Source organism: Crotalus tigris, unplaced genomic scaffold (genome assembly GCF_016545835.1).
Source record: "Crotalus tigris isolate CLP2741 ecotype Arizona unplaced genomic scaffold, ASM1654583v1 scf7180000018142.649072, whole genome shotgun sequence".
Taxonomy (NCBI): domain Eukaryota; kingdom Metazoa; phylum Chordata; class Lepidosauria; order Squamata; family Viperidae; genus Crotalus; species Crotalus tigris.
In genome coordinates this window covers 571,229-642,853 of record NW_024096844.1, presented here as the reverse complement: position 1 = coordinate 642,853, position 71,625 = coordinate 571,229, and the positions used below count along the sequence as shown (strand labels likewise).

Below are 71,625 nucleotides of genomic sequence, written 5' to 3'. Positions count from 1 at the left end.
CAGTGCTCCCAAGAAAGGTCCATTGTGGATCTGGGGACTACCACCCCTGCAAGGGATGTTGGCCTGAGCTCAGAAGGCACAGCCAACCATCAGATGGGCAGATCAACCAGGTACTTGGGGCAGCAAAGCCTTGACCTACTGAGCCTGGCAGGAGAGCAGATAGGTCAGGCAACAACACCAGGGTCTCCTGAGGCAAGTGGGCAGCAATGTCCTGGATCACCTAGCCTGGTGGGCAAGGAAAAGGAATCAGCAAACTCTCCCGGTCCGAGGAGGTCACAAAGGGCCAAGTGCCCTCCCAAATATCTTTCAGACTTTGTGAAGTTGTTGTCCAGCTACAAGAGGTACTACCCTTAAGGTTATTAGTTAATAATGTATTTTGTTTTACTTATGATTCTGAGTGTCTTAGTTGACAAAACAAGGATAGGAACTTGTGGGTAGAGGCAACCTTAGGTATTCCCTTCCATGCTTGACTGTCAGGAAGTTTGACACTCTTCCCAAAAATAAGAATACTAAAGTGTCAGGATTGTTCCAAGCTAGGGGGAGGGGTGTTGTGTCCGGAGCCTGCAAATGCAGGCTCGGGACGTTGCAATGGCCCCGGGCTTTGCAGAAGCTGCCCGGGACCAGACTGAGTGGCGCCGGCTTTGCATGCATGCGCAAGGTGCGAAAAGTGCCTGACTATGTTGCCATTATGTCCGGGGATCTGGGCGTATAAAAAAAGGCCTGCGTGCCTTTGCTCGTTGGAATTTTGACTAAAAGCACAATAAAGAGTTGTTCTGAAGAAATGTGTCTTCATTCTTCGCCATCGCTTTGAGGACTTAACAAATATCATTTAGATTATTTGGGTGCATGTGGATTCATAATTAGTGACAACTACATGTTGATGGAAAGAAACAAATTTGGGGGAAATGGTGAAATATTTTTCGTAAACCTTCTGCAGAAAGTTATTCTGCTAGTGACATGAACGGATGTGTAGAATGACATGAGAAAATACAAAAAAAAAGTAATTAACCCTTCAGAATGAATATAAGTATGAGAGTGGGGATTCTTTGATGAATATCTGATTAGAAAGATGTCTGTTTCAGACACGGGTTTTAACTATAAGCCTATTTGGTATAAAAAGGAAAAGAAAGGAATTCAGATTTGAAAGCATGACTAATTGCATTGAGAGGATGAGCAAATTTGTGAAGGATGTAAGAGTGAAGAGAGGTTCTAAATATTTTTTTTAAAAAAATAGTTGATAGTATCAAAAGCAAATTTGGGAAAAAGTGGACACTGAAGAAGACGGAAGAAATGAAGGAAAATAGAGCAAAAATAGAACAATTACAGAAAGAATGAGTGGGGGGGGGAGCAGTAGAACCCAGATTAATCTCCCAGCAAGAACGACTAGAAAATGGGCATGAAGAAAGAGGACATGGAAGCTTCTTGTTCAAGAACAGGCAAAATTATGTTGCAGTGTTGCAGAAATTTGTGTAATTATGCTAATGGGAAATATGAAAAAATGCTTAGTGAAATGAAGTTAAAGTATGGCTATGGGTAAACATTTGTGTAAAAATAATTACTGTCAAAATGAGGATGAGGGAGAACTGTTCTATGATGTCCATGCAGAAATAAAAATTAATGGCAAAGAACTAGCCAAAGAAAGCAAAATATAGATAAAATTTTAAAAAGAGTGTGTACAACAGGTAACAATGAGCAACACTTGGGAAAAATAGTATTACTATGTGCCCTGAAGGAGATGTGCAGGTCAGATTTCTCTTCAGACAGTCCCTGAGAAATGTTTCAGATTGAGAAAGAAAACATAATCACATTTATATATTTAGACAAAAGTACAATTGAGCTTGAATTATGAATCATTTTGCATGAATATGAAGTTTGATTACTGAGTGTAATAACAACAGAATCTGATGGAAGTAAAGTATCCAGGAGACTAAAAGGAATACTTAACGAATGATACAGCATTCAGCCAAGTAAGTAAAGATGTGTGCTACATTTAGAGATGTATTGGTTGGGGGCTTGAACATGTGTATATCTTCATACAGATGATGCTGTGTTGTGGGCTAAGAATCCAAATGATTTGCAGTAAATGGTAGATAAATTGTATGACGCACAAGGATTATGGATCTGAAAATGAAGGTACCAGAGTCCAAGGTAGTTCTGTCTGATAGGAGAAATGGAATCTATGATTGCAAGTTATTCATACTGAATGTAGTGAAAAATTAGAGCAAGTAGATAAATTTGAGGATAATACAAATACAATATTGAAGTGGTGGGTAGTTTCTGCTTTTTAGGATCCATAGTAATGGAACCAATAGTCAACAATTACACCATAGATTAGAATTTGGCGGGGTAACAGTGAAAGTGTTGGGAAAAAATATTGAGATACTGTATCCATACCTATGAAGATCAGAACTCTACAGACAATAATTCCTCTATCATACTCTATGGAAGTGAAAGTTAGTAAGGTGACCAACCGTCCTCCTTTAGGGAGGACAGTCCTCCTTTTGTAAGTTCTGTCCTCCCTCGAAAAGTGTCCTCCTACGTGTCCTTCTTTTCGATATTTGAAGACCAATCTGCAGGGCTTTTTTTTTCTCATAAAATGCTCAGAACGGCGTTCCAGCACCTTTTTTTGATTTTTTTTCCAGTTTTTGCATGAGCTGTGCTACTCCCCTTATTGGCTTTCGAAAGCCAATAGGAATTGCTGCTGAGCGCACCAAAACACCCAGCCAGCAAACTTTGCACATGCAAGTTGTCTGCAGCGAAGGCGAATTGGCAGGAATTTTGCACCCCTCCCTGCTACCCAACTACACCATCTTCTAGTTAGTCCCAAAGATACCTGGAGGAAACTAACTTCCATTTAGGGATGGAAAAATCAAAAAAGAGGAAATGCCATTTCAACGATAAATTGAATAAGGAATTTCCATTCACCACATCAAAGAAGGATAACATTGTTTTCTGCAATATTTGCAGCGGAGAATTTTGTATTGCAGTTAGGGGCAGAGCAGCTATTATGGAACACTTGACCACCATAAAACATAAGCAATCATCAGATGCATCTGCTTTCAGTTGTAAAGTAATAAGTTTTTTAAAACTTCAAAGTATTCTGAAGATGAAAAACAGTTAGCTGCAATGGAGGGAACATTGCATTCCATACTATACCATAATTCATAATCAAAGTTTTCGTAGTATGGATTGTACAACTAAATTATTGAAAAACTTTCACGATGCTAAATTTTCATGCACCAGGACAAAATGTGAGGTTATTATTAAATCAGTATTTAAAAATTACTGTGACAAAATACTTACAGAAGACTTGGAAACTGCAGCATTTGTAATGGTTTTATCTGATGCATCCAATCATAATGAAACTAAATTGTATCCAATACTAGTAAGATATTTTAATGTTACCAAGGGCATTCAAGTAAAAATTTTAAATTTAGAATCCATTGAGGGCGAAACTGCTGAAATTTTGTCAAACCATCTATACAGAGTAATAAATGAAAACAATTTGAAATCCAAAGTTGTTGCACTAACAGCTGATAATACAAACACAAATTTTGGTGGGTGAAGACGCAAAGGGGTGAATAATGTGTATGTAAAATTACAAGATTTACTCCAAAAGAAAATACTAGGAATAGGTTGCAATGCACATATTTTGTCAAATGCAATCAACATGGCGTCATGTGCCATGCCAATTGATGTAGAAGTAATAATAGCTACAATTTATTTGTATTTTAGTCGTTTTACTGTTCGTGTGGCTACTTTAAAACTATTTTGTGAAGAAGCGAATGTTCAGTACAAAAAACTTTTAGGATATTCAAGTTAGATGGCTTGCTCTAACACCTGCTATAGAGTGTGTTCTACAATTATTTGAGCCTCTCAGTTCATATTTTTTAAATTTAGACAAATGTCCTAAAATCCTGGAATTGTTTTTCAATAATGAAATATCTGAGATATTAATGTATTTTGTACATAATCAAGCATCTATTTTTCACAAAACAATTCAAAAGATTGAAGGTGAACACATTTCAGCTACAGAAGTTGGTCTTATTTTGAATGACTTTATCCTTCAATATAAAACTCTATTTGAAGAAAAATTTCTTCCTTTAGTTATAAAAAGAAAATTGTCAGACTTAGAGGAATCAAATCCCGGCATAACGGAAAAGTTTATCAAAGAAATGCAGAATTTTTACCAAACATGTTTTCAATATATCGAAGAATGGTCTGAAACAAACATCACAAGAAATAACAGTTTTCAATGGTGTTTTTTGACTTTATCGCAAGTATATTGGACAGATATTGACTCTTGTTTTGAGTTTTTATCTAAAGAAATGCCAGACATTAAAATAAATGACAATTGTCTCTTTGAAGAAATGAGAAGACTGAATGTATTTTTAAATTCTGAAAAATTAATACAATGGGAAAATAAACATGTTGAAATTGATAAAAGATGGGTGGAAATATTCAGCCATTTCAAAAATGAACATATTCCATGTGAAAATTTATTTATTCTTGTTCAATTTACGTTGTGCTGTCCTGGAACTAATGCAGCAGTTGAAAGGGTTTTTTCAATTGCTAATGATTTTTTGGAAAAGTGAGAAATCGAGATTGAATGTTAATACTTCAGTTGCAGCACTTGCCGTAAAATTCAATATGAAGGATATTTCTTGTTCAGATATTTCCAATATATTGTTAGAAGATGATACATTGACAAAAAATATTCATTCAATGGAAAAGTACTCATTTAAATAATAATAGGCATGTAAGCATAATTACAATATAAAATGTTATTGTTACAAATGTTTTTATTATGCATTTATCATATTATAGTGTATTCTGTATTATTGTTGCAGTGAATAAAGTGTTTCTTTTATTTATGATATTATTTTCTTCAATTTATTTGTGTCCTCCTTTTCATTGTAAAAAAGTTGGTCACCTTAAAGTTAGGCTTTGAAGAAGTAAGATAAAAAGAATGCTGATGTGGTAGAAGACTTTTAAGAACATCATGGGAAACAAAAAAAAAACCTCCAAAGAAATGGACTATGGCAGAGTTCGCCAACCTTTCCAGCTTTGCAGACCGGTACGAGAGGGAAGAGGAGAGAGGTGATGGTTCCACACAAATTGTGCACTTTGATAGAAGTCTAACTAAAAATGGGAAAATGAATGGAGAAATAGTGAAATATGCAAATACTGACAGAAAGGCCATGGATGGAATGTAGCTCATTTCTATAAATCAGTGGTTCTCAACCTTTCTAATGCCGTGACCCCATAATACAGTTCCCCATGTTGTGGTGACCCCCAGGGGTGTGGCCAAGTGGGTGTGGCCAAGTGGGTGTGGCCACCAATAAGAAGGAGTAGGACAGCTAGGGAAAAGGGAAAAAAATGGCGGACAGCGTGGTTTGGCGACCCCCGTGAAATGGTCATTCGACCCCAAATGGGGTCCTGACCCACAGGTTGAGAACCACTGCTATAAATCAATATTTATTGAATGAAGCAATATGGCTATATAAAAAATATAAGTCAAGTCAGACTCAATTTTATGACAATTTTTATGGAGGTTCTTAAGCAAATTGACAGGTCAGTAAGTAAATCACAGCATCATTAACTGGACCCCAGTTTCCCAGAAATTGATAAAAAAAAAGGATTCAAATCACAATTGTGTCACTGCAGGATGCTACAAAAAGTTGTAAATGAGTCCGGTTGTCAAGCACCCAAAATGTGATCACGTGACTACAGGGGTGGTGCAATATTGGGTCATAAGTATGAATACAGGTTGTCAGTCATTTCCAAGGTTGCTGTAACTTTGAACTGTCATTGAAACTAATGGTTGTTAAGTCAAAGTCTACCTGTACTTAATAAGTGCACATGGTGTAAAAGTTATAGCTATTTTTTTTCTTCAGTCTCACATATTTAATTTCTTTTACTACTGTAGTAAAAAGTATTTCTGAAGCTAAAACTATGCTTTTTTTTAATATGCCGCCTAACTCACTATCCAAAGCGACTGTGGGTGGCTGCCCATGTTGAAGGCTATCTCTGCTTTACCATTTCCTTTTAAAATTAGAAGTATGTAAAATATTTTATCAAGTCAGGTGGGAAGGGCTAAAGGGCACATTAACATAGTCATCACTAATATAAATGGGATGTGTATGATCTTTTGGCAATCATTTCCATAATTGCATCAGAAGATTTCCATACCATCAACAAAATAATTGATGGTTGGTGCCGCCATTTTGTAACTTGACAGGGATATAATCAATCTAATTTGTCATCTATATTGTATATTCTATATATACTTTACCCTGGTGGAATGCACTTTAGATAGTGGAATGCCATGTAGATAGTATTGTCTCTTTGGCTATCATCATGCATGCAAGTGAGAAGTCAGGTGATGGGAAAAAGAGAACAAAAGATTGCCTAAACAATCTCCCTCTGGATATTTAAAACTGGAGCACATTATTACTACTTACCTGGGAGCAAAAATGGAGGAGCTGATAGAGATATCCAGCAAATAACATATAACAATGTTTTACTTCACTCCAACAAAGGGGGCATTTGGCCAGAACAGCACAGATAGCTAAACTAGGAGATAGTGTTCCAATACCTCAGGGGTTCCCACAAAGAAGAGGTAGTCAAGCTATTCTCCAAAGCACCTGAGGGCAGGACAAGAAGCAATGATGACCTCCAAGGTCCCTTCCAACATTATTATTATTATTATTATTATTATTATTATTATTATTATTATTACTACTACTACTACTACTACTACTACTACTACTACTACTATTACTACTACTATTACTAACCAAAGAGAGAAGCAACCTAGAACTAAGAAGAAATTTCCTGACAGTTAGAACAATTAATCAGTGGAACAAGTTGCCTCCAGAAGTTGTGAATGCTTCAACACTGGAGATTTTTAATAAGAGATTGGACAACCATTTGTCTGAAATGGTATAGGGTTTCCTGCCTATTTATTTATACAATTTCTGTAGCTGCACCGAATGACTGGGTACCTTGAACTTTGTTAAAACAAGTTATCATAAAATGTCTTGGTTTATTCTGAATGCCCTTAGGGATCTTTTTGATACTTACCAGACTACTTTTTCTGTGTGATATTTATGTTAAGATTATTTAACAAAGGAACATACAAAAGAAAGCTGCAAAGCAGAACATCAGCTTCTAGCATCATCTGTATATGCACAAGTGGCTTGTGGGTCCCAAATGGGAAGTTAGAGACCATCAGGGGTGAGGAATTCAACCTCCTAATAAATGAGGGTCTACTCAGCATGACAGCTTTAATAGGCAGGTAATAATAGTAATAGTAATGATGATGATGATGATGATGATGATGATGATGATGATGATGATGATGATGATGGAAGGGGCCTTGGAGGTCATTTAGTCCAACCCCCTTCTCAGGCAGGAAACCCTATACCATTTCAGACAAATGGCTGTCCAATCTCTTCTTAAAAACTTCCAGTGTTGGAGCATTCACTACTTCTGGAGGCAGGTTGTTCCACTGATTAATTGTTTTAACTGTCAGGAAGTTTCTCCTTAGTTCTAGGTTGCTTCTCTCCTTGATTAGTTTCCATCTGTTGCTTCTTGTCCTGCTTTCAAGTGCTTTGGAGAAAAGCTTGACTCCCTCTTCTTTGTGGCAGCCCTTGAGATATTGGAACATTGCTATCATGTCCCCCCTTATCCTTCTCTTCATTAAAATAGACATGCCAAATTCCAGCAACCATTCCTTATATGTTTTAGCTTCCAGTCTCCTAATCATCTTTGTTGCTCTTCTCTATACTCTTTCTAGAGTTTCAACATCTGTTTTACATCGTGGTGACCAAAACTGGATGCAGTATTCCAAGTGTGACCTTACCAAGGCATTGTAGAGTGGTATTAATACTTCACATGATCTTGATTCTATCCCTCTGTTAATGCAGCCTAGCACTGTGTTGGTTTTTTGGCAGTTGCAGCACACTGCTAGCTCATATTTAAGTGATTGTCCACTAGGACTCTGAAATCCCTCTCACAGTTACTACTATTGAGCAAGGTACCCCCTATACTATACTTGTACATTTGGTTTTTCTTGCCTAAATATAAAACCTTACTTTTTTCACCACTGAATTTCATTTTGTTAGATAGCGCCCAGTTTCAAGTCTGTCCAGATCCTCCTGTACCTTAAGCCTGTCTTCTGGAGTGTTGGCTATTCCTACCAGCTTGGTATTGTCTGCAAATTTAATGAGTTCTCCATCTATCCCCTCATCCAAATCATTGATGAAGGTGTTGAAGAGCACTGAGCCTAGAACAGAACAGCCCACTACACACTTCTCTCCATGTAGATGCAGTACACACTGAGTATGGCCGGTCAGCCAGCTACGAATCCATCTAATGGTGATAATGTCTAACCACATTTTTCTATCTTATCAAGTAATAGGTTGTGGTCTACTTTGTCAAATGCCTTACTGAAGTCCTATAAATTATATCCACAGCATTCCTCTGTTCCACTAATTTTGTCACTTGGTCAAAAAATTCAATAACATTTGTCTGGCATGATCTGTTTTTGACAAACCCATGTTGGCTTTTAGTAATGACTTTGTTTATCTCTAGGTGTTCATTGATTCGTTGTTTGATTATCTTTTCCAGAATTTTCCCAGGTATTGAGGTCAGGGTGATAGGTCTGTAATTTCCTGGATCCATTTTTTTTCCTTTTTAAAGATGGGAACTACATCAGCTCTTTTCCAGTCCTCTGGTAGTTCCCCCATGCTCCAGGATCTTTGAAAAATATAGTTCAGTGGTTCTGAGATCACATCTGCCAGTTCCTTGAGAACCTTGGGGTGTAATCCATCTGGTCCTGGTGATTTGAACTCATCTAAGATGGACAGGTGCTCATTTATCATTTTCTTGCTTATCTTAACTTGTGTTTCTATTCTGTTTTTATGGCACTATTTTTGATAGATTGGGCTGTTTTTTCCCTTTGTGTAAAGACAGATGCAAAAAACAAGTTAAATAGTTCTGCTTTCTCCCTGTTGCTTGTCGCCTTTTTGCCACTTTTCCCCACTAATGGACCAATCATTTCCTTAACTTTTTTCTTGTTTTTTACATGTTGAAAGAAGCTTTTTTTGTTATTTTTGACTTTGGTCGCAAGCCTTAGTTCATTTTGAGCCTTAGCTTTCCTCACTTCATCTTTGCAGGCTCGGGTTATTTGCTGATATTCTGCCTTAGTTATGTGCCCCTCTTTCCACTTTTTATACTTGCCCTTTTTATCTTTCAATTTATCAGAGAGCTCTTTATGCAGCCATGCTGGTTTCTTTTGAGAGCTGTTATTTTTCTTCTTTGTTGGTATTGTGCTAGACTGGGCTTTTATTATCTCACTTTTCAAAATTTCCCAAGCTTCTTGAGTTGTTTTCCCCTTGAGGATTCTCATCCATGAAATTTTTCCCAAGCCCTCTCTAAGTTTATTGAAATTAGCTCTCTTAAAGTCCAAGACTCTAGTTTGACTGTGTACTATTGCTTGTGTTTCCATAATGTGGAATTCCAATATTGCATGATCACTTCCTCCCAAAGTTCCTGTGAGGACCCACCCCACTTTGCATCTTAAGAAGACAGAACTCTTGGAATAATTCTTCCAACAGGAATCCTTTATTAAGAGAAAATGGTTGCAGGCATGCTAGACAGGACTTGGGGTTCAAGCTCTCCCATTCAAGGTTTTAAGGGGTTCCCCAGTAGTCCCACCCAATCAACCCCCCTTCCAGTGATAGTTTCAAGTATCACAATTCCATCCCCTTTCTTCTTCCGTCTGGATGGAGACTTCAGATAACTACATGAAAGGCAATTACTCTTCTTTGATATGTTAAAGCTTAGAGGCCACAATAAACACACATTCAGTCCTTTGAAGTGTGCTGAAGGAAGTGAGGGCCATAAAGCCCCTTTGCTCTCCCCCTTTTCTCCCTCTTATGGCAGAATCCAGAGAAGGCAGAATTGGGAGTTTCTATGTTTGATAATTAAAGATGAAATATAATTGGATTCTGACATCCGGCCCCTCTTAACAATAAGAGAGATCCACCTGAAAGAAAACACAAGTAAAAAATTTAGTTAGGCTTGTTAGGATACTCTGTGTGAAACTTCTTCAATAGCTTCGGGGCTCTGACGTGACGTTTATGGACCCACTCATTTTGTGAGGCAGGGAGGTGTTTCCAGGCAACTAGGTACTGAGTTGTTCCACGATATCTCCTAGAGTCAAGGATCTCTTTTATTTCGAAGTGTTGTTCCCCCTCCACCATGATTGGAGGTGGTGGGGGGGGGGATTTTGGCCGTAGAGGTGACTGATGCTCTCTTTTCAGCAAGCTGCAATGAAAAACTGGGTGTATTTGCCTGAGGTTTTTGGGTAATTCTAATTCTACTGTTACTGGATTTATGATCCTTTTAATTGGAAAAGGTCCTATATATTTTGGTCCAAGTTTTTTACAGGGCTGTAGGGACTTTAGGTATTTTGTAGATAAGTACACCATTTCTCCTATAATGAATGGTGTAGGCTCAACCCTTTTTTTATCGGCTTGTGCTTTGTATGCCCGCCTAGCTTCATCTAGTGATTTTCTGACTATTGGCCAGGTGTTTTGTAGGTTTTCCATCCATTCTTTCAGTGAAGGGATCGTTGGTTCTTTTGGGGTTAACTCTGGCATAGGGTTGAAACTTTGGCCGTTGGCTATTTGAAAAGGAGTGTAGCCTGTGCTGGAGTGGACTGCATTATTGTAGGCAACTTCTGCAAAAGGAAGTAAGTCCGTCCAATCACTCTGTTGGAAATTTAAAAAACATCTCAAATATTGCTCAAGTACCGACTGGCAGCGTTCCGCTTGTCCATCTGTCTGAGGGTGATGGCTAGATGTCAGTCCCTGAGTGGTCCCTAAGAGGGATAAAAATTCCTTCCAAAATGTAGACGTAAATTGCACTCCCCTATCAGAGATGATGCGTTGGGGTGCCCCGTGCAATCTGTAAATGTGCTGGATAAAAAGTTTTGCTAAGGCCTTTGCAGTGGGAATTTTTTGGCAAGGGATAAAGTGCACCTGTTTGGAAAATAGGTCCGTGACTGTCCAGATAACAGTATTCCCATTGCTTTCAGGCAATTCCACTATAAAATCCATGGCTATTTCCCTCCAGGGGGCTGAGGGACTTGCCACTGGTTGTAACAGCCCTGGCGATTTCCCTTGCAACCTCTTTGCTGATGCACAGGTTGGGCAGCTGGCAACATAACTTTCTATGTCCTTTTTTATTGATGGCCACCAAAATTGCCGTTTAATTAAGTGTAAAGTTTTTACAAATCCAAAATGCCCTGCTGATTTTGTGTCATGGCAAAGTTGCATGAAAGTTAGTCTTTGAGTTGTTGGTATATATAACTTTTCCCCTACCCAAGGCAATCCGTCTCTCATTGTGCACACATGTTTGTTTTTCTGGAACCAATCATCTGTTTCCAAACTTTTTCTGAATTCAATCCCAGTTTGGCTGTCCAGTTGTGGTTTTATTTTGGCTTGGGTTCTTGTGGTTACTGGCGCTGCCAGTTGTGACTCTGCCATTATTGGTCTAGAGTCTGTGGTTCGTGCGCTGTTATATTGGGGCATGCGAGATAGTGCATCTGCCAGGAAGTTCTTTCTTCCTGGTAAATGTTTGAGCTTAAATTGGAATTGGTGAAAATGCTGGGACCAGCGGGCTTGTTTGGGATTGAGTTTCCTGGAGTTTTCAGGGCTTCTAAATTTTTGTGATCAGTCCATACCTGGAAGGGGATTTTGTTGCCTTCCAGGAACTGTCGCCACGTGAGTAATGCCCAACGTATCCCATAAGCCTCCTTCTCCCATACGGGCCAGCGCTGTTCTGTTTCCGTGAGTTTCTTAGATGTATATGCACAGGGTTGCAATACTGCATCATCATTTTCTTGTAATAGCACAGCCCCCACTGCCACATCACTTGCATCTGCCTGTATTATGAAGGGTTTGTCCATGTCTGGGTGCCTTAGTACTGGTTCGGCAGAAAAAAGTCTCTTTAGTCTCTCAAACGCTGCTTGGCACTCCATTGTCCATTTTAGTGGCTGGCTAGGTTTTACTGAGGATGTTCCCTTCGTTTTTAGTAAGTTAGTGAGGGGCAAGGCTATCTGTGCAAATGAGGGGATGAATTGGCGGTAAAAATTTGCAAAGCCCAGGAAACTTTGTAGTTGCTTTCTTGTGCGGGGTGGTGCCCATTCTAATACTGCTCTGACCTTCTCTGGGTCCATTTCAATGCCCTGTGGGGATATGCGATAGCCTAGGTAGTCTATCCTTTCCTGGTGGAATTCGCATTTTGAGAGTTTGGCATATAGGTGAGCGGCTCGCAGCTTCTTTAAAACCGCTCTGACAAGTTTGACGTGTTCTTCTTTTGTTTCAGTAAAGATAAGAATGTCGTCCAAGTAAACAAGGACCCCCTTAAACAGGTGCTCCCTTAGAACGTCATTGATTAATTGCATAAAGACTGCAGGGCCCCCTTGTAATCCAAATGGCAAGACTTTGAATTGATAGCACCCCATGGGGCAGTTAAATGCAGTCTTCCATTCGTCCCCTTCCTTGATTCTTACTCGATAGTAAGCTTCCCTTAAGTCTAGTTTAGAAAAAATTTTCCCTTTCGATAGGTGTGACAGCATGTCTTTCATGAGGGGCAGCGGGTATAGGTTGCTTTCACTGATTGTATTCAGGGCCCTATAATCCACGCATAAACGTAAGGAGCCATCCTTCTTCTCTCTAAAAAGGACCGGGGCAGCCACTTTAGGCTTGGCTGGCTCAATGAAACCTCTCTCCAGGTTTTTTTTTTTATAAATCTTTCCATTTCCTCCTTCTCCTTTGGGCTCATGGAGTATAATCTGGGCTTCGGGAGTTTTGCCCCAGGCTTGAATTCAATGGTACAGTCTGTGGGTCGGTGGGGGGAAGCTCATTCGCCCTCTCCTCACTGAAGACTTCAGCAAGGTCCCTATATTCCTCTGGTATTTCTGTTAATCTTTTTTCCTCTCCTATGGATGCTTTTTCTATTCTTGATTCTGGTAGCCTCCTTGGGGTTTTAAGTCCATAGGGTCCCCCTTCGGGAATTTGATTTCTGTCGTCCTCCAATTTACCCAGGGGTTCCATTTTTTCAACCATTCCATCCCTAGAATCATTGGGCATTCCATACCTGGGGTCACCACAAACGTTAAGTCCTCTTCATGGTTGCCCAGGGAGAGATGTATTGGCAAAGTGGCTAGGGTAGCTGGCACCCCCCCTGCTATGGATCCATCTAGCTGGCCAAATGAGATTGGTTGTTCCAGTCTCCTGGATGGGATGCCCAGATTCCCCACTAGTGTTGGGCTAATGAGGCAGCGGGTACAGCCAGAGTCTATTAAGGCTTTCACCTTCACAGCTTCGGGCATGGGGGGGATTAATATAGTCACTGTTTTGAAGATGGGTGTGATGCATCCACTTACCAGGGGTTCGCCCTCCGAGCTGTCATCTGAGGCATCCACCGGCCCTGTGGTGTAGGCTGGAGTCCTTTCCCCTTGGTGAGCAGAGGTGGGGGTTTCTGCAATTTCCATCATTCTCATGGCCGTTTCTTTTGGCTTAGCTGAATACTTTCCGGGTTTGTTGATTGGGGATCTGTCTGGGTTGTGCTGGGGGGCCTTTGAGCGGCATTCTACAGCTCGATGCCCTTCTCTTCCGCACTTGAAACATCCCATTTGCTTCTTGGCTGTATCCGATGATTTCACCGGTTGGTGTGTCAGCTCAGGCGGGGGGCGGCTCCATTGTTTTCCTCGGCGGTGCCTCTTCAATATGTCGATCTCTGCTTCCTCTGCCAAGACGTACCATTCCTCAAGTCGATGTGGGGCAGGCAAGCATCATATAGATCATAGTTTAGTCCGTCTTTGAAATGGCCAAGGAGGATGTCTTCTGGCCAATTCAGTTTGCTGGCAATGGCCTGGAATTCTTGTGTATACTCGGCCACTGGGCGTTTGCCTTGCTCCACTGTTTAATTTTTCACGGGACTTTGCGATCAGCCAGGGGGTCTTCAAATCGTCTTATCAAAGAGGACATGAAACGGTTGAAGTTACTGAGTTCTGGGGCATTGGAGTCATGCAGGTTCACCACCCAATCTGCAGCTGGTCCATCCAGGGCAGATTGCACGATCCGGATGCGGGCTTTGTCGCTGGGGATGTCCTGCCCATATTCCTCCATGTAGCGGAGGACTTGGGTTAGGAAAAACCCCAAGCGTGTTGGCTCCCCTTTGAATTTCACTTCCAACGGTGGACGTCTTGGAATGGATCGGTGCCTCTGTTGTGGGTGGTAGTGCCTTCCGTCCAGATTGCCATCTGTGGTCCGGTAGGGGGTGGGAGCTCCTGGATCAGTAGATGTCCCGGGGGTTGCAGGTTCCACGTTCCCCTCGGTGTCTCTCCCTTTGCGGCTCCAGGAACTGGGGCAGCCGTAGGGTTCAGTATTCTCCTCTCCTAGGGAGCTGAGAGTTCTCTTCATCAGGTCAATAGCTTTCTCTAGGATCCAGTCTGAGTACGGTGCCCAGCTTCCTCCCTCTTCACTTGCGTGCAGGGATTTCTCCATCTCCTGCTTCCATTTTGGTTGCTTGGTCCCCCGTCTCAGGGTCACCTTTCTTGATTCCTTTCCCCACTCACTTTTCTTTCCAACGCCCATCGACCAGCGAGGCTTGTGGTCCTGTGTCTCCACCACTTCTTCTCCTGAGGAATCTGGCCTCTCGGATCCCAACATCTGGCAAGGTTCCAACTGGGTCAGCGGCTCTCTTTCCAAGGAGTTTTCCCCCTCTCTTGCTCCATTGTCTGACATGGTAAATTTTTGCAAAATCCCCCGGCAAGGGTCTTCCTTCCAGGTGGATTAATTTTGCAAGTCCTGTCTAATGTAAGGACCCACCCCACTTTGCATCTTAAGAAGACAGAACTCTTGGAATAATTCTTCCAACAGGAATCCTTTATTAAGAGAAGTGGTTGCAGGCATGCTAGACAGGACTTGGGGTTCAAGCTCTTCCATTCAAGGTTTTAAGGGGTTCCCCAGTAGTCCCACCCAATCAACCCCCCTTCCAGTGATAGTTTCAAGTATCACAATTCCACCCCTTTTCTTCTTTCTTCCGTCTGGATGGAGACTTCAGATAACTACATGAAAGGCAAATACTCTCCTTTGGTATGCTAACACTTCGAGGTTACAATAAACACACATTCAACATTCAGCCCTTTGAAGTGTACTGAAGGAAGTGAGGGCCATAAAGCCCCTTTGTTCTCCCCCTTCTCTCCCTCTTATGGCAGAATCCAGAGATGGCAGAATTGGGAGTTTCTATATTTGATAATTAAAGATGAAATATAATTGGATTCTGACACAGCCCTTGCATCCCATCAGGCTGCAACACTCCCCGGTGCCCATTCCGTGAGATTGGTGTCACCTGATTCCCAGCATTTAAGTCATTCCTGCCAGGATTAAAGTCCTCCCCCCTCTTCCTACCAGCAGCCACCAATGGCAATCTCAAGGTCCATCAAATCTCTCCTCTTTGCCAAGGGTCCCAACAGGGGTGCAGTTAGGTGCCCCCACAGAGGCAAGCAGGCTGCCTTCTCAGGTCTGTGGCACCAGCCTCCGGGGCCATCCCACCCATCCCCCCACCAGGAAGAACCAAGGAGGGGCCAGGCTGTGTAAAACCACTCTCTCCTGAAGTCAAGGACCCCCTCTTGTCTGTTCAGCAGGGTCTGGCCCTCTGTGCCAACTGTGCCAACCTGCTGGAAACACCTGTGAAGATGCCCCTAGTGAAAAGCTGCAACCCAAGAGGGTGAGGGCCACGTGTGTCATGGCAAAGGTGTCACCCTGGGACCAGAAAGGGCCGGGTTCAAGTCCACCTGAGAGTACAGAAGCTCCCTGGCCGGCCCTTCTTCCTAGTGTGAAAAATTTTGCAGAGGCTGCCCCTCCCCTTATCAGGGACTTGGTGGACTGAAGGAGCAGCACTGGCTTAGAGGCCAGTTCCTTCGGGGCCAAACTGCAGCTCCAGAACTGGGGCTGGTCGATCCAGCTGACCCCAGACAATCCTTGGTCTGCGTCCAGGGCCTCTTCGAAAACGGGCAGCTGAAGGGCCCTGCTGGCATCCCCTGGCTGTCTGAGCTCAAGTGGAGGCCAAAGGATGCAGAGAGATGTCCGGGAGACCTGCACTGGAGTCCTGCAGAGTAGCCGGAGGTGGGGGTGGATGGGGGCTGCCTCCTGCGTGGAGCACGGCTTAAATACAGAGAGGGGAGGGTGGCCCCAAGAAGGCTTTACAGGACAGGAACCACGAGCCCTCTTCCAGGGTAGACTCAGCCCAAGGCATTGGTTTCGGGGCCCAGGGAGGAAGAGGCCCTACCTGGGGACTTGCGAACATCAGCGGTGAAGAGCCAGTCAGCCGCCTTCTTGGCATCAGGACCCACCAGGTAGAATTTGCCAAAGTAAGACATGTCAAAGAGAGCGAGAGCATTTCGGCAGCTCAGGCATTCCTTCCTGATCTGAAAATGCAGACACAGCCAGGGTGGGTGAGGGGCCAAATAAAGATCCCCCCATTTCTGCTTCCATTCCAAAATCTGATATCCTCTGGCAATCTCACCCAAGACTTCTCTGCTCTGCACCCCTCCCTGAAACCACATTTGGCAGAATTGCTCCTGTTTAACAGTGGGCCACATCCAGCCCAAGCATGAAAACTGCTGGGCAAGGCAGGGCCTGCAGGGAGAGGGGCCTCTCTTCGACAGCTGCACAGCGATCGACCGGGACCCTTACTGCCTTCCTGGGAAGGGGAAGGCAGCAGAGGGGCTTCATTTCCTTGAGTCTGCCTTGCCCACCTGGTGAACCTCTAACTCTAACCCTGAGCTCCCCTGAGCTCTTTCTACTCACACTGCTATGATGAGGAGGGAAGTCAAAGGTGTACTCCTCGGAGAGCAGCTGGCGGTAGGCATCCTCCTCACGGGGTGGGTGGCCGTAAGCTCCATAGTAGTTGTAGTCCAGCACCTGGATTGGTACATGAACAGCAGGCCTCAGACCTCTCCCTGCAGAGACGCCCTGGGGAGACGGGCTCAGAGCTGAAAGCCGGATGTTGTGCTGCGGGTGGGGTTGCAGGGGAAGCCAGCGGGGGGCTTCGGCCTGACTGAGCCATGGAGGGAGGGAGGGAGTACATGCTGAGTGCACTTGCAGTGGACAACTGGCCATGGCCAGGATGTCCTGGGTGGGATTTAGCCTGACCACATGGCTTCCTCTCTAGCCTGCAATCCTGGGATTTCCATGTGATCTCCCATCCAAGTTCTAATCAGGACTGGTTCAGCTCGGGTGTGCCGAGATTGGCTAAGGTGCCCTCTCTGGCTGGGACGAAAGAACATCATTTCGACTGGAGCAGACCGGCCCTTTCTTCCCTGGAACAGACCGGTTTATATGGCACCCCAGGTGCTTGGGAAGCAGGGCTGCCAATTGTTGGGCTGGTTTATCTGAAATGGTACAACAAGGTCCAGTATAGAAGAGGACAGCTGCCTGGCTGGTGGCCCAGAAGGCACTGAGCAGACGAGGCCATGTCTGGTTGCTGCACCGCCTGCCTTCTTCCCGCTGCTGCAGCCGCCTCCCCACCGCTGGGCCAGAACAGAACCACCTTCTCCATCCTTGGGCCATTCAAGGGGAGACATGAATGGAGGCTTCTGAAGACCTTGAATGACCCCGAAGGGAAAGCAGGTCCCCTGCCCAGCCTTGGAAGAGACTCGCCCGATGCGTACCGGTGCTCGGCCGAGTGGGTTGAACCAGCCTGGCCTCTCCCACCCGTGTCGCTCCTGGAAGACGCAGCCCTGAAGCAGCAGCTCCTGCGGGCACAGAAATGGTGAGCAGGGAGAAAGCACCCACACTCCTCCTCCAAGAAAAGCTGGAAAAGGTCTTTGCCTGAGGCACGTGGGGGGGGAAGGGTCCGCAATGCACCCAGCAGCTCCGCCCTCACCTCATGTAGAGGATCCTTCCTCAAGTTACGCCCAGCCAGAGGCTCATCATACGGAAACACGATGGAGTAGTTCTTGGCGTAGGACTCGTGGCTCCGCTCTCGAATCCAGCGGCTGTTGCCCGAGAGGAAGCGGTGAAACCTCCTGAAAAGTGAGGTGGATTTCATCACCACAGGGGGTGGGGGAGGCGTGGGACAAGCAGCATCTCTAGGGGACGAGATGGACAAGGACCCCTGGGGGCCGGCAGATACCTTGGGACCAAGAATGACCTCCACAGATCCATGACAGGGGACCCTCTGGCAGCAGGACCCTGTTGCGGGTGGGGGGCTTATCAGGGGCCAGAGGGCTATTATCTGCCCCTGCTGAACTGGAAGAACTAATAGTCTTTGCTACCACAGCAAAGGGAACTGGAAAAGTTCAAGGGACAGGGGCAGGGCTGGAAGGGGGGCTGCACACAAACTGAAAGGAACACACACAGTGCAGCAAGAACATTTCCACTCTCCACTGGATTAGGGACTAATCCTGAATCTGCTTGGTAGGACAACAGCGAGAAGCTGCTGCTTGTTCTATCCCAGCCTATAGCCATCCTTGTTAAAGGCACAAGGACCAAACCCCTGTTGAGAAAATAGGCTGGAGACTCAAAACTAAACAAACCCCTTTTAATATGGGTAACCAACCTGCCAAATAGTCCAGAAACAAAAGCAAATGAAGGACATTGTCCACATGAAACACAATACAAACAGAAAAGTAGTCACCGGCAATACTAACAGAACATGATCCCATGAAGTACTTTGCAACAGTTGCCTTTAGCAACCAGCACAGCCCACACCTCCCCTTTTTATAAAGCAGTCCCAAGGCGTTGCCTCTCAATGCCTTCTCCTCTTCCCCTAGAGTTGTTGTATTGACTGCTGCTGATCGGCTCTTGCTAATTGCCGGCATCTATGAGCATCAATCATCATGTCCATCAGGTGTGAGTCCTCCAAGTCTGACTCATTCTCCCCACACAGCTGAGCTTCATCAGGAACACGACTGGAGGGCCCAGGCTCTTCATCAAACCGTGAGTCCTGTAATTCATCAGAGCCGCCTTCTGACCCTGATGGCCCTTCAAATGCCTCCTCCACCTCCTCCTCAGATTCCCCAGACTCAGCTGTTGGGAACACAGGCTGGCATGGAATCATGACACACTGCTCACCTAATGTCATAGCTGAACATGTCCTTCTCTGGATGTCCGTGGACAATCCAGTGGGCCAGTTCCTTCCCACAGCCTCCTCCAAGCATCATTCCTATGGAAAGGAAGGGCTAGAAGTCAAAGATGCTCCTTTATAAAATGCATCCTCTACCAATTCTGGGCTGCTTCTTTTGCTGGACAACTTGGGAGCCATAGATAACTGGATTTCTGCTTTCCTACACATGGAAGAAAGCTATTTCCTGACAATCTTGCAGGGTCTCACTCACTTATTAGCTCAGAATGGCCCTTGCAAATTTATTTAAATGTGACCTTTAAGGCGGCAGCTTTTCACTCAAAGCTACACAGTGATTTCAAGAACTAGAAACTGCAGGAGATAAAATTAACCAGAAGCTCAAATAAGGGCTTCACCCTGTGTGGGGTAGGAAGCAATGATGGTAGGAGCAGCCTGGCCAAGGACAGCTCTGCTTCTGCACAGCAAGGCCTTTGGCAGGGTGAGGGTGCTGGCTGAGTGAGATTTTTGCCTCAGGAGCAGCCCTGGGCTCCGGGTCATCCACAAGGCTGTGGAGAGGGGTGGGTGACCAACGGGGCTCCTCTCACTAAATCCTGAATCTATGCCAAATGCATTTATTTAAATAGGGTGTTTCTCTGCTGCCATATTTATGGTGCTCTCACCTTCCATGCTCTTCTAGGATGTGAAAAACCCCAGCAAAAGACTCTTCTGCCTCCTCTCCAAAAGCACACATACCCCAAGCAAATCTCACTAGGACTGAACAGCTCTCCCCGGGATCAAGCTGGGGGGAGTGCTTTTGGGGAGCCTTGGAAACATTGTTCCCCCCTCCCTGCTCTCTTTCTGCAACAGAGTGTCCCGGGCCCACGGCTTGGCCCAAGGGCAACCACTGGCCAGCGCCCTCTTCTAACGGACTTGGGCTGAGCACTTTCCATGCCAGAAGCCAGGCAGGTGCACATTTCCCCAACCCTCCTGCCTGGGAAGGCTGCAAAGGTTACTTTAGGGGCCGAGGCGGCTTGCTCCTTACCGGCACTGTTAAAGCCACATCCCAGGAAAAAGCCACGGACTTCTGGCGCTTCCCCTAGGAGAGGCTTGTGGTCTGCGGTGAAGGATTCTGGGGCAGTGAGAAAGCGAGAGGGAGGATTAAATGCAGTGCAGCAATTCCAGCTTTAATCCTGTGCACTAATGCGGCAATTTTAGATACAGTATGCACACCCAGAGTCAGACCCCCGTCAAGAACTGCAGAGTTCTCTAATTCCTGGGAAAGAAAACTCTCTCACACATAAACACACACATACATGGATTTCTCTGTGGAAAGATCATGCTTGGAAGACCAGAGACCAGTGCACAAAGGAAGTGCAGAAGAGGAAATAGTAGGGGGTGGGAGAAGGTGTATATGTGTGTGTGTGTGAGAGAGAGGGGGGGAGGGAGGGAGGGAGGGAGGGAGGGGGAGAGAGAAAAGCACCAGCCCACTGGCAACTCCCACTGCTGGCCCCAGGACTGCAGATAAAGGAACTGGTGGTCACTTCATCCACCCCAACTGTCTTGCACCTCACCCTGGTCTCTGCCTCTTCCTCAGGTCAAGTCTTATTTTTTTAGAGCTCAAAAAATTCTCCTTGAGAATCCTTGGCAAAACCTCCCCTAATTGAGCTGAAAATACTTTAGGGATTTGTTCATATTTTTAAAAACTGTCTCCAAAACAGTCATCTTTTCCTTACTTAACCCACACATTCCAAGAAAGTACCATTTTGCATTTTTCTTCGGCTTAATATTTCTTTCATTATGACTAATGGAGGAAAGTAAGAGGCTTAAAAAAGCTGATTCAGTTTCTGCGGGTAAAGTCTATTAATTTGGGGGTTGAACTATGAGAAAAGGTGAACTATAAATATTCTAACTCCTTTGACTTCAGAAACTCAGCTCAGTTCATCACAGAAGACTTTCTTCCTTCTTGCTGACGCCTGGAAGGGCGGCTGTCAAAAAAGCAGCACTTGGAGGAAGCAGACAGGGAGCCTTCCCAGACCTCCCTCCCTCCCACTTTCCAGCATGGGAAAACAACCCCGCCTCGTCCCTCTCCCCCGGGCCCAGTGGGTTCTAGGCAGAGAGGAAGGTCACCCTCTTCCGTCTTCAGCCCCCACCTCCTGATGAACCCCTCTCTGGCTGATTTTCTCCCTGGTCTTTAGTAGCTTCCAGCCATGTTTTACCTCTCCTCCACTTTGCCAGGGAAAGGAAGGGTGGGAAGCTCCTGGCTGATGGCGGTTACTGCCACATGGTGCCTGACGCACTAGAACAGAGATCCCCAGACTTTGGGGCATCAGGGACTGATTCCGTGGAGAAAGGTTTTTCCATGGACCGGAGAGTGTGTGGTTTTGTGTGCTGCCTGCATCTCACGCATGGGGCTTTGCTTGTTTGTGCAGATCAGCAGCTGGCATGCTGCAGCCCGGTCCTATTCCACGGACTGGGGGTTGGAGACCCCTGCACTAGAAGGTCTCCAGAGAAGATCTGGGAAAGGTCTTCACTTGTCTGGATTTCTTACCTCCCTTCAGAACCTTCTAGAACAGCTCTGGGGAGGGGGAGTCCCTCCCCAGGAACACCATTTGGCTTGGGGCCAGTCCAAGTGATGGGTCCTCCTCCTGGTTATCCATACAGGCCTATGATCAGAGAATGGCCTCATCCCCATCAGGTGACCAAGAAGTGGAGGACCATCCTCTTGGGCAGCGATGATCCAGCCGGTATTGCTGGATGAAAATGGCGGGCTAAGCTTAGCAGTGGTGATTGGACAAAGGCTGCCTTGGCTCTTGTGATGGGAGTCGGGCTTAGGGAGCGCTCAGCAAAGCTGGATATGCAACTGCCATGCAGAAGGCCCCAATCTCTAAATGGGCATTGGAGGCCATGAGGAAGCATCGGCCTGATGGAATGGGTCCACAAGGGCCCGGCAAGGCGAGGGCAGAAGGACAGACCCTTCCACTGGAGCTGAGGGGTGAGAGAATCCATGTGGAGGTTTCTCAGGTGTGGGCCACAAGGTGCATCACCCGCCAAAAGCGCCAGGAGGGAGGGGGAGCTGGGCATCACGGAGGCTCCAGCTGGACAGAGGACAGGGCACAAAATGCTTCTCGGGAGGGAGAAGAGGAAGAGGAACACAACTGGGGTGGAGCTCAGCTGAAATTATTTATTGAAGTTATGATCCACCTTTATTTGGAGGCTCCGGGTGGCATCTCATTTCAATCCAGGTGAAATGCCAAAGAGGAGTTTGCTGAACAAAGCTGAGGAGAGTTGCCAAGAAAGAAGACACTTAGTTTGGTATCACTATCCTGGATGAGTCCAGAAGAGAGTTGCTGTGGAAACCGCTCCAGCAGGCCCGATCCCTGATGGGCTGGGCCAAGTGCCCCTGATGGAGAGGGGCAGAAGAGAAGTTCCCCATCTGGATACTGACCACCAGTGATCAGGAATTCTTTAAGAGGAGACAATTGATGATTCCTCTGGTGACAGTGTTTAAATTCAGCTACTGGTATAAGGATTCTTTGATGCAAGGCAGAAACCAGGGGAAGACTTGTCCTTTACCAGTTTCAGGAGGAATTGAATGGGGGGGGGGCTATTCCTACAAGCAGGTTGGTGTGCAAATGAGTGGTGTGGATGACTGAGATTGCAGCTGCTGAATGCCCGAAGATATGTAGAATAATGCCATCTCTTTTCTGCTATTTTCTCTAATCAAAAAAGTCAATGTAGCCATCTCAGCAAGTTCCATCATCACTATCCCTCCATTGTGGGTAGTGCCAAATCTTTCCATCTTTGTTGCAAGAATCTCTCTGCAGTTGTCATGTACAAGAAAGTTTCAGTTTCTTTATATAAGTTACCTAGCAGGTAAGTGTAACAGCAGGAAAGCCTGTACTGAATGCATCTGAAAATCCTGCCTACAGTAATGTAATTAACAACGCAACACCCACAAGTCCTAGTCCCAATCAGGTGGCCACACTGAGTTGGTCTCCAGCAAGAAAGCTAAACGGAGAGTAGAGAAGAAACTTACGATGGAGCAGGGGAAATAATTGCAGTCTATGTGCCTGCTTGGAGTTACTGCCACTGTTAAGAGATTTCTTCTGTCTTTGATAGCTTTCCTGTAAGACGGGTGATAGTTCAGACAACTGGGATGGGATTAGATTGGGCAGCAGTATTGCCCCAAATGCTCAAAGTAGCCACTAAGTCCAGACCTTTCATCCTGAGGGGCTCAGGTTGCCAGGCCCTTTGCCCTCCTGAGACTCCGAATTAATCCTCCAAGATCCCAGGGTCCTGATCTCTGGTTCTTCTTCCCAGAGAGTCTGGAAAAAAAGAATTTTTCCCACACACGGCCACCCGTAGTTAAATATGAGAGGCCCAATAATATTATTATTGTATTGATCCAGTTATTATTGTAGCTGCTCTGGTCCATCTGCTCCTTTTATGTGGAAGATCTGCTGTTGGCCTTGTGGTAGTAAACAAGTTACACACTGCATCACCAGCGTGCATCTTGCCTGCATGCACATAATTGTCCAAGCTGCATTGCACCAGAACTCAAGTGCCTCCATCTTGCCTCCCACACAAGCTGTGTAGCCAAGACAAGCATATCGAGAGACCTATGAATCAGCTGCAGAGTGAACCGCCTTTAGTTTTGCTGCCTCGCTTGGCAAAACAAGATGTTTTAATCTGAAGAACTTGGGACCATTTGTCCTCTGGCAAATGTGACAGGAACAGAGATATCTTCTTCCTCAAAAATGATGGCAATTCATCATACAAACGTAAGAGTTGGCAAGGCAGAGGGCAAAGGCCCACAAAGACACAGTTCCTGTCCAAGACCGATCAATTTTCTGCCATCATTGGGTGCAGAATTCCTCAAGTAAAAAGAGAGTCTAACTGAAAGGCCCAATGCAGAAAAAAGGCAAAGGCACAGAAACTGACTTAAATCAACCAGATGTCTTCAATGAGACTGGAAGCATCAGGTGAGAATTGGTGAAGTGATAGATCTTGGACCAAGGGCGAGTTCCTCTCCCCACCTGGTTGACTGAGCAAGTGGGAGGAGATGTGACATACGGGTACAGCACTGGAGGCAGCTCAGCAAAGACCATCCTGAGTTCTGCCAGCGGAGGAGTGAGGAGCCTTTGGCGAAAGGTCAGCAGGCGAAACCTGGGGAATGGCTGCAGCAGAAACCAGTGAATGGAGATTTTTGAGAAGAACCATGCAGGGCTGAGGCTCAGACATGAGGTCTACTCTGAAGAAGCACCAGGGCAAAAGACAGGACCTCACAGTGAGAAAGTGATGCTTCTTGTAAAGGCAATACCAGCGTCAGGTCAATGCATAAGGGACCAATCCGAAAAACGCCATGATGCAACTAATGCAACAGCCAGGACAGGGCATGACAAGAGCCGTAGTGGCACAGTGCAGGCTAATTCAGCTCACTGTCAGCAGTTCAATCCTGACTGGCTCAAGGTTGACTCAGCCTTCCATCCTTCCAAGGTCCATAAAATAAGGACCCAGATTGTTGGGGATCATATGCTGACTCTGTAAACCTCTTAGAAGGCTGTAAGGCACTGTGAAGTGGTCTATAAGTCTTATTGCTATTGCTATTTGCTTGAACCTGTGGCAGCCCAGCAACACGCGGCTCAGCCGTGCTCCTGGGTTCCACGAGAGCTTCCCAGAGATACGAGGGAGAGATGCTTGCCACATTCCACGTCCCTTTTGTCTATTCTTCCCACTTTGATTAAAACAGGGGAGAAAAGAAAAAGAATTAGAACAATAACTTGGGTTTATCTGGATACTGATTATGAAAATCTAGGGACTCTAACATGTCTAGAATCTACCCACTCACTCTGGCCGGTAGGAAAGTCCTTCCACGCCACTAAATACTGAAGGTTCCCCCTATGCCTATGACAATCCAGAATTGTTGCACTCCAAAATGTTGTTCACCCTCCATCATTACAGGTTCAGGAACAGGGAGAGGAACTGGTCTAAGGGGTGAGGAAACCTCAGGTTTTAATCAACTGCAGTGAAAAATGGGATGGATCCAGTGAAATGACTTTGGCAAGTCTAGCTCCATCGTAACAGGATTGATAAGGTGTTTAATGGGGAAAGGCCCCACAAACTTCAGTCGCAATTTTTTAGAAGGTTAAAGTGATTGCAAAGGGGAAACCTTCAGTATTTAGTGGCGTGGAAGGAATTTGCTACCAGCCAGAATGAGTGAGTGGGTTCTAGATAGGTTAGAGTCCCTAGATTAGTGAAACATTTTCATAATCAATATCCTGATAAACCTAGGTGATTGTTATAATTCGTTTTCTTCGCTCCCCTGTTTTTTGCAGGTTTAATCCCTCTCTTTTGGGATGGCAGCATGTCAGGTCCATTTTTACGGGTGCCCTGCCATTCTGGTGGAGGGGGGAGAAGGACGCTTTGGGGAAGCATTCTTTGCATACTCTCATTTTTGCTATAATGCTGGAGCTGCCTGAGAATTAAGGAGAGGGATCATCTTCGGAGACAGAATGGACTCCCTCCCAGCCGGTTCCAGCCTGACTCCAAGGTCGCTGTGCCCCGAAGATGAACTGTTATCTGTTCTGTGCTTCAGTGTTCTCAAAACAACATTGCGTTGGCAGCCGGTGGACTGATCAGGGGGGCTGGGTCTCAAAGTGGGAAGAATAGCTTGGTACTTTCTGCTAGAATGTCAGATTCCACCCAACTTTACTGCAACCACTGTTTCTCAGTAAAAGTTCTTTTGATTAACCACATGGCATCAAGAGTTGTACTTTCCTGAGAGGGACAGCTGGGGCAGGTCCTTACATTAAGTGGAATCTGCAATAGTGGTCAACCCCGAGAGGCATTCACCTCTACCGTGGGGACCGTGCAAGGAATGTTGACACAAGGCAATGACCAAGAGGAAGCTGAATGCTGGAGGGAAGCCTCTGCCAAGGCTAACCCCGCAGTGGATCTCTCCGAATGGACAAAGGTTGCCAGTGTAGGAGATGCATCAAAGCCCAGGTGGCTCATTGGCATCAGAAAGAAAGATGATTGGGAGGGGAGGACCAAGAAAGTAACTCTCACTCGAGGCAGCCAAGGCAGCCAACGATGCTACTGGCAAGCAGAGCTGGACGAGCTCGGATATGAAGAGGAAGAAAGTGGCGAGGTTGATCATGTCGACTTCCTCATGAGGCAAATGAATAGGGGTGGTGGTGAACAAACAAACTCAGTATTGGAACAGTACCTTAGATGTTTGAACGATCCAGACAGTTCCCATAACAAATAGTGCGTAGGTGATTGGACAATGCAATGGACTATGGGGAGTGGCCAAAAATTCATCTTTAATTATATAGATCTTTGAGCAGGAAATTCAGAGCTGGTTTTTGCTTCTTTTGTGCCAATGTAGTGTATTCAATAAAATTATTACTTTTGGGAAGAACAATGTCCCAGGAGTTCCTTTCTTGGATTCGCTAGTTGGATTTGACACCATGATGACCAGGGTGTCATGTTTCAACAGATGAAACTCTTCAAAGAACTTGGAGGCATTGTTTACCTTAAAGAATCTTTATTTGAATGCATTTGGGTCAATATAAAAGGGGGGGGGAAATGACATTGCCATAGGTGTATACTACAGGCCACCCAAACAAACAGAGGAAATAGATGAACTTTTTACTAGTCAGCTAACTAAGGAAGCACATCACAATAGTAATGGGGGACTTTAACTACCCTGACATCAACTGGGAGACAAACTCCACACCAAGTGGAAGATCAAACAGGTTCCTGGCAAACCTAGCAGACAACTTTCTCCCAAAAAGTAGAGAAGGGAACTAGGGGGTTAGCCATTTTGGATCTAATTCTCACTAACAGAGATGAAATGATAGAAGGTGTTGAAGCCATAGGAACCCTGGGAGGAAGTGATCATGCAATTTGGAATTCAACATTATGGAAGCACAAGCATAGAATATAGTCAAACTAGAGTCTTGGACTTCAAGAGAGCTAATTTTAATAAACTTAGAGAGGGCTTGGGAAGGATTCCATGGATGAGAATCCTCAAGGGGAAAACAACTCAAGAAGCTTGGGAAATTTTGAAAAATGAGATAATAAAAGCCCAGTCTAGCACAATACCAACAAAGAGGAAAAATAACAGCTCTCAAAAGAAACCAGCATGGCTACATAAAGAACTCTCTGACAAATTGAAAGATAAAAAGGACAAGTATAGAAAGTGGAAAGAGGGGCACATAACTAAGTCAGAATATCAGCAAATAGCCCGAGCCTGCAAAGATGAAGTGAGGAAAGCCAAGGCTCAAAATGAACTAAGGCTTGCAACCAAAGTCAAAAATAACAAAAAAGCTTCTTTCAACATGCAAAAAACAAGAAAAAAGTGAAGGAAATTATTGGTCCATTAGTGGGTGAAAGTGGCAAGAAAGTGACAAGCAATAGGGAGAAAGCAGAATTATTTAACTCGTTTTTTGCATCTGTCTTTACACAAAGGGAAAAAACAGACCAACCTATCAAAAATAGTGCCATAAAAAACAAAATAGAAACACAAGTTAAGATAGGCAAGAAAATGGTAAGTGAGCACCTGTCCAGCCTAGACGAATTCAAATCGCCAGGACCAGATGGATTACACCCCAAGGCTCTCAAGGAACTGGCAGATGTGATCTCAGAACCACTGAACTATATTTTTCAAAGATCCTGGAGCACTGGGGAACTACCAGAGGAATGGAAAAGAGCTGATGTAGTTCCCATCTTCAAAAAAGGAAAAAAAATGGACCCAAGAAATTACAGACCTATCAGCCTGACCTCAATACCTGGGAAGATGCTGGAAAAGATAATCAAACAACGAATCAGCGAACACCTAGAGGCAAACAAAGTCATTACTAAAAGCCAACATGGCTTCATCAAAATAGATCATGCCAGACAAATCTTATTGCATTCTTGACCAAGTGACAAAATTAGTGGACCAGAGGAATGCTATGGATATAATTTACTTGGACTTCAGTAAGGCATTTGATAAAGTAGATCACAACCTACTACTTGACAAGATAGAAAAATGTGGGGTAGACAGCATCACCATTAAATGGATCTGTAGCTGGCTGACCGGCCGTACTCAGCATGTGGTCTTCAATGGAACCGCATCTACATGGAAGAAATGTGTAGTGTGGTGCCCCAGGGCTCTGTTCTGGGCCCAGTGCTCTTCAACATCTTCATCAACGATTTGGACGAGGGGATAGATGGGGAACTCATCAAATTTGCAGACGACACCAAGCTGGCAGGAATAGCCAACACTCCAGAAGACAGGCTTAAGATACAGAAGGATCTGGACAGACTTGAACATTGGGCACTATCTAACAAAATGAAATTCAATGGTGAAAAAAGCAAGGTTCTACATTTAGGCAAGAAAAACCAAATGCACAGGTATAATATAAGGGGTATCTTGCTCAATAGTAGTAACTGTGAGAGGGATCTCGGAGTCCTAATGGACAATCACCTAAATATGAGCCAGCAGTGTGCTGCAGCTGCCAAAAAGGCCAACACAGTGCTAGGCTGCATTAACAGAAGGATAGAATCAAAATCACGTGAAGTGTTAATACCACTTTACAATGCCTTGGTAAGGCCATACTTGGAATACTGCATCCAGGTTTGGTCACCACGATATAAAAAAGATGTTGAGACACTAGAAAGAGTACAGAGAAGAGCAACAAAGATGATTAGGGGACTGGAGGCTAAAGCATATAAGGAACGGTTGCTGGAATTGGGTATGTCTAGTTTAATGAAGAGAAGGACAAGGGGGGACATGATAGCAGTATTCCAATATCTCAGGGGCTGCCACAAAGAAGAGGGAGTCAAGCTATTTTCCAAAGCGCCTGAAGGCAGCAACAGGTAGAAACTAATCAAGGAGAGAAGCAACCTAGAACTAAGGAGAAACTTCCTGACAGTTAGAACAATTAACCAGTGGAACAACCTGTTTCCAGAAGTAGTGAATGCTCCAACACTGGAAGTTTTTAAGAAGAGACTGGACAGCCATTTGTCCGAAATGGTATAGGATTTCCTGCCTAAGCAGGGGGTTGGACTTGATGACCTCTAAGGTCCCTTCCAACTTTACTATTATTATTATTATTATTATTTGAGAAAGATAGCATCAGCACTAACACAGTCAAAGCCAAAAACTGGATTCCCCTCCCCTGAGCAGATAGTATCAAAGCACAATTCCTTCCTCCAATTAACAGTCATAAATCACATTCTCCAATTAGTTTGAAATGCAGGCTTTCCCTCCAGCCCAATTCTTTTTTAATTTTTTTATTGATTTTCTAATTTCATATTTAAATATTTGAAAAGCAACATGGCGGCTGAGTTGGTCAATAATTCAAAAACATACAAATATCTTTAGTATAGATCTCAAACTATTATATTAAATATTTCTTCTCTTTTCCCCTTGGTATTTACTGTCTCATATTTAAATTAATCCAATTCTTATTATATTGATTAAATAAAAATAACTTTCTTACATTTATCAATAATTTTTGTTTATACATATCCTAGTTGTTTTAACATTCAATCTTTTTAGACAATCAATGTCCTGGTTAGTTTTTCCCAATTTTTAGTTTCCCATTAATATCTAACTTTAGCGTTTAGTATTTATAATTTCCAAGATTTAAATAATCCCAATTCCCTGTATCACAATTCATCACAAGATCTAATGTTCTTATCTATTTGAATCCTCATCATCTTACATCAACCAATACAATATATTATTTTCTGAGCAGGGGGTTGGATTAGATGACCTCCAAGGTCCCTTCCAACTTTACTACTATTACCTATTACCTGATAATTTCTAAATATCTTAAATTTAGTAACCAAAATTTCTCTTATTTCAACATTTAATACTTCCTCTCTTCATATCTACTATCTTATATTTAAGCTAGTAATTTTTTTATTGCCGCTAAGAAAGAACATATTTATTACATTCACCAATAATTTTAATTACCTTTAGAATTAACCTTTATAAGCAAATCAATGTTGAAATTCAACTGTTAATATTTCTACTTCCAAGTTTAAATAACAAGGGCAGCTATTTATAGAGAAAATCTATATAAAATGTTTTATATATGGCATTTATCACCTGCAAGATTAGCAAAAATGTTTAAAAACATGTCTGGTAATTGTTTGAAATGTAGGCAAAAGCCATGCATGTACTATCACCTTCGGTGGACATGCCCTAAAGCAAAAGGAAATTGGTCAAAAATAGACATGTGGTTACAGAAAATGTTAAGAAAACATGTAGACTTTAAGCCAGAACTATTTCTTTAGGTATAATTACAGAGAACTATGATAAAAAATATATGTATTTAATACTACATGTATTAATAGCAGTGAGAATTACATTTGCACAGTACTGGAAAAATGAAAAAACACCATCAGAAGATATAATTAGGAAAATTTTGGATTCTGCAGAAATGGATAGGCTTACATTGAAAATGAACGGGAAAGAAGATACAGAATATTTTCAAACATGGGATAATTTTTATAAATGGCTAGAAAAACAAAACAGAGAGTAGAAATGGAAGTTGTATTACTATTAGTGTTGAATATGTGAACCTAGTCAACATGTTGTTTATTAAGCACTAAAGATTTGCAACTATAAAAATTTAATAAAATATCTATATATTAAAAAAAAAAGAACTGAAAAGTCCCCCAGCAACATCAGCAAGTAGATGGTTTCCAAAAAGGGGGGCTACTGGAAACTGAGCCGAAAGATGAAGCTTAATTATATAACTTTGTGACAGTGGTGAAGAATTACTAAAAGAACCAGTGTTAAAGCCACTACCCATAAATGTGACTGTGAAGATTTAAAAAATCATGTTGAGGGAGATGTCTGGGGGTCCTTACCTGGTCCACAGACAGTTGATTTAATTCCAGTTTTCTCCAGGACTGGGACTCGGTTGATAGCACCATCAATATGCTGTGTAAATACATCCCAGTCCAGATTGAAGAGACCAAAAGCAAAATTGTCCAAACTCTGGAAGGGCAAAAGATGCATTGCAGACATTAGGCACTGATGACAACATGTCAGCCATCGGACGACTGACCCCATAGACACGGTGGCAAACAACGGATCAGATTCTCCCCCTGCTCCCGGCTTTTGAGCCACACTTTCTCCTCCAAACGGTTTCTTTCTTGCTGCCTGAACTCAGCCCCATGATTGAGATCACCTCTATCCACCAGGAACTTTGCTGGTGGAATAAGTCATAGAATCACAGAATCATAGGGCTGGAAGGGACCTTGGAGGTCTTCTAGTCCAGCAGGAGAACCTATACCACAGGTCGGCAACCTGCGGCTCTGGAGCCGCATGCGGCTCTTTGAGCCTTCCCCTGTGGATCCCAGCCTCCTCTGCCTTTGCAGAGAGAGACAGAGACAGAGAGAGGCAATTGCGCTTCCCTGCTTTTCTCTCTCTCTCTCTCTCTCTCTCTCTCTCTCTCTCTCTCTCTCTCTCTCTCTCTCTCTGTGTGTGTGTGTAAAAGAGAATGCACTCACAGTGTTCTCCGAGGAGCTGAAAAGCTTACTAGGCGGAGCTCCTTCCTTTGCTGCGTCTCTGCAGGAATCAGGAAGCAGGAAGGGCAGGAGAGAGCTAGCTAGCCCAGCTAGGCTGACTCAGGAATTATGGGAGTTGAAGTCCATGAGTCATAAAAGAAACGAGGTTGCTTACCCCTGAGCTTGTGGGAGAACAGCTTGAAGCTTGCCAGGTGAGCAGCAGATAGGAGGGGGGGAGAAAGAGAGGGAGAGAAAGAGAGAGAGAGAGGGAGGGGAAAGAGAGAGAGAGAGAGAGAGTGGGGGAAGAGGAGTGGCAGACCAAGGGCAGATAGAGAGGGAGGGAGGGAGAGAGAGAGAGACAGAGAGAGAGAGAGAGACCCTTTTGACATCTAAAATGAAGATAACACTGCATATATCCTTTTTTTACCTGTGTGTGTATGTAATTTTATTCTCTTAAAGCATTCTCTTGGTGATCATTGTTTTAATAGTATGGATATTCCCAAGAGTCATATTTTTACTTTTATTTTTAATGTGTACACACACACACACACACACACACACACACACACCCCTATAATAAAGGTAAAAAAGGATATATGCAATGTTATCTTCATTTTAGATATCCAAAGGGTTTTGTGGCTCCCGGTGTTTTGTTTTTGGTGGGAAACGGGTCCAAGTGGCTCTTTGAGTGTTTTGGGTTGCCTACCCCTGCTCTATACCATTTCAGACAAGTGACTGTCTTCTAAAAACCTCCAGTGATGGAGTGGCCACAACTCAGTGAGACGAGCTGTTCCATTGATTAATTGATCTCAATGTCAGAAAATTCCTTCCTTCCTTCTAGGTTGGATCTCTCTTTAACAAGCTTCTACCATTATTTCTTGTCCTGCCCTCAGGGGCTTTGGAGAACAAGTCAACCTCCTCCTCTCTGTGACAGCCCCTCAATATTGGAAGACAGTTATCATGCCCCCCCCCCAATCCTTCAATATGCTGGACATGCCTTGTTCCCTCAACTATTCATCCTATGATTTAACCTCCAGCCCCCTAGTTGTTGTTGTTGCTCTTCTCTGCAGTCTCTCCAGACTCTCAGCATCTTTTTGGTATCCTAGTGACTAGAACTGGATGCAATAGTATTCCAAGTGTGGCCCCAGGTCAGCTCTTCCTAGTATCCTGAATGTCCACCATTCTCCCAGACTCTTTAGAGACCAGGAACCTGGGAATCGAGGTGCGTTTCCTGGATTGGGAAAAGGCTCTGCACAGATGCAGCTTCCCTCCTTTGCTTTGCCTTTGTCAGCTGCCTGAAGAGTTTGCAGGCTTCAGGAAAGGACAGGAAGCTTGAGCCTCTGCTCCTCTGGTTAAACCTGGCCTCTCTGATCAGTCAGAGAAAGCAATGGCCTGTTAATCTGGGATTAAATCCACCGTTCACCATTAATATTCATTCAAGAAGCCCTCTGCCCATCCTGCATCTTCTGTAAATCAGTGCCAAGTCACAACACTGGATTCTCACCGAATGGCAGACCGGGGGCCAAGACTGCTCTTTGCCTTGAGGAAGGGGGGCAGGAAAGGTGGGCCAGGCCTGCAAGCAAAGGTGGTTGTTGTGCAACCCACATTCTATCTGGCACACAATAGGAACATACAGGGAGCCACCCTGATATGCACCATAGATGGGGCGCTGGCTACTAGGAATAGGTCTCTCTGTCCTCAGGTCCAATCCAGACCATGTTCCCCAACCTGAGCTCTTCCAAACCTTTGGGAGAGAGGAGGAAGTAGAGGAGCAAAGCATTTGCCTTGTGTGCCAGTTACGCCCTGTCCTGTCCGGTCACTCTTGCTCTGGCCATCTCCCGTTTGGACTACTGCAACACGCTCTACATGAGGCTTCCCTTGAAAAGTATCCAGAAGCTTCAGCTAGTAAAAAAGGGGGCCAGGGGAGCAATTTTTGGCATCTAAAGAATGACACATGTAACACCTCTTGCATGAACAGCACTGGGTGCCAGTCTGTTTGTGGGTCCAATTCCAGGTGCTGGTTATGACCTATAAAGCCCTACATGGCCTGGGGCCAGGCTACCCATAGAACTGGCTTCCTCCCATTACATTGACTCATTCCACGTGGTCAGGCAGGGAAGGGATGATAAGGAGATCCAGGAAGAGAGCTTTCTCTGCCATTATCCCCATCTTGTGGAATATCCCCCCCCAGAGGTGAGGTGGACTTCCCCCCTCTGCTAGCCTTCAGGAAAGGGGTGACAGCCTGGCTCTGCGGCCTTGCTTGGGACAGGCAGATGAGCACGTGGCCGTGGGGCTTATTAGTCCCCTGAAAGCCCTCCCTTTGCCTTTTCAGTTGATTTTTAACATGGCTTTTATTGTTGCCTCCTTCTAAAAGAGTATAATTTTGAAATTTTAATGCTAACATTGTTAGAATTAAAGGCTGACTCAGCCTTCCAGCCTTCCGAGGTTGGTAAAATGAGGACCCAGATTGTTGGGGTCAATATGCTCTGTAAGCCGCTTAGAGAAGGCTGTAAAGCACTATGAGGTGCTGTCGCTGATGTAATTTTATATGCTGCAAATAAATAAATAAAAAAGCCAACGTGAGAGGCAAAGAGGGCTGAGGGGGCCACACAGCAGCTGCCCAGGTGAGACCCTCTCCTTCCCCAGCAGCCTCTCTTCTGCTTGCCAGGGAGCAAAGCTTTCAAAACCAGGGGTAACTCTTAAATGTCTTTGTGGCTGTGATTTTTTTATGTGCCACAAAATCTCCTTCTGAACACCTGGTTTAGCACCCAGCTCCACCAACACAGACCCCCACCCAGCTTCTGCAGCCTTAGCACTTCCTTCTTGCGATTCCTTAAAAACACAACTCACCTCCTCGCAGAAGATGGGGTTTGACTCATAGCCACCCACAGAAAGGGCATCACCTTGGAGACGCAAATACACGGAGGCATCGTGGTCTCGAACGTTCGGCATGTTCTAAAAATACCCAGAGAAAATCACTGTTCAGCCTCAAAAAGACTCCGGGTCAGCATTTTCACAGGGAGGGGAGCTCTCTCGGCTGCCTCCTGTCCCACCTCACACCAAGAGAGCCAAAGAGGTGAAGGGCGGACCCCTTGCTGGCTGCAGACCCAGAGGTCACATGGAGGATCCCTTTGGAGTTTTGCCTGCTGTCCCCCATCCTGTGGCTTCCACTGAGGGAGGAGCAGGCTGAGGCTTCTTCCTCTGTCTTATTTATTTATTTATTTATTTATTTATTTATTTATTTATTTATGAGACTTACATACCGCTTTAAGTGCGAGCACTCTCTAAGCGGTGTACACCAGTAAGCAATGTATATATATATATTTACATTGCCCCCAACAATCTGGGTCCTCATTTTACCTACCCCGGAAGGATGGAAGGCTGAGTCAACCTTGAGCCGGTGAGATTTGAACCGCGGGCCTCTCTCTACACGCACCAATGCTGCTGCTGTTGCTGCCTTCTAAAGGAGCCCCTGCTGAAGACCAGCTGCTCCTAAGGCCCCAGACAATCCCCTCCCCGGGACCACCGAGAACAGCTGGGAGATCTCTCCTCAGGATCCTGGCCATTCTAACTGGGGACTCTGGGAGCTCCAGGGCAACCCTGAAGGGCCAGGCTGGGAAAGGCGCTCCAGAGCCCTCCAGAGCCTCCAAAGTTGGCCCTCCTGACCTTCAACTGAGAACCTTTCTGGGCCTCCCTTTTTTCAGCACTGGGCAAGAGTATTGCTTTTCCGCATATCTCCAAGGAATGCACAACTCACAAAAGAGCCGAGGTGGCGCAGCAGTTAGAGTGCAGTACTGCAGGCCACTTTAGCTGACTGTGTTCAGCAGGTCAGCGGTTCAAATCTCACCGGCTCAAGGTTGACTCAGCCTTCCATCCTTCCGGGGTAGGTCAAATGAGGACCCAGATTGTTGGGGACAATGTAAATATATATATACATTGCTTACTGGTGTACACCGCTTAGAGAGTGCTTGCACTTAAAAGCGGTATATAAGTCTCATAAATAAATAAAATATGACTGGTAAGTTTAAACAGCGGCCCAAGTGAGGGGCACAGGAGTCCTGCCTTGGCGATGCAACCTCAGGTAATGAGGAAGGCCAATCATGCCAACTTTTATCCCTCAGGGCTGCTGCCAGGGGTCATGGAGGATGCTTCAGGATGCATCTACCTGAGGTTGCTGGCAGAAGGCGAGCCCTAATGCATGGGAATGGACAGGAACAATAGATTATTGAATAACGGAAGAGACCTTGGAGGTCTTCTAGTCCAACCCCCCGCCCAAGCAGGAAAATCTATACCATTTCAGATAAATGGCTATCCAATCTCGCCTTAAAAGTCTCCAGTGTTGGAGGCAAGCCATGCCACTGGTTAATTGTTCTTCACTGTCAGGAAATTCCTCCTTAGCTGTAGGTTTGTTCTCGCCTTGATAAGTGTCCATCTGTTGCTTCTTCTCCTGCCTTCTGGTGCTTTGGAAAATAGGTTGACCCCCCTCTTCTGTGTGGCAGCTCCTCAAATATTAGAACACTGCTATCAGGTCACCCCTAGTAGACATAACCGATTCCTGCAACTGTTCTTCGTATATTTTTGTCTCCAGCCCCTTAATTATCTTTGTTGCTCTTCTCTACACTCTTTCCAGAGTCTATATTGCAAAAATATGAATGCAGTATTCCAAGTGTGGTCTTACCGGTGCAGTATAAAGCACTTTGCATGATCTTTATTCTATCCCTCGGTTAATACAGCCTAGGTCTGCACTGGCTTTGTTGTGGCTACAGCACATTCTGGCTAATATTTAAGTGATTGTCCACCTGGACTCCTAGGTCCCTCTCACAGTTACTGCTATTGAACCAGGTACCACCTGTTCTGTTCCTGTGCATTGGGTTTTTCTTGCACTGATCACAGTCCTCATTCCAGGGAAACTCTCCTTCATGTAATCTTCCAAGTCTGGAAGCTGTGCTGTGGCGCCTTGCAGAGCTTCCCCAGTGGAGGCTCTCCCAGTCCCAGGTGGATGCCCTTGCCCATCCTCTGAGGCCACAAGCTGAAACTCTGCAGGGTCCAGGATGCTCACCCATCTCTGCCCTCCACAATGAGTGATGCCCTTTTGTGGAGACCCTTTGTCAGAATCCAATTCTATTTCATCTCTAGTTATCGACTATGGAAAACCCCATTTCTGCCCTCTCTGGATTCTGTCATACGATGAAGGGAACAAAGGGGTTTTATGGCCCTTCGGTACAACTTCAAAAGGGACTGAATGTGGATACCACCAAAAGGACTAACCATAACAATGGGGCCATCAGCTTTCATCTACTCCTCTCTGAAGACTCCCTTCCGCCTGCAGTGAGGAAAAAGGGGGTGGAAATGTAACGCCTGGAAGAATGGTGGGGTGGGGTGGGGTTGCTGGGAACCCCTTAAAACCTTGAACCATAGGGCTTGGCCCCCAAGTCCTGTCTAGAACGCCTGCAATCATTTTCTCTTAATAAAGGATGCCTGTTGGAAGAAATATTCCAAGAGTTCTGTCTTCTGAAGATGCAAAGTGGGGTGGGTCCTTACACCCTTGAGCAGCCTTGGAGGGCCCTCTAGTGGCAGAGCCTGGATCTCCCACAGGAGACATCTTCAGGGCCATCATGCCTCTTCAAAACTGTTTTCTCTTAAGAATTTTTTCAAATATTCTTACTATACTCTTCTGAAACATGCATTATACATTCAATATTTTAATATTGGTGTTTGCACAGTATTCACTAATATTCTGATAACTTAGATCACTGAACACAGAAAAAAGGCATATCAATATTAATGATTTAAAATGCCAGTGTTAATAGATATAAGATTATTTTGCTTTTTCATCCATATAACATTAGAAAACTGCTGTGTATGACATCAGATTATTTGTTGGACAACAAGGGTTTCTGTCTTAAGTAAGGATATCCCTACTAATTACTGGTGCATGTTGAAGAAAAATAAAGCAAATCTGACAACTGATTAAAAAGAAAAAAAGGAAGAGGAAAAAAAGATGTTTGGTTTTTAAGTCCCTCTTTTTGCTTTTGTGCTAATTCACAATATTAACAAAACATTAGGCACCCTTAGAAACTAAACTGTATATATTGCATGCTGTATAATATGGTGTTTTTACATGTCTACCCAATGTGGTAAAATGTTCCTATCTATGCAATCATTGAATTGCATACCATCTCTAAAACATTTTACACCAATTTTCTTTTAAGCTGTAGCTTAAAGTAAATTTTACAGATTTTGTTCACAAATTTTCCCATTGTTGTACTAGTATTTTTAATTTTTCATCTATTTTATACACTTAAAAAAACCTGTGTCATTTCTGAGTAAATATATGTGCCCTAATAAATGGTATTGGTTTTGTACAAGCATTTCAAATTCTGTCATTTTGTCTTAATGTCCTTTCAGTCTTAATGAATGATTGTATCCTTCCAGTAATTTGTCAATACATCAAGCATGGTATATTCTGGTCCTCAGAATATTAATCTATTTAATCTATTCCTTGACTCTGAATGAACCATGCCTGCCTATGTAATTACATACTGTTCTTTCTGTAATTATCTCCAGCAGGGAAAGCATTTATAGGAGAAACTAAAGATGAAAATGTTGACCTATCAAACTTTGTCTAATAATATGTCCTTTTAATCCCCCTGTATCTGTGAAATCCATTGGCTAAACCAGCTCCTTCCAGTTTTTCCATTCTGCTCTTTGGGAATTTTATGCACTCTGTTGTCCATGACCAGCAACTTGCTTTATCGTGCAATTTAAAGTTTGGAAAGACAAGACCACCTCTCTCTTTGGAATCTTAAACAATTTTTACTTTAACTGAGTCTTTTTCCATTCCATAAGAATTGGCTGAGTGGTTGTGGTTGTTTTTTGCCCTTCTTATGACGCTTTCTGAGTCACTGGCACCATTTGGAGCAAACAGTTTATCTCAGTATGGACAGAGCTCAGGGTTGAAATGAAGGGTCCCTGGTTGTCTCTGAGCTTGATGGTTTTCTTGAAGACATTACCCAACATGACGGTGTTACCTAGTTTGGTTACTGAAACTACTGCAAGAAAACAACTAAGCTCAGAGCCCCGTGGACCTCTCATTTATCCAAGGCAATCCATTCATTTAGATCAGTGGTTCTCAACCTGTGGGTCGGGACCCCATTTGGGGTCGAATGACCATTTCACGGGGGTCGCCAAACAACGCAGTCCCCCATTTTTTCCCCTTTTCCTTAGCTGTGTTACTCTCTTTTATTCTATTGGCTTTTGAAAGCCAATAGAATAGACTCTCTTGAATAGAGTCTAATTCTATTGGCTTTCAAAAGCCAATAGGAATTGTCCAGGCTGTCTCTGCCCTGCTGAGCCCGCCAAAAGTCCCATTCTGCAAACGGTGCTGCAAGTTATCTGCAGCGAAGGCGAGCTGTCTGGAAGTTTCCACCCCTCCCTGCTGAGCAACTACTAAAAATGTAAGTAAAAGAGGGCCAGGAGTGGGAGGCCAGCGGGAGCAGGGAGGGTTGCTGGCACGCGTGGGGCCCGGTGGGTGCCTTACCTCCCTTGGGCTGGGCCAGCTGGTGGCCCAGCCGGTGGTCGGCCTGCGCCATCTCTGCCGCTTGCCAGCTATGCCTTGGCCAACGCAGGGGGCGGCACCACGCATGCACGGCACTCCCAGGCATGGAAAGTCCTCGACTTACGACCGGTTGGGTAATCCTCGACTTATGACCGGTTGGGGGTCATGGCATTAAAAAGGTTGAGAACCACTGATTTAGATAATGCGACCGATTCTACCCAAGATAGCTTTAGATACTTCCACCTTTCTATGTTTTTTTTTTCATTTCTTGCCATAATTTAACACTGTTATTTTGATACAATTCTTTATAGATCCCTGTCAGAGGCAGACCAAATATTTTGCTGAGTGAGCTAATAGTCAGATTCTTTCTGCAAGAATAATTTCTCCCTGCATTAAATATCTTGTGATTATTTTTGTTTTTTACCAGTGATTTCATATCCAAAACTGAATTGTTTTCATTTTATTGCCTTTTATAATTCTGTGATGCTTAGTACTACGTCCCAGGTTCAGGAGGAGGAGGAGGAGGAGGAGGAGGAGGAGGAGGAAGAGAAGGAGGAGGAGCTCTCTTGACTCTGAAGCTGTATTTCTAAAGATGCCAGTTAGGAGAGCCATTGCCCTTTTTTGTCCACCTTCAGTGTGATCAAGATGCCCAGACCCTTTCACGGTATGGCTCCCTCCCACCCTGAACAGGGGCCTTTGCTTTTCCTCCCCCAATGCAGGCGTTTGCATTGTCCTATCTGCCATCTGCCATTGTTCCAGCTGGCTGGAATCCTCCTGAATCTACCACTGTCTTCTATTCCCCCCATCCTTCAATTAGGTGGAAAGAATTCAGAAGAGGATTGGGGAGACCCTGCTGGGGAACAGAGCCCACGAAAAGAATCTGGATGTCTTGGTGGATTACAAGTTGGAAAAAAGCAAAGGTGACCTTTGGCTGAAGTAAAACATCAAATCTCTGCCTTCTATGTTGCTTATACCACATCATTTTAGGGTTTGATGCTAACAATCTGACCTGTGTCCAGAGGAAAACAACCCAGGTGACAAAAGAGCATGGAGTAAAAAGATGTAAGGATCTTAGAATACAGAAGGACCGAGTTGGAAGGGACCTTGGAGATCTGTTAGTCCAACCCCCTGCTCAGGCAAGAGACCTTAGACCATTTCAACACAGTCAAGATCACATGAGGAATTAGGAGTGCTTTATAAAACTTTAATAAGACCACATCTGGAATACTGCATCCAGCTTCATAGAAACTGGATTTTCATAGAGTTTTCATAGAATACTTTCCGATTTTCTATGCTTCCAAAATTCTGTGTAAATGTTAAAGCTATGGTATGTGTTACATTTGAAAAAAATATTCCTGCAAGCAAGGTTAAGTAGGAAAACGTCCTGCGCAGTAAATAGTGGGAAGCAGTCAGGAAGCCAGATGAATAGACAGGAAAATTCAGCCTCCCCCCCTTTGCCTCCCACCATGGAGTCACATTTATAGTTCAGGGAAAGATGGCAATCCTACATTGAGAAGGGGGACCCTCTGAGCTGCATGTGCAATGAGTGTGACAAAGGGTGTGTTCTCCCACTATGAAAAGATGCTTAGAATCAAGGGAAGACACCAGAATCACTCACAGCACCTGTGGCTACTAACATTTGTCCCACCAGGACAGAAGCTCTGCCGGACTGACCTGGATCCCCTCGATCTTCTCTGTCACCACATAGGCATGGTGCATGGCCACCAGGGGCACCTGGACGCCGGCCATTTCCCCCAGGGCTTGGGCCCACACACCTGTGGGAGAAGGAAAACAACCGCCATCATCCAAAGGGCATGTGGGGGGGGGAGGGCTTGGCTTTGAAGAGGAAGCAAGGAAGGGGAAGCCAGAGAATGAACCTGGCCGGGTAACCCTTGCAGAAAAAAGTACTTTGGTCAAGCACAGAAGAGGGAGGTCAAGCCTGCCATCTTCTCTCCTCTGCTGACTAGGCCATGAACTTAGGGATGGAAGCTGAAGAGAGCCCTCTCTCTGTCCTGCCACATCAATACCCAGCAAATAAGGGTTTTACACCTGCTGCAGGTAGAAACTCAACTCCTAATTGGAAGGGACTTGAGAAAAGGGTTGCTCCACTGAAAAGCCTCAGGGAAGAAAAAAATGTCCTGGATAGAACAGGCGGAGTTAACACTTTATACTGCACTGCTAAGTCCACACTTGGAATACAGTAATGCATCCAGTTCTGGTCACAGCACAAAAAAGACGCTGAGACTGTGGAAAGAGTAGAGAGAAAAGAGAGCAAAGGTGACTAGGAGGGTGGAGGTTAAAGCATACAATGAACAGTTGCGGGAACTGGATATGTCTATTCTCACCAAGAGAAGCACTAGAGATGACATGATAGCAATCTTCCAGCACTTGAGGGGCTGTCAGAGAAAAGAGGGGATTGACCTATTCTCCAAAGTACCTGAGGGCAAGACAAGAAGGAGCAGGTGCAAGATTGTTAAAGAGAGATCCAACCTAGAACTGCAGAGAAATTTCCTGTCAGCGAGAACCATTAATCAGGGGAATGGCTTGCCTTAGAAGCTGTGGCTGCTCCATCACTGGGGGTTTTCAAGAAGAGAGGACAGCCATTTGCCCAGGCTCTCCTGCTTGAGCAGGGGCTGAAGACCTCCAAGGGCCCTATTATGCTAGGTTCTACCCCGTTTTCCCCAAAATAAGACCCGGTCTTATATTATTTTTGCCTCCAAAAGAAGCATTCAGGGATGTCTTATATTTTTCGTGACACCTGATGTCAGAATCCAATTATATTTCATCTTTAATTATCAGATATAGAAGCTCCCAATTCTGCCTTCTCTGGATTCTGCCATCAGAGGGAGAGAAGGGGGAGAACAAAGGGGCTTTATGGCCCTCACTTCCTTCAGTACACTTCAAAGAGCTGAATGCTGAATGTGTGTTTATTGTTTTCCCCAAGGGTATTTGCCTTTCATGTAACCTGAACCAGACGTGATACTTATATCACTGGAAGGGGGGTTGATTGGGTGGGACTACTCCTTAAAACCTTGAATGGAGAGCTTGAACCCCAAGTCCTGTCTAGCATGCCTGCAACCATTTTCTCTTAATAAAGGATTCCTGTTGGAAGAATTATTCCAAGAGTTCTGTCTTCTTAAGATGCAAAGTGGGGTGGGTCCTTACACCTGCCTTGCCTCGTGGTGGCGGCACCAACAGCCCTGTCCAGCAGGAGGCCGCTGCTGCTGTCACAACAAGGCAAGGCAGGTGGGGGAGGGGTGGAGCTGCCCCACACATCCTGCACCTGCTTACTTCAGGGGCCCCCCCCAGCCAGGTGTCAGAATCCAATTATATTTCATCTCTAGTTATCGACTATGGAAAACCCCATTTCTGCCCTCTCTGGATTCTGTCATACAATGAAGGGAAGGGGGGTGAACAAAGGGGCTTTATGGCCCTCACTTCTTTTGGTACAACTTCAAAAGGGACTGAATGTGGATACCACCAAAAGGACTAACCATAACAATGGGGCCATCAGCTTTCATCTACTCCTCTCTGAAGTCTCCTGTAAGGACCCACCCCACTTTGCATCTTAAGAAGACAGAACTCTTGGAATAATTCTTCCAACAGGAATCCTTTATTAAGAGAAAATGGTTGCAGGCATGCTAGACAGGACTTGGGGTCCAAGCTCTCCCATTCAAGGTTTTAAGGGGTTCCCCAGTAGTCCCACCCAATCAACCCCCCTTCCAGTGATAGTTTCAAGTATCACAATTCCACTCCCTTTCTTCTTTCTTCCTATCGTCTGGATGGAGACTTCAGATAACTACATGAAAGGCAATTACTCTCCTTTGGTATGCTAACACTTCGAGGTTACAATAAACACACATTCAGCATTTAGCTCTTTGAAGTGTAAAGAAGGAAGTGAGGGCCATAAAGCCCCTTTGTTCTCCCCCTTCTCTCCCTCTTATGGCAGAATCCAGAGAAGGCAGAATTGGGAGTTTCTATATTTGATAATTTAAAGATGAAATATAATTGGATTCTGACATCCGGCCCCTCTTAACAATAAGAGAGATCCACCTGAAAGAAAACACAAGTATAAAATTTAGTCAGGCTTGTTAGGATACTCTGTGTGAAACTTCTTCAATAGCTTCGGGGCTCTGACATGACGTTTATGGACCCACTCATTTTGTGAGGGAGGGAGGTGTTTCCAGGCAACTAGGTACTGAGTTGCTCCATGATATCTCCTAGAGTCAAGGACTTCCTTTATTTCGAAGTGTTGTTCACCCTCCACCATGATTGGAGGTGGTGGGGGGGGGATTTTTGGCCGTAGAGGTGACTGATGCTCTTTTCAGCAAGCTGCAATGAAAAATTGGGTGTATTTCCCTGAGATTTTTGGGTAATTCTAATTCTACTGTTACTGGATTTATGATTCTTTTAATTGGAAAAGGTCCTATGTATTTTGGTCCAAGTTTTTTACAGGGCTGTAGGGACTTTAGGTATTTTGTAGATAAGTACACCATCTCTCCTATAATGAATGGTGTAGGCTCAACCCTTTTTTTATCGGCTTGTGTTTTGTAAGCCTGCCTAGCTTCATCTAGTGCTTTTCTGACTATTGGCCAGGTGTTTTGTAATTTTTCCATCCATTCTTTCAGCGAGGGGATCGTTGGTTCGTTTGGGGTTAATTCTGGCATGGGGTTGAAGCTTTGACCGGTGGCTATTTGAAAAGGAGTGTAACCTGTGCTGGAGTGGACTGCATTATTGTAGGCAACTTCTGCAAAGGGGAGTAAGTCCGCCCACTCGGTCTGCTGGAAACTAAGAAAACATCTTAAATATTGCTTAAGTACTGAGTTCATTTTTTCAGCCCCCCCCATTTCCTTGAGGGTGGTGGCTAGATGTCAGTCCCTGAGTGGTTCCTAAGAGGGATAAAAATTCCTTCCAAAATGCAGACGTAAATTGCACCCCCTGTCAGAGATGATGCGTTGGGGTGCCCCATGCAATCTGTAAATGTGTTGGATGAAAAGTTTTGCTAAGGCTTTTGCAGTGGGAATCTTTTGGCAAGGGATAAAGTGCACCTGTTTGGAAAACAAGTCCGTGACCGTCCAGACCACAGTATTCCCATTGCTTTCTGGCAATTCCACTATAAAATCCATGGCTATTTCTCTCCAGGGGGCTGAGGGACTTGCCACTGTTTGCAATAGTCCTGGCACTTTCCCTTGCAACCTCTTTGCCGTGGCACATTTTGGACAACTGGCTATATAACTTTCAATGTCCTTTTTCATGGATGGCCACCAAAATTGCCGTTTAATTAAATGTAAAGTTTTTACAAATCCAAAATGCCCTGCTGATTTTGTGTCATGGCAAAGGTGCATGAAAAGTTACTCTTTGAGTTGTTGGTATATATAACTTTTCCCCTACCCAAGGCAACCCGTCTCTCATTGTGCACACATTTTTGTTTTTCTGGAACCATTCATCTGTTTCCAAGCTTTTTCTGAATTCAATCCCAGTTTGGCTGTCCAGTTGTGGTTTTATTTTGGCTTGGGTTCTTGTGGTTACTGGTGCTGCCAGTTGTGACTCTGCCATTATTGGTCTAGAGTCTGTGGTTCGTGCGCTGTTATATTGGGGCATGCGAGATAGAGCATCTGCCAGGAAGTTCTTTCTCCCTGGTAAATGTTTGAGTTTAAATTGGAACTGGTGAAAATGCTGGGACCAGCGGGCTTGTTTGGGATTGAGTTTCCTGGAAGTTTTCAGGGCTTCTAAATTTTTGTGATCAGTCCACACCTGGAAGGGGATTTTGTTGCCTTCCAGGAACTGTCGCCACGTGAGTAATGCCCAACGTATCCCATAAGCCTCCTTCTCCCATACGGGCCAGCGCTGTTCTGTTTCCGTGAGTTTCTTGGATGTATATGCACAGGGTTGCAATACTGCATCATCATTTTCTTGTAATAGCACAGCCCCCACTGCCACATCAATTGCATCTGCCTGTATTACAAAGGGCTTGTCCATGTCTGGGTGCCTTAGTATTGGTTCGGCAGAAAAAAGTCTCTTTAGTCTCTCAAACGCTGCTTGGCACTCCATTGTCCATGTTAGTGGCTGGCTAGGTTTTACTGAGGATGCTCCCTTCATTTTTAGTAAGTTAGTGAGGGGCAAGTCTATCTGGGCAAATGAGGGGATGAATTGGCGGTAAAAGTTTGCAAAGCCCAGGAAACTTTGTAGTTGCTTTCTTGTGCGGGGTGGTGCCCAATTTAGTACTGCTTTGACCTTCTCTGGGTCCATTTCAATGCCCTGTGGGGATATGCGATAGCCTAGGTAGTCTATCCTTTCCTGGTGGAATTCGCATTTTGAGAGTTGGCATATAGGTGAGCGGCTCGCAGCTTCTTTAAAACCGCTCTGACAAGTTTGACGTGTTCTTCTTTTGTTTCAGTAAAGATAAGAATGTCGTCCAAGTAAACAAGGACCCCCTTAAATAGGTGCTCCCTTAGAACATCATTGATTAATTGCATAAAGACTGCCGGGCCCCCTTGTAATCTAAATGGCAAGACTTTGAATTGATAGCACCCCATGGGGCAGTTAAATGCAGTCTTCCATTCGTCCCCTTCCTTGATTCTCACGCGATAGTAAGCTTCCCTTAAGTCTAGTTTAGAAAAAATTTTCCCTGTCGATAGGTGTGACAGCCTGTCTTTCATGAGGGGCAGCGGGTATAGGTTGCTTTCACTGATTGTGTTCAGGGCCCTATAATCCACGCATAAACGTAAAGAGCCATCCTTCTTCTCTCTAAAAAGGACCGGGGCAGCCATTTTAGGCTTGGCTGGCTCAATGAAACCTCTCTCCAGGTTTTTTTTAATAAATCTTTCCATTTCCTCCTTCTCCTTTGGGCTCATGGAGTATAATCTGGGCTTCAGGAGTTTTGCCCCAGGCTTGAATTCAATGGTACAGTCTGTGGGTCGGTGGGGGGGAAGCTCATTCGCCCTCTCCTCACTGAAGACTTCAGCAAAGTCCCTATATTCCTCTGGTATTTCTGTTAATCTTTTTTCCTCTCCGATGGATGCTTTTTCTATTCTTGATTCTGGTAGCCTCCCTTGGGGTTTTAAGTCCATAGGGTCCACCTTCGGGAATTTGATTTCTGTCGTCCTCCAATTTACCCAGGGGTTCCATTTTTTCAACCATTCCATCCCTAGAATCATTGGGCATTCCATACCTGGGGTCACCACAAATGTTAAGTCCTCTTCATGGTTGCCCAGGGAGAGATGTATTGGCAAAGTGGCTAGGGTAGCTGGCACCCCCCCTGCTATGGATCCATCTAGTTGGCCAAAGGAGATTGGTTGTTCCAGTTTCCTGGATGGGATGCCCAGATTCCCCACTAGTGTTGGGCTAATGAGGCAGCGGGTACAGCCAGAGTCTATTAAGGCTTTCACCTTCACAGCTTCGGGCATGGGGGGGATTAATATCGTCACTGTTTTGAAGATGGGTGTGATGCATCCACTTACCAGGGGTTCGCCCTCCGAGCTGTCATCTGAGGCATCCACCGGCCCTGTGGTGTAGGCTGGAGTCCTTTCCCCTTGGTGAGCAGAGGTGGGGGTTTCTGCAATTTCCATCATTCTCATGGTCGTTTCTTTTGGCTTAGCTGAATACTTTCCGGGTTTGTTGATTGGGGATCTGTCTGGGTTGTGCTGGGGGGCCTTTGAGCGGCATTCTACAGCTCGATGCCCTTCTCTTCAGCACTTGAAACATCTCATTTGCTTCTTGGCTGTATCCGATGATTTCACCGGTTGGTGTGTCAGCTCAGGCGGGGGGCGGCTCCATTGTTTTCCTCGGCGATGCCTCTTCAATATGTCGATCTCTGCTTCCTCTGCCAAGACGTAACATTCCTCAAGTCGATGTGGGTCTCCTCGGGGCAGGCAAGCATCATATAGATCATAGTTTAGTCCGTCTTTGAAACGGCCAAGGAGGATGTCTTCTGGCCAATTCAGTTTGCTGGCAATGGCCCGAAATTCTTGTGTATACTCAGCCACTGGGCGTTTGCCCTGCCTCATCGTTGTTATTCTTTCACGGGCTTTGCGATCAGCCAGGGGGTCTTCAAATCGTCTTCTCAAAGAGGACATGAAACGGTTGAAGTTACTGAGTTCTGGTGCATTGGAGTCATGCAAGTTCACTACCCAATCCGCAGCTGGTCCATCCAGGGCAGATTGCACGATCCGGATGCGGGCTTTGTCGCTGGGAATATCCTGCCCATATTCCTCCATGTAGCTGAGGACTTGGGTTAGGAAAAACCCCAAGCGTGTTGGCTCCCTTTGAATTTCACTTCCAACGGTGGACGTCTTGGAATGGATCGTTGCCTCTGTTGTGGGTGGTAGTGCCTTCCGTCCAGATTGCCATCTGTGGTCCGGTAGGGGGTGGGAGCTCCTGGATCAGTAGATGTCCCTGGGGTTGCAGGTTCCATGTCCCCCTCGGTGTCTCTCCCTTTGCAGCTCCAGGAACTGGGGTGGCCGTAGGGTTCAGTATTCTCCTCTCCTAGGGAGCTGAGAGTTCTTTTCATCAGGTCAATAGCTTTCTCTAGGATCCAGTCTGAGTACGGTGCCCAGCTTCCTCCCTCTTCACTTGAGTGCAGGGATTTCTCCATCTCCTGCTTCCATTCTGGTTGCTTGGTCCCCCGTCTCAGGGTCACCTTTCTTGATTCCTTTCCCCACTCACTTTTCTTTCCAACTCCCATCGACCAGCGAGGCTTGTGGTCCTGTGTCTCCACCACTTCTTCTCCTGAGGAATCTGGCCTCTCGGATCCCAACATCTGGCAAGGTTCCAACTGGGTCAGCGGCTCTCTTTCCAGGGAGTTTTCCCCCTCTCTTGCTCCATTGTCTGACATGGTAAATTTTTGCAAAATCCCCCGGCAAGGGTCTTCCTTCCAGGTGGATTAATTTTGCAAGTCCTGTCTAATGTAAGGACCCACCCCACTTTGCATCTTAAGAAGACAGAACTCTTGGAATAATTCTTACAACAGGAATCCTTTATTAAGAGAAAATGGTTGCAGGCATGCTAGACAGGACTTGGGGTTCAAGCTCTCCCATTCAAGGTTTTAAGGGGTTCCCCAGTAGTCCCACCCAATCAACCCCCCTTCCAGTGATAGTTTCAAGTATCACAATTCCACTCCCTTTCTTCTTTCTTCCGTCTGGATGGAGACTTCAGATAACTACATGAAAGGCAATTACTCTCCTTTGGTATGCTAACACTTCGAGGTTACAATAAACACACATTCAGCATTTAGCTCTTTGAAGTGTAAAGAAGGAAGTGAGGGCCATAAAGCCCCTTTGTTCTCCCCCTTCTCTCCCTCTTATGGCAGAATCCAGAGAAGGCAGAATTGGGAGTTTCTATATTTGATAATTTAAAGATGAAATATAATTGGATTCTGACATCTCCCTTCCGCCGGCAGTGAGGAAAAAGGGGGTGGAAATGTAACGCCTGGGATTGTCGCTGGAAAGATGGTGGGGTGGGGTGGGGCTGCTGGGGACCCCTTAAAACCTTGAACCGTAGGGCTTCAGCCCTAGGTCCTGTCTAGAATGCCTGCAACCATTTTCTCTTAATAAAGGATGCCTGTTGGAAGAAATATTCCAAGAGTTCTGTCTTCTTAAGATGCAAAGTGGGGTAGGTCCTTACAGTTTCCCTGCAGCAGGAGAGAAACATAACAGAGCTGGAGAGCAGGTTAGTGAAGAAATGCTTTCAGGAAGAGAGAGAGGAGCTGGGCAGTGGTGCGTCAAACTCTACAACGGCGCCGGGAGGAGAAGGGGCAGAAAATGGGGCTGCCATTTCCAGAATGGAGAAGGAAGACGTGGGATGATGCAGGGTGGCAAGCAAGTGCTCTTCTCTGCTCTGCATCGCTGCGCAGAGCTGCTCCCCTCCCTGTTCTCCATTCTCTCCAGTGGTGGCGACCGAGGGCTGGCGGGAAGGGAATGTCGTCAAGCAAAGAATGGCGTGGCTGGGGGGGCCCTGAAGTAAGTAGGTGCGGGGCACATAGGGTAGCTCCACCCCTTCCCCACCTGCCTCACCTCGTTGTGGCGGCAGAGGCGCGAGACGTGTTCTTTTGCCCCATTGTGGCAGAGAGGTGTGATGGAGTGGGTGGGGTCCTAACTAGGGCTTATTTTGGGGGTAGGGCTTATATTAGGCCCATCCCCCAAAATTAGGATAGGTCTTATTTTCAGGGAAATACAGTATGTTCTTTACAACTTCTTGGCATCTTGCCATCTTCACCAAACAACTGTGAAGCTTTTTTCTTTCCTTTTTCATGCTGTACAATCTAAAGACAATAGTGATAAGCTCAGTCTCCACCACAGATTCTACCTGGTTCTTCACAGATCAAGGCTTCCATGCAGAAATCCAAAAGTTCTCATTTTTTTGATAAGGAACTCAGAGATGACACCCTGTTCTTTGTGGCAGCCCCTCAAGTTTTGGAAGACTGTTTGAAGAGTATCTGGAAGCTTCAGCTGCAAAATGCAGTGGGACAAGCTCTGGAATGCCACACATTTTATTGTTGTTCTGCAAGTTGCACTGGCCGTCCCTAGGTCCAATTCAAGGGGCTGGTTTCGGTCTTTAAAGCACTTCATGGAGCCAGAGTATTTGTGGGGCCATCTTCATCAATTACTTCTACCCATCCCCCATGAGGTCTGGCAGAGAAGGCGTGTTGTGAGTCCTGACTGAAGAAGAATTTTATTGATGGCACACAGGAGATGGATCTTTTCTGCCATGGCACCCCTCTGAAGAACATTCCGCCCCCAGGGAGATTGGCCCTGTCTTTGATATCCTTCCAGAAGACTCCCAAAATGTGACAAAGATGGTGACCTACAAAGATGGCTTCATTGTGTTTAGCATCAGTCTTTTTCCACTGTCATGCTCTTAATATTATTGTTGGGTTTTTAAATCTACTTATTTTAATATTTTGGTTTTATAATTGTTCTGCCACACGTCACTTTTCTGTGAGATGGGCTGCTATATCAATGTGATTAAACATAAAATAAAATTCTAGGAACTCCTTTTCCCATTACCTTCTTCTGACCTGGAACCCAACCTATCCCAGTTCTAAGCTGGTTAAACCTGCATTCAGAGGACCAGAGAAGTCCCAGCCCTCCTTTTGGGGGAGCCAATTGGGTGCCTTCCTTACCACAGCAGTTCACCACACAGGACGTTTGGATGGCTCCCTCTTTTGTCAGCACAGCTGCCACTCGTGGGACCCCAAAGTCATCCGTTCTGACTTCAATGCCAGTCACAGGGCAGTTTTCAATGATCTAGAAAAACAGCCATAAACAAGAGCCATAAACAGTCCTGCTCGCCTTGTCTTGAGTCAATTTCAAAACAAGTAACCAGGTGGTGCCTATTCAGTGATGATCCCTGCATGGTTCAGAGGGAATCTGGGTCTTCCCCCGAAGATCTGGCACAGGATTTCTGGCAGCTTGGACTGCGTGTGTGGCAGGGCCTTGGACCGGAGTACGCCCACGTGGACTCTGGGTGGTTGCAGATCTCACAGAGCACCAAGGCTTACTGAGGAGGTCCAAGGGCTGGAAGGGCACAAGAGACGCCTCAGCGTTGTTGAGGAAAGGTGAGGAGCAGCCCTGACCTGGCACAGTCAAGAGCCCGTTTGGACTCACCTTGTCGCAATGAGCTGTTCAGTCAGTTGAACACAAGTGGCTTTATTGACAGACATGATTCTTTGGTTTATTTCTAAACCTCATACTAATCTCTCAGCATTGGTGCAAAAAATAAATGTCTTTAATAAAAGAGCAGTATGCTCTTATTAATTGGTCCAAATCGGAATTGATCCCAGTGGGTGAAATTTGGGTTACTCATTCATTTAAAGAGTCTGTATTTGTATTGAATCCATTAAATATTTAGATATGTTATATACATCAAAAGAGATAACTCAGTAATATGTAATATAAATAAAATATAGAGAGAGGTTTCTTGAGATAGTGATAGGAGTCATAAAACATTGCCCTTTGAGGAAAAGTGAATGGTTTCAAAATGAATATTGTTCCCACATTAATTTAGAGGAATTTGAGAGGAATTCCAGTTCATATACTGGAAAATATTTTCAGAAAATAAATTATTTAGAAAATTTCTATGGTGTTCTTTGATTCTGAGAGCATCTTTACAGAAAATGCTATTATCACTTAATGAGGGAAGATTTAAGAAATATCACGGTAGAACATAGAACTTAAGATCATAGGGCTGGAAGGGACCCTGGAAGTCCTCCAGTCCAACCTCCTGCCTAAGCAGGAGGGTCTATAGCTGTCAGGATTGAATCGCTCTGAGGCCTGCTGGCTTCTATCGCTAATCAACTTGCCACAGAAAAGGGGGGAGGAGTAGAAAGTGCAGGGAGGAAACAAAATTCCAAGAAGCCGTTCACGAACCGTGAGAGTCTGCAAGAACGCCAAGGTCATTAGCGCAGGTGCTCGATGGAAAACTAAACTGCTCCCATAACAAAAAGAAATATTACAATTGGACAATGTGAACACCTGGTGGGCGGGGCCACGAGAATTTGTTGTTTAAATAAGGAAGCTTTTGCATGGGAAAACTCAGAGCTGGTTTGGCTTCTTCAATGCTGAGATGGTGTATCCAATAAGGTTTTACCTCATGGGACACAATTGCCTTCAGGAAGTCTTTCGCTGTGCCCGCTAGTCGGATGGTTGACACTACCCTCCTGATCAAATGGCTGTCCAATCTCTTCTTGAAAACCTCCAGGGATGGGACACCCACAACTTCTGGAAGGAAGCCACACCACTCTAGGTGGCTTACAAGCAATAACAACACAATATAAAAAAATATATACATAAAAAATATAAAAAAATGCATTTTGGATGGTTGGCGAGTGGCCCAAAGGCTCACCTGACCACAATTAATGACTTTTTTTTTTTTACTGAAAACCAGTGTTTTACTTAGTTTCCACTAAAAATTGCTCATTGGTACAATATGCTTACTTAACGGCCATAACATTTACTTAACAACCACTGCAAAAAGGTCATAAAACTGGGCATGGTCACATGGTGAGCCACTTAACGACCAGCACAACCATATTTCTGGACTCAGTTATGGCCATAGGTCAAGGACTAATCAAGGGATACGTATCGTTCTGCAGGGGAAAAGCAGATCTTCCCAAAAGGTGCAGAAGGGGCAAGGAGCAGCAATTCAGAAGACAGGTGGAGAGGACTTGGGGGGCGGGGGGGGGAGATCTGTGAAGCCAGACTTTGCAGAATACGTGAATCACCTGGAAAGGCAACAATGAAACCCTCCCCTCGCCATTTCTGTCCTTGGGCAAAAAGAGCCATCATTGCTTGTTCAACTTCATGGGTGGCTGGCCGAAGCTCTGTCTGCCCGACCCACGTTGGAGAAAATGGAACAACCACCCGGGGGGGGGGTGGCTGTCTGTCATTGCTGCCATCTGCCCCTTCTCCAAATATTTTGCTGCCCAAATAAGGTCCCTTTCAGCACTCCCAGGTTCTTCCTAGAAAGGCTGCACCTGCAGGAGCTCGTAGTTTAATATGCTTGAGAGCCCCCCAGGGATGTCCCCCCCCATGAGGTCAGTTTGCAAAAGGGCAGAAGAGGACCTTCTTGTATCGTCATGCTCGATTCTCTCCTTAAGGAACTCAGACGATCTCAACAATATCAGGCAAGTGGCTTTATCTCCACTCTTTCTCTATGGCCATTTAAATCTTTTAAATAGCTCAAGGATCCTACCAGAACCCCACGGTTGCTGGCTGCCCGAGCGAGGCACATGCAGGTCCCTGCAGGATCCATTGTGCCGTCCTCCGGGACATAGAGGGTGCCGTAGAGGTCATCCACGTTCATCAAGGGATACAGCTCTTTGGTTTCCCCCGGAGACAGGACGTGTGATTCAATGCCAAAAACTTTGCCCAGCTGCAAAAGAAGAGCCGGAGTTTCCAAAGGGAACGATCAAATGACCCCCATAAGCAGGCAGGAAAGCTACAGAGGCCTTGCCCAGCCCAGGCAATCCTGAAAGCCCTTCGGGATAAAATCTGCTCCAATGGTGCACAGCTGGATGGTCTATTATTGGCTGCAGGCAAAGTTTCCCAGCCAGAGGAGGCCTTGGTAAAAACGGGGCAGCATCAACTCCTCTCTGGGGTTGCCATCTCCCATCCCAGCAGACTCAGAGAGGGCCTGCAGGAGCTCCTGGCTGAGAATGGCAAGGGAGCTGCAAGCTGCAAGAGGTGCCAAGCAAGTCAACCAACAGCTCCTTTCCCAGAAAAAGAAGAGAAACGGGGGGGGGGGGGGGTATCTACACTCCTCAGAAGCAAACTCTGGAATTTCCTGCCAGGCAAAGAAGCTACAGAAGATCAGGCCATCCTGGAATCACTGGCTACATATTGGCTTCTTCCTGTAGGAACTTTTGCATGTGCTTCACTATCCATCAATGAGGGATGAGCTGGATGGGACCCTGGTCCATGCTGAGTGCCTGCTGCTGGAAAAATTGGATGCAGAATGACTTTGGCACATTAGCTGGGCCTATTTGTAGAAGAGTCAGCACTGGACAGAGTAAGCAAGATGCTCTGGGAACATCTCAGCCAGCTCCTGCAAAAGGATCCAGAATCTGGTGGCCAGACACACCATAGAGAGTAACCAGATGACCTCAATACGAGGCACAGAGGAACCCTTCCCTAGGCAAAAGGGATTTAAACATGTTTTAAGTCCAGAACATTCCAACACTATTCAAAACCAGCCAACTCAACAGAGTTGAAAGGGACCTTGGAGGTCTTCCCATCCAACTTCCTGCACAAGCAGGAGATCCAGTGGTGGGATTCAGCCAGTTCACACCGGTTCAGTACAAGGGGTAGCTAAATTTTGTTGAGTTTGGAGAACCGGCTGAATCCATGCTGCTCTGGAAGTCCATTCTAGGAGGCCTGGAGCAGGTCTCCCAGGCCTAGAACAGCCCACCAGAAGTGCGTGGATGTCACTTCCGGAAGTCTGTTCTAGGCCTCGGAGGCCTGGAGGAGGCCTCCCAGGCCTAGAACAGTCCACAGGAAGTGCATGGATGTCACTTCTGGAAGTCCTTTCTAGGCCTCAGAGGCCCAGGCCTGCATCCACGCAAAGAACCAGATGTTCAGGTATTTGAATCTTACCACTGAGGAAATCCTATACTGTTCTGGACAAACGGCTGTCCAGTCTCTTCTTTAAAACCTCCAGTGATGGAGCACCCACAACTTCTGGAGGGAAGCTGTTCACTGGTTAATTTCTCCTTAAGAAGGGGTGGGGGAGTACACTAGCACATCACAAACTGGTTTGCCAGAACCTCAGTTAATGGAGTTTTAGCCTTTCTTTGGAGTTGATTCTTGAACTTTTTGCCTAATAAGTCTGATTTGTACTAGAAAAAAAATATTGGAATTGCACTATTCCCTTCTGGTCCCGCTTATATAAGCCAGCCCTACCTCACTCCTTACTGGGCCCATGTGCCTTCAGAGGTGGGACCCTCCTCGTTAGTCCAGGGGATCTGAATCCTGTTACTTTCTCCAAATCCCCATGACCAAAATATGCATTCCATAGAGTTCAGAGGTGAACTGGTGGCCTGAACCTCAGAGGGCGCATTCATCTGCTCTCCGAAACCTATTTTAAGAGGGACACAAAGGTGAAAAGCACAGAGCTGAAGAGTCAGAAAGGAGCAGATGGGCAGATGGGCAAAGCCACACAGAGGGTTTAAGGAAGGCAACATGCAAGGAAGAGGCTGCTGCTGAGAAAGATCTCCAGAAAGGACCAGAGAGATGATGCCAACACTCAAGCAGAGGCTGGCGGCTTCCTACTTACTGACATGAGCCTCTTGTACTCATCCAGTCTTGGCTTGTTGGAAGCAATGAAGAGTCCTCCATTTTGGATCCAGCCCGTGTGAAGGCCCGTCTCTTCCTCCAGCTCCCAGCTGACCACGTTACGGGTGTGAGCCAAGAGCTCCACCTCCACGTCACTTGGGCGCAACTGCCACAAGAGGCCTGGGGAAGGGGAAGGCAAGGACGGGAGGCCATGAGGACACCACCGGGCCACACAGCCTGCAGGGTTTTCTGAGGAGGCCCCAAGAGAGGAGCATCTCCTTGCAACTCATTTGCCTCCATTTGTTGCTCCCAGGGACTAAGGGAGGAATTTGGAAAACACCAAGTGGGACCGAGAGCAAAACTAGGCACTGCTCCCTCCCTAAAGCAAAATTTTCTTTTCACTGAGTCCATAAAGTGGATGTCCTAAGGGGATGACGTACACTTTATGGGCCCAGTGAAAAGATTCATGTTAAAGTTTACACTTAATAACTTAAAACGACTCCCAAAATGTAAACACTGAAAACACAATACACACAGCCAGGTGCTATAAAATCCAACTGAACGGTGGATTCAGCAAGGGGTAGAAAGAATGGCAAAGAATGCCTTCTCTGCCTTCAACATCTGCAAAAGGTTCCCTGCCTGCTCTCCTGACCACTGTTTCCACACCTGAGCCAGGAAAGGAGCACCCTCAGGTTTATTTGTTTGTTTGTTTGATTTATCTGCCACCCATATGGCCTAGTTATTCCCACATCCAAACTGAGGACCATTCCCTTCAGATCTGGTGGCACCAAGAACAATCAGACTAAAAGCTGGGCATTTATTTGATCTGCTGTACTTATACGGAAGGAGAGTGCCGACCTTGAAGGACTTTACCAGAAAGTTCTTATTTATTCCCTTCATGGCCTTGACAATTACTGGGACCCAGATACAGCAAAAAGAGTCTTTCACTTCCCAGTTGGAAAACAGCTAGGCATATTTGGGACCTCCTGAGATACAGATTGAAGATGCTGACTGTCAGGGCCCACTTCAAAATCTCATCCTAAGAAAGCAAAACTCATGGAAGCAGTTTCTTCCAAAAAGAACTTTTATTAGGAGAAACTAATAGCAGGCATAATAGACAGGATCTGAGGGTTTCCCTCTCAGATCAATAGGTTAAAAGAGTCCCAAGCAAACCCCACCCCAATAGTTCATCCGGTCAGTTCAAACGGACCAATCCTCAGCTGTTAAATCCGTTGTGGGAAAGCGCTGATAACACCGGTCTTTCCCAGGCTTGTAGCGATGTTGTTGGGTCTTCACACCTTCCCTTCCGAAACAGGAGATAAGCCAGATGGCCCGAGGCACATTCCTTTCTCACCCCAAGGTAACATCAAGCGAGAGACAGTTCAAAGAACAAGTATGCAGAGACAGCGAAAGGGATACATTCTAATGCTAGAGAGAAACACAGCCCACAGCGTCTTCCCCCTCCCCTTCAGGAGCATGCAACGTTGCTGTGCATTTGTGTGCAAGACTTTTGACATCGCTGAAAACTTGGTTGCTCCAGCACCTTTGGAAACTATCACTTACGCAGAGCTGAAGAAAATGTTAAAGGAACATTTTGAACCGAAGCTATCAGTAATAGCATGGCATCATGCATTTGAACAGTGGGACCAACGTCCAGTAGAGTCTGCTGAGGACTTTATTGCTGCTCTGCGTCAAGCTGCAAGGCCCTGCAAGTTTAAAGGCTTGGAAGAACAGCTATGAGATCAGCTAGTTTGTGGTCTGAGGAGCCGAGAACTGCAGCAAAAGATTTTTGCAAAAGACGCCATTTCCTTCCAAGACACGCTAAGGGAGATCATGGCCAAAGAAATAGTAGGAGTTAATGTATCCCCTGGCATTTTTCAAAGCATGATGGAGCGAACGTTTCGTAAGATTCTGGGAGTTTGCTCATATTTCAACGATGTCCTCATCGCAGGGGAATCAACGGAAAACCTGTCTGAAAGGCTCCGGTCCGTTTTGCTTTGTTTCTGCGAAGCGGGGCTGGTTCAAACAGGAAAAATGCAAAATTGGAGTAACTTCTACTGAATTCCTGGGGTTTTGCATAGATGCCAAAGGCATCCATCCTGCTGAGTCCAAGCTCAAAGCGATTCAGCAGGCCTCAAGTCCCAAGTCAAAGAGCGAGCTTCAAACCTTCCTTGGATTCCTAAACTTTTACCATTCCTTCCTTCCCCATAAGGCTACAGTGGCAGAGCTGTTACACCAGCTCTTGGATAAACAGACTCCCTGGAAGTGGATGGAAGTCCACGAAAGGAGTTTTGCTGAGGGCAAAGCATTGTTGTCTTGAAATGCTGTTCTAGCTCATTTCAATGAGCAGTTGCCAGTTTGTATAGCTTGTGATGTATCCCCTTATGGAACTGGGGCTGTCTTAAGCCACCTCAAGGCTGATGGGACACAAGTTCCTGTAGCCTACTATTCAAGGACTCTGTCTTCTGCTGAGCGTAATTATGCACAGATAGACAGAGAAGCCTTGGCTATTGTGGCTGGCATAAAAAAGTTTCATGACTTTTTGTATGGTCGCCATTTCACGGTTTTACAGACCGCAAGCCACTTCTGGGGTTGTTCACAACTAACTAACAAACCCCATACATAATTTCTCCTAGAATGTTGAGGTGGTCAATCTTCCTTTCTGCTTATGACTATTCCCTGGTTCACAAACCAGGGAAAGAAATGGGCCATGCAGATGGCCTTAGTAGGTTGCCTCTACAGCTCTTAGAATCAGATCCTGCTCCGGCCAACCACATCCTGGCTATCAAGGATTTGCCTGAGTCTCCCCTCAATGCAGGGGATGTGGCTGCAGAAACAGCCACTGATAACATGCTAACATGCATGTTGAACTGGGTGTTGTCAGGATGGCCTGACACATGTCCTGGCACCAATTTCCAGAGTTTCTGGAAAAGGAAACATGAGCTATCCACCTTTAAGGGGTTGCGTCCTATGGGGTAGCAGGGTAATGATCCCAACCTCATTGAGGACTGGAGTCTTGCAGTCTCTGCATGAGGGACATCCGGGAATAGTCTGGATGAAGGCTCTTGCGCGCAGCTATCTCTAGTGGCCTGGGCTTGATAAAGAGATTGAGACCCAGGTCCAGGGGTGCACATCTGCCAACAGTCCAGGCCTGAAATGCCACAGGCTCCCATGCATAGATGGGAGGCCACATATGCTCCTTGGTCGAGGGTTCATATCGACTACGCTGGCCCCTTTCAGGGGCAATTCTTCCTTATTGTTGTGGACAGTCACTCCAAATGGCTAGAGGTCGTTCCAGTGTCCTCCACGACGACTGCCAGGACCATCCAGGTGTTGAGGGGGATCGTCACCTCTCATGGGCTCCCAAATGTTCTTGTCTCCAACAACGGACCTCAATTCACCTCTTTGGAGTTTCAGTCCTTCCTGAAAGCCAACATGATTCGTCATGTTACTTCGGCACCTTTTCACCCAGTTTCCAACAGCCAAGCTGAGCACTTGGTGCACACCACCAAAGAAGCCTTGAAGAGGTTCACTCATGGGAGCTGGCATCACAGGTTAGCTGATTTTCTCCTTTGCCACTGTACCACACCTTGCACAGCTACAGGCAAGAGCCCAGCTGAACTCCGCTGGGGTCGCCGTCTTATTACCAGATTAGACAGATTACACCCAGACTGGGTGGCTTCTTAGTGTCACAGCCGTGGGCACCGAGGAGATTGAAAGTTGGTGATCCAGTTTGGGCAAGGAACTATGGGCCTGGACATCTTTGGGTGATAGCAGTGGTCTGCAAAGTCACTGGGCCACTGTCATACAAAGTGCCCTTGTTCGCATGCTGCATCGGCACATTGACCAGCTGCAATGGAGGTTACCTAGTCACTCTTCCGCTCCTGACTCTGCTCTCAGGGGGGAGGAGGACCACGATCGTGGATCTCAGTCTCTCTGCGAAAGGGGGGTTTTGCATTCTCCAAATAGGGATTTTGCCAATGAGGCGGCTCCTGACTCTGGCACCGGGTCCATGGGACATTGCACTCAATGGGCTTCTCATGCCACATCTACCTCAGGCCGTGCGCCTACAGGACAGTGTTCCCAACCGGGTTCTCTCGCCGATCCGGGGAATTCCACCCCACCAGGGAACTCTGGTTTGGGCTTACCAGAAAGGGCCAGCCGAAGTCAAATGGACAAAGGGATGTGCTTACCAGAACAGGCCAGCCAGCAAGATCCGGGTTCACCCGCATCAAACGGGTCTCAAAGTCCCGGTCTGCCAAGCCTGGCAGGCGAGCTTGTAGACCGGGCACTTGCAGCAGCTTCGAGACTATCGGAGCGGGCCAGAGGCCCTCCAAAGTTCCTACAGCACTATGTGAGGTTGCTGTCAGTAAGCGGACAGGCCTAGTATTTCCTAGAAATAAGAACACGCTCAAAATTGTATTATAATGTTGTAGTGTTTGAGATTTCATTGAATAGTAAGATGTGTCTTATAATGTGGTATCAGAGATCAATAATTGTGTATTATTGATTAATTAACACGGGAGACTAGCAGTATTGTAATATTGTAAAGTATTAAGTATTGCTATGGAGAAGTGACATTGTAGTAGACTAAAATAGTAAGTATCTATTTGTTTTGAACCAAGAGGGGAGGAGTGTTATGTCCTTGGCCTGTGACTGACAGAGCAGGAAGCTGCAGTAAGACCCGGGCAGACCATGTGGCCTGCCTAGGCCAGACAGGCTGTCTCCAGCCTATTGAGCATGTGCAGAGCGGGAAAATACGTTGCATTTATTGGCTGACGCTGTTCCCTGCAGAAGGCATAAAAGGGAGCGGAGCCATTTTATGTTGTTCTATTAAAGCTGAAATAAAGAAGCATCTGTTGTTACTCCTGCCTCGTTTCAATGCCTTATCAACGCAAAGAACAGAACAAACATGAATGGGCAAATGCCCCTTACGAAGATATTGTACTTGACTTACCTTTTATATCTACAGTAACACTTATAAGAATATGGAAAGATTTTTTGATTCAGCAAAACATATTCATTAAGAAATGTACTGGGCAAAAGAAAAAGGCTAAAGTGAAAATTAAGAAAATAGACAATGGGACCTATCAGAGAGAATATTTTAAAAAGAAACACCTGTTTGAATATGGTTAAAGAAATAGAAATTTTATTTTATTTTATTTTAAGAACAAAGAGCCCCTCAAGTAACATAGTACTCTCTTTTTCTTCTCTCTTCTTATTTTATTTCTTGATATGAGTAACATAAAAGAGTTGGAATGGCTTATATAAAGGAAATGTTTTAGATATTTAAATGTGATTGACTTTAAGAAAATTATAATGGATTAAAAATGTTTTGAATAAGAGTTAAAAGACTAGGGGACTATATTTATTAAATGGAATATCTAACGATTAAATATTTTTTTAATTAGAGTAAAAAAGAACAGAAAAATTTTGGAAATAAATATGTATTAGCTTATAGGAAACATGGATTTTAAATAGCATACTATCCTTTTATTTTTCTTTATTCTTATTCTTCTTTTTCTTTTTTTTAGTCTTATTTATTCCTTAAGAAAGGTAAAAGTACTGGGATGGCTTACATGAGAAAAAATAAACTTAAATATTTAAATGTAATTAACTTTGAGAAAATCTTAATCAGTAAGAATGTCTTGAACATTGTGGGAAAAACAAATGTAAACAAGAACTGTAAACAGGATCTATGATGAGGCAACCAGAATGACTAAATAGAAAAAAAATATTATATTGATGTGATTATCTGTAGAAATATTAGAAAATTTTTTATACTCAATTGTTATTTACCAAAACAACAAGAACTGTATTAACTTAAGGTTGGTAAAAGAGAACATTATGGGAAAAAGAGGAAATCAAGTAAAGCTTTATGTGGATTATAGATTATAGAAATCAACCGTTAGTGAATGTTTTTTAAATGTAAACCCAGTCAACACACTGTTTACCAAATATTAAGGTGACTATATTAAAAAATCAATAAAACATTTTTTTTTTTTAAAAAAGGAGCCTGGAAGCACTGAAAACACTCAGGAAATTAACTCCTAAGCAAGCAAGGTGGTCACAGTATTTCCATTGATTTAATTTCATGTTGAAATTAGCGGACACGTTGTCCAGAATGCACAATATAACAGCACACGCATGCGCGGCGCCACCCCACGCGCGACGCCACCCCCATGCGCGGCACGCATGCGCGGCGCCACCCCGAGGGGGGGAAATGGCAGATCGCCTTCTTTGGCGACCCCCGAAAAATGGTCGATCGACCCCAAATGGGGTCGCGACCCATAGGTTGAGAATCGCTGCTTTAGTAAGTCAAGCAGGAACTGATTTCAGAAAAGCGTTCGAGAGTGATGAATGATTCCTAAGCCACAAGAATTTATGCACCATGACCGATGGCCTGGAATGGGTTGGAGGAAAGTTGTACATACCCAAAAGTCAGAGACTAACATTCATGCAATTGGGCCATGACTCAAAGTCCGCAAGCCATTTTGGGTTTATGAAAATGTTACATCTGGTTAAAAGGCAGTTTTGGTGGCCATCAATTAAAAAGACATTGAAAACTACGTGGCTAGCTGCCTGATTTGTGCCTCAGCAAAGAGACGGTAAGGGAACTCAATGTCATGGTTCCGACAGATGAAACCCTTCAAAAGAACTTCAAGGCATTGTTTAACTTAAAGAATCTTTTATTCGAGAAACAAAGTATTGGCACTACATAGTTGAACCCAGAAACTAAATTCACCTTCCCTGGATACAAAGTAATGAAGTACAATTCCCACCTCCAATAAACAGTCATAAATCACATTCCACAATTAGCTTGAAGCGCAGGCTTCCTCCTCAGCTCTCCAGCCCGCCAAAACGCTATCAGCTCTGGGCCCAACGTCCTTGGGTTCCCACAGCCAAGTTATTATTGTTATGACTAGCTGGACTCTCATCCCTATTCCCCCTCCCAGCATCAACTAATTCTAAAAGCATAGAGAAAATGGCTGCATTTTCATCTGTTGTCAAAGCAAGAACATCTGATGTTAGCACCGTTGACATTCGCATTTAGATAGCTTGGCATAAAGGCGAGCTGCCTGGAGTTTTTTCAGGACGGGTCTGACTAGCTTTACATGCTCTTCCATGGTTTCAGTAAGTATCAAGATGTCATCTAGGTAAACAAGCACCCTGTCATGCCTCCGTCCGAGCCTGACTCTGAGGACGACATGGAATTCCCTATTGAGGCCCAGAAGGGGGTATCTGTAGCTTCGGAGGACTCTGGGGAGGAATAGGCTGAAGCAGGCCAGGGCCCTTCAAGCTTGGAACAGGGAAGGCAGAGCTCAGGCGAGGAGCAAGGCCCCTCCCCACCAGATCCCAGAGCAAGGAGAGCATAGAGGAGGAGGGAACAACGGAGGCAGGCTCACTTGCTTGGGAGGAGAGCATCATGCCCCACTTCACAAGGCACACCTGGGGAGTAGGTATTTAAGGAGACGCTGTGGGGTGGGGCATTTGCCGGGAACAAACGTGAACTCTTGTGATGTGAGCTCTTGTACTTGGACTCTTTGTATTTTGGATCAAGTTTGTTTCCTGCTGAGTTTTCCTTGCTGTCTTCAGTTTTGCAGTTTGCAGATTACAGGCAAGCTGGCCGTTGAAAAGATCATACTTTGATTGTTATCTGTTTTACTTTAAAGAACTGTTGAACTCCGTTGACTGTTTTATTGAACTTGTGCCAGCATATGTGGGGGCTGTTGGGTGAATGTTGGCAGTGCTTACAACAGTGGTTCTCCACCTGTGGGTCGGGACCCCATTTGGGGTCGAACGACCATTTCACGGGGGTCGCCAAACAAGGCTGTCGCCATTTTTCCTCCCTTTTCTTTGGCCACGCTCCTGGCACCCAATGATGTATAAGTGGTTGGGGGTCACCACAACATGGGGAACTGTATTATGGGGTCGCGGCATTAGAAAGGTTGAGAACCACTGGCTTACAAAGACAATTATTCTGACCAGCTAATTGCTTTGCCTCCATTTGGGGCCCTGGGTCATCACACACCCTTTGTATAGATGCTCCCACAGTATGTCGTTTATTAATTGCATGAACACTGTGGGTGCTCCTTGCAACCCAAAAGGTAGAACCCAAAATTGATAACATACTAAGGGGCAATTGAAAGCCGTCTTCCATTCATCCCCCTCCTTTATACTAATCCTGTAATAGGCTTCTCTCAAATTAGTTTTGAGAAGATTTTTTCCTTTCGACAGGTGGGACAGCATATTCTTTATGAGAGGGAGAGGGTAGACTGCTCTCGCTCACTACGTTCAGGGCTGTATAATCAATGCAGAGGCAGAGGGTCCCGCCTTTCTTCTCCCGGAACACCAGTGCAGCGGTTTTTGGTTTTGCCGGTTAGATAAAACCCCTCTCTAAATTTTTGTCTATGAACTTCTGCATCTCCTCCAGCTCCTGTGGGCTCATGGAATACATTTTGGGCTTGGGGAGTTTCGCATCAGGCTGGATTTCTATGGAACAGTCCGTGGGCCGGTGGGGGGGGGGTAGTTCATCGGACCTTTCCTCACTGAATACTTCAGCTAGGTCTCTATATTCCTCAGGAATTTCTGGCAGTTCCTTTTCCTCCCCTACTGCAGCTTTTTCGAGTTTCTCCCGGATTGGGGTTTGGCTGGTGCCCTGGCTGGTTCCTTTTGGGAACCTGAGCTCTGCCATTCTCCAGTCTACCTGCGAGTTCCATTTTGCTAGCCATGCCATGCCCAGGATAAGGGGGCATTCCATGCCAGGGGTCGCCACAAATGTTATAGTCTCTATGTGGTCCCCTAGGGTGAGTTGGATAGCCAGTGTGGCTAGGGTGGTTGGCATCCCCCCTACTATGGACCCATTTAATTGACCGAATGAGATCGGTTTCTTCAGCCTTCTCCCCGGGATCCCCAAATTCCCCACTAAGGTTCGGCTTATGAGGCAGTGGGTGCAGCCGGAGTCAATTAATGCCCTGATCTCATTTTCTCGGGCATGCCAGGGGCTAACAGTGCTATGGTCCTGGTGAGGGGTGCAATAGGCCCACTTACCAGGGGTAAGTTGTTGTCCAATGAGTTGGATGTTCCCCCTGGGTTGGTCAGAGTTCCCTTCCCTCATTTAGGTGAGGCAGGGAACTTGACGACTTCTGTGCTCTTCATGGCCATCTCCTTCGGCTTTGCTGGAGTTTTCCTGGGTTTTCCGGCTGGGGCTCGATCAGGTTTCCGTACAGGGGTATATGTGCGGCATTCAGCTGCGTGGTGGTCCCTCTTTCCCACATTTGAAGCATTCTAAGGTTCTTTTGGCTGCTGGTGCTTGCTTCGATGGCTCGCGAGCTGGCTCTGATGGTGATTTTCCTCACGATCTCCCCCCCTCGTCGCTGCCTCTTGGCTAGGTCGATCTCTGCGGCCAGGACCTACCAGTCCTGTAGCCGGTAGGGGTCTCCTCAGGGGATGCAGGCATCATACAGGTCATAGTTTAGTCCGTCTTTGAAGTAGCTGACCAGGACATTTTCTGGTCAATTCAGTTTGCTAGTCAGGGCTTGGAACTCCTGGATGTATTCCGCCACGGGTCGCAAGCCCTGCTTCACTGTCTTTATTCGCTCCTGTGCTTTCCGGTCAGCAAGGGGATCTTTGAAATGATGCCTAAGGGCTACCATGAATTGATTGAAGTTTTGCAGCTCTGGTGTGTCTGCATCATGGAGTTCTACGATCCAGTCCGCTGTGGTGCCATCTAGGGCTGCTTGCACAATGTGCACCCTGGCCTGGTCGCTTGGGATGTTGCGATCATATTCCTCCATGTAGTTTAGCAACTGGGTCAGGAAAAATCCCAGGTGCCGTGGCTCCCTGCAGTACTTCACATCCAGCAGCAGGAACTTCTGGATGAATCAATGTCTCTTCTTTCATTTGTGTCGTCTCCCATCTCTGTCTGCGGTTGCTGCTTGGTGAGGGGTGGCAGCAGCGACAGTGACAGCTGTGGTTTCGATGTTGCTTTCAGAGGATTCCAAGACTGCTGGCTCAGCCCCTCCTTCATCTGTCCCTTCTGTGGAACCCAGGCTGATGGTGCCCCAGCACAGGTCAACCTTCTCTACTCTCATGGAGTCAAGGGCTATCTTCATCATGTCGATTGCTTGTTCCAGCAACCGGCTGGAAAGTAGTGGCCGATCCTCCTCGTCTTCGCTAAGATGGAGTGACCTCTCCATCTCAACTTTCCAACCTGGTTGATGACTACCTCATCTGAGGGTCACCTTCCTGGTCTTTTTCTCCCAGTCCTCCTTCTTCCCGACACCCATTGACCACCTGGGCTTGTGGCGGCATTCTGCGACCACTTCCTCTTTCAATGAGCTCGAGGATTCGGAGTTGGAGTATTTGCAGGGATCTGCTCAATGGGAGGCTTCCCTCTCCATCGCAGGTTCTTCCCTCTCCATTCCAATATCCGATATTATTTTCCAAGTTCCCCAGTAAGAATCATCACGGTAGAATTGGAGTTCCCAAAGATACTCAGACAGGTTCACCCAATTTTCCACTGCAGTCTTTTAAAACACAAACTGCAATTGCCCTTAAGGCCAGGTGTAGCTCCTTCACCTCCTCCAGTCATGGTAGAAGGTGAACACCATTTTGAAATAAAAGAAATTCTAGATTCCAGAAAACACCATAGTTCCACCCAATATCTAGTAGCATGGAAATATCTGCCTCCTTCCCAAAATGAGTGGGTTCAGAAATGTCATGTCAGAGCCCCCAAATTACTTAGTTTCATGCTGCATATCCAGATAAACCAGACTAATCTTTGTCTCCCCCTTTTTCTGTTTTATTTTCTACAGATGGATCTCTCTTTTTTCTAAGCGGGGCAGGATGTCAGAACCCATTACTCTCCTGGGGAGGGGGATCTATTTCAATTCTTTCCATTTCTTTCTGTGGGTTCTGCCATTCTCCTGAGGGGGAGGGGGGAAGGCTCTGTGGTGTTTCTGCTTTGCTACAATGTATCTGTTCCGCTGTTTCTACATACTTACTCTTTGAACTGTCTCTCCCTTGATGTCAACCTAGGGTGAGAAAGGAATGTGCCTCCGGACATCTGGATTATCTCTTGCTGTGGAAGGGAAGGTGTGAAGACCCAACATCATCTTCACAATCATGGGAACTGACCCGCTATCAGCTCTGTTCCCACAGCGGACTTAACACCAGTGGATTGGCTCATTCAAACTGACCAGATGGACTATTGGGATGGGGTTTGCTTGGGACTCTTTTAACCTATTGATCTGAGCGGGAAACCCTCAGATCCTGCCTTCTATGCCTGCTATCAGCTTCTCCTAATAAAAGTTCCTTTTGGGATGAAAGTTCCAAGAATCCTGCTTTCTTGGGATGAGGTTTTGAAGTGGGCCCTGACAAATGCAGAGAAATTGGAACTGTAGTATTGTTCTGGACATCAAGGTCTGTTTAAAAAATGTACAATTTATCCATTTTTGAAAAGGCTGTATTTTATAACACAACAAGGTCCCATTGAAATGATTTCATAATATTTAACAATGTTTTTAAAGCAGTAATTTAACATTTTTATTGAATTTTCTCTTTGAGAACACTGGTGTCAGTCCCTCTGGTGAGCCATGACTTTATTTATGATGGGAACATTCTCTGGCCTGGCGATTTTGTAAACTGCCGGCCTTTTTACATAGATGCCAGATCAAAGGCAGCAGCTGCAGGGATGAACCACCAGCTTAATCACTAAGGAAAACATTTAAGGTTTGAGGAGCTGATCAACTGCTAAGAAGAGCCTGCTTTCTGACCCCATCCTGACCAATAGCTTGGATTACGCAAATGATGGTGAATACACCATGACAGCCACTGACATAATCACCCAAAGAGGACCTTCCCACCAGCAGCTCCCTTCTTTACCTGCAGTATGCCAAGTGGTCCCTGAGGTCAAACGATCCCTTTCAAGCAAAACCACATTGGTCATGCCCTTCTTGGCAAGATGGTAGATTGTCTGGCATCCAAGGCTACCACCACCTACCACCACCACATCTGCAGAGGTAGGAAGGGGCTTTGTGGGCCCTTCGCGGGAGGAGTGGCCCTCTTCCTTCAGTGTCTTCTGATATGGGACATTCTTCTCTATAGTCAGTCCAGCACCGCTACTGAAGAACTGTAGCCTTCGTCTAGAATTACGTAATTGTAGACCTGCTGCTGCTTGGAGCACACACCTCAGGTGGGCCATGGCGATCTGAAGAGAGAGGAAGACATTGATGACAGGCACCCAGAAGAAATCTTCTTCCCCACATAATCCAAATGAGCAAAGCAGGACCTCTCTGCCTCAGCCTGATAAAGTGGGGGCAGAAACAACTGGAACAGCACAAGGCAAGAGGAAAGGAGGTGGTGGTGGTGGTGGTGTTTGGAAATAACTGCCTCAGATTATCTGAAGAGCTTTAAATGAGAAAGGGGAGGGTGAGTAATCTTTAAAACCAAACCCCAAGCATAAACCCCAGAACAACAAATCAGACAATGAAGAAGGCAATAGTGAGAAGGAAGAGTAATCGGGTATAAATCAGGAGATGTAGGAAGCAAATGCAGCCATAAAGAGCTCAAGATGCCTATACCTCAATGCTCAGAGTTTGGGGAACAAAGAGGGAGAACTTGAAGTCCTGCTACATGAGGGCAGGTATGACATTGTTGCTATTAGTGGTGGGATGGAACCCACGATCAGAACATACTGCTAGGGCATAAATTGTTCAAAAGATACAGACCCAACAAAAGAGGAGTTGCATTGCATGCAAGAAATCACTACACCTCTACAGAAATACCCAATAACATGGATGAAAGCCTTCCAGTGTCTTAATCTTTAAAAGAGCTGATTTTAACAACTCAGAGAAAGCCTAAGAAAAGTTCCATGGATAAAAATCCTAAAGGGGAAAACAAGAAGCTTGGGAAACTCTGAAAAATATGATCATAAAAGCCCAGTCCAACACAATACTACTGAAAAATAAAAACAAGAAATCCAAGAAGAAACTAGCATGGTTGCACAAAGATCTGTCTGATAAAGTGAAAGACAAAAAGGATAAGTACAAAAAATGGAAAGAGGGACCTATAACTCAGGCAGAATATCAGCAGATAGCCCGAATCTGCAAAGATGAAGTCAGGAAACTCAAGGCTCAGAATAAACAAAGACTTGAAACAAAAGTCAAAGATAATTTTAAAAAAAGTTTCTTTCAACATATAAATAAGAAAAAAGTCAAGGAAACAGTCGGTCCACTAAAGAGAGAAGATGGCAAGAAAGTAACAGGCAATAGAGAGAAAGCAGACTTGCTTAATTCCTTTTTTGCATCATTCTTTATGCAAAAAGAAACTAAAGCCAACTAATATCAAAAACATAACTGTAAAAGACAGGCTCAAAATAAAAATTAAAATAAACAAGAAAATGGTGACAGCACAACTGTCTGACCTGGATGAATATAAATCACTGGGACCACCCGAGTTCTGAAGGAGCTGGCAGGTGTCATCTCAGAACCACTGTACCGTGCCTTTCAAAAATCCTGTAACATCGGGGATCTACCAGAGGAGTGGGAAAGATGTGGTTCCCATCTTAAAAAAGGGGGGGGGGACAGACCCAGGAAACTACAGAACAATCAGTCTAACATCAATACCTGGGAAGATACTGGAAAAAAATAATAAAATAATAAATAAAATACCGTATATGCCGGCGTATAAGACGACTTCCGGAAGCGCTAAACTCGGCATCAAAGATGGGGGTCGTCTTATACGCCGAGCATCTTATACGCCGGAAATACTGGTAGTTTCCGGCGTATAAGACGACGTTCTAGGAATGCGGCTCGGTGATAAAGACGGGGGGCGTCTTATACGTCGGGTCGCCTAATACGCCGGCATATACGATAATAAAAAAAAATAGATCTGTGAACATCTAGAAACAAATAAAGTTATAACTAGTAGCCAGCATGGGTTTGTTAAAAAAAGATCATGCCAAACCAATCTTACTTCATTCTTTGACAGAGTCAGTAAATTAGTAGACAAGTGAAATGCTTGACATAGTATACTTAGACTTCAGCAAGGCATTCGACAAAGTAGATCACATTGTGATCAAAATAGATCACAACCTATTTCTGGGTAAACTAGAAAAATGTAGGATAGATAGCATCACCATCAGATGGATTTGTAACTGACTGACAAACCATATTCAATGAGTAGTTCTTAATGGTACTTTATCTACATGGAGGGAAATAAGCAGTGGGGAACCACAAGGTTCTTTCTTAGGCCTAGTCCTCTTCAATATCTTCTTAAATGACAGATGAGGGAATAGAAGGGGAACTTACAAAATCTGCAGACAACACTAAGCTGGCAGAAAAAGTCAACACCCCAGAAGACAAGCTTAGGATCCAAAAAGATCTTGACAGACTTGAACAATGGGCCATCTCCAACAAAATGAAATTCAGTGTGGAGAAAAGCAAGATTTTATACTTAGGCAGGAAAAACCAAAGGTACAAGTACAGATTAGCTGAAACTTGGCTCAGAAACAGCAACTATGAGAGGCAACTTGGAGTCCTAGTGGATGATCATTTAAAATGAGTCAGTAGTGTGTGGTGGCAGCCAAAAAAGCTAACAGAATCCTTTGTTGTATGAACAGAGGCATAGAATCAAAATCACATGAAGTATTAGTACCAGTTTATAAATCCTTAGTAAGGCCATACCTGGAATACTACATCTAGTTTTGGTTACCACATTACAAAAAAGATATTGAGACTTTGGGAAAAGTGCAAAGAAGAGCAACTAAGATGACTTGGGAAAAAACATGAAAAATGGTTGCAGGAATTGGGTGTGGCCGTCTAGAGAAAAGAAAGACTAGGGATGACATGATAGCAGTATTACAGTATTTGGGGGGCTGCCACAAAGCAGAGGGGGTCAACTTATTTTCCAGAGCACTAGAAGGCAAGACAAAAAACAATGGTTAGAAACTGATCAAGGAGAGAAGCAACCTGGAATTAAGAAGAAACTTCCTGACAGTGAGGACAATTAACCAGTGGAACAGCTGGCCTCCAGAAATCGTGGGCGCTCCATCAACTAAGATAATCCAAGGCCTGGAGATTAAAACATACGAAGAACGGCTGCAGGACTTGGGTTTGGCTAGTCTAAAGAAAAGAAGAAATAGGGGAGAGATGATAGCAGTGTTTCAGTATTTGAGGGGCTGCCACCAAGGAAGTCCCGTTATTCTCCAAAGCACCAGAGGGAAGGATAAGAAACAATGGTTGGAAACTGATCAAAGAGAGAAGCAACCTGGAATTAAGGAGAAACTTCCTGACAATGAGGACAATTAACCAGTGGAACAGCCTGCCTCCAGGTGTTCCATCACTGGAGATTTTTAAGAAGAGGCTAGACAGCCACCTGTCTGAGGTGGGATAGGCTCTCCTGCTTGAGCAGGGTCTGGACTAGAAGACCTCCAGGGTTCCTTCCAGCTCTATTGTATTCTATATGATTTTTCATAGAATTGTAATTATTCCAATTATTCATGGAGTTGATGCACACATACCCACACCCACGAGCTGTATGTGGCAATTACAACCCTGGGTGAGTGCAGCTGCCAAAATGCTGCCGTGCGTGCCACCCTTCGGCTTCCGGGCCTTAACAAAACAACCCCAGTAACGGGGGGGGGGGGCTTCCCAGGCTGAGGCTTCTCCTTCGAGTGAAAAGGCTGCCCGGGGAAAGCAGAAGCAGCTGCAGGGGGAGACTTGGAGCTGCTCAACCACCCCTCCCTCGCCGCCCCCTGCAACTGAGAAGGGGCGGCCCTGCCTGCGCGCCCAAGGAGAGACTCTGGAAGAGATACCGCCTAGCCGTCACTATGGGGGAGAGCAGAATATGGTCCCCCCCCCCTCATACAGGCAGGAGGAGCGGCAGAAGCCGCTCAGATTGGCTCGGTCTCCCCGGGCGGAGGGAGGGTAAAGAGGCCAGCTCCAAATTTGGACCCTGGACTCCGCGGCTCTCGACGGGCAGCGCCAAATCCTCCCCAGCTCCGGGGAAGCGCCGCTTGGCGGCTCGGAAAGGCCACCCTCTCGGACTCTCCGCGGAGGTTCCGAGGCCGCCTCAACTGCTTGGCAAGAACGCGGGAAGCGCCAGAGCCACGTTGCAGGCTTCGAGCAGGCTTCGAGACGCCTGCCGCCGCGACAGACGGGCATGGGGCGCGCCTGAAGCCCCCCCGGCCAGCGCGGACCTCGAGCGTCAGAAGGGCCTTCCCGCCGGTCGGATACCTCGCCGGTCAGGTCGCCGCCGCCGCGGGCAACTTTTCCTCCGCGCCCACCAGTCAGAAGTGCCCGGAGCCGCCAAGCAGGAGGAGCTGGCGAGCAGGGGAGGAGCGACGAAAGCCCCGGCCGGGCAGGGGCGGAGCGACGGGCGGGCGGGCGGAGCTGCCACGGATGAGGCGCTGGCGAGGGGCGGGGCGGGGCGGGGCCTGGCCGGAGTGGGGGCGGTGTGGCGAAGTAGAAGGGCAAAGAACCCTAACCCTAACCCAGGGGTTCTCAACCTTGGCAACTTTAAGACTTGTGGACTTCAACTCCCAGAATTCCTCAGCCAGCTTTGCTGGCTGAGGAATTCTGGGAGTTGAAGTCCACAAGTCTTAAAGTTGCCAAGGTTGAGAACCCCTGCCCT

General features: G+C 45.5%; 1 protein-coding gene across 1 annotated transcript; it reads right to left on the bottom strand.

Moving 5' to 3' along the window:
- Positions 1-15,300: 15,300 nt before the first annotated feature.
- SARDH (sarcosine dehydrogenase) lies at positions 15,301-71,314 on the bottom strand. The gene is made up of 14 exons (XM_039348358.1): positions 71,192-71,314; positions 66,877-67,201; positions 54,992-55,170; positions 52,913-53,092; positions 50,343-50,466; positions 40,898-40,998; positions 34,516-34,620; positions 31,024-31,153; positions 20,192-20,278; positions 19,161-19,251; positions 17,971-18,112; positions 17,756-17,839; positions 16,893-17,006; positions 15,301-16,510 (listed from the first exon to the last, which is right to left on the bottom strand). The coding sequence occupies exons 2-14, from the start codon at positions 67,193-67,195 to the stop codon at positions 16,325-16,327; spliced, it is 1,842 nt and encodes a 613-aa protein (XP_039204292.1). The 5' UTR covers positions 67,196-67,201; positions 71,192-71,314; the 3' UTR covers positions 15,301-16,324.
- Positions 71,315-71,625: the final 311 nt, after the last annotated feature.

Excerpts from the sequence above, each read along its gene's own strand:
- SARDH (XM_039348358.1), bottom strand. The coding sequence starts at position 67,195 with ATGGCCCACCTGAGGTGTGTGCTCCAAGCAGCAGCAGGTCTACAATTA. Across the intron at positions 50,467-52,912 it reads CCAGCAACCGTGGGGTTCTG|ATCATTGAAAACTGCCCTGT; the intron begins GTAGGATCCTTG and ends CTGTTTTTCTAG. Across the intron at positions 34,621-40,897 it reads AGAAGATCGAGGGGATCCAG|AACATGCCGAACGTTCGAGA; the intron begins GTCAGTCCGGCA and ends GGGTATTTTTAG.